Source organism: Myotis nattereri (assembly GCF_964212035.1).
Source record: "Myotis nattereri genome assembly, chromosome: 11".
NCBI lineage: Eukaryota > Metazoa > Chordata > Mammalia > Chiroptera > Vespertilionidae > Myotis > Myotis nattereri.
This window is the reverse complement of record NC_138086.1, coordinates 71010398-71082486: the sequence shown is the minus strand read 5'-3', so window position 1 is coordinate 71082486 and position 72089 is coordinate 71010398. Positions and strand designations below refer to the sequence as shown.

Here is a 72089-nt window from a genome sequence, read left to right as displayed (position 1 = left end):
GATTCTCTCTCATCATTGATGTTTTTATCTCTTTTTCCCTCTCTGAAATAAGTAAAAATATATTAAAGACAAAAAGGTGAAACAACCCAATCAAAAAATGGGCAACGGACCTAAATAGATACTTTTTGAAAGAGGATATAAGGCCAAGAGACATATGAAAACATGCTCAAAGTCACTAATCATCTGAGAGATGCAAGTCAAAACGACAGTGAGGTACCATCTCACACCTGTCAGAATGGCTATCATCAACAAATCCACAAACGACAAGTGCTGGCGAGGATGTGGAGAAAAAGGAACCCTCAGGCACTGCTGGTGGAAATGCACAGTCTTGGTGCAGCCACTGTGGAGAATAGTATGGAGTTTCCTCAAAAAACTAAAAATGGAACTCCCATTTGACCCAGTGAACCCACTTCTAGAAATACTTCTAGGAGCATCCCAAGAAACTAGAAACACCAATCAGAAAGGATATATGCACCCTTATGTTCATTGCAACACAATTTACAGTAGCTAAGATTTGGAAGCAGCCTAAGTGCCCATCAGCAGATGAGTGGATTAAAAAACGGTGGTACATCTACACAATGGAATACTACGCTGCTGTAAAAAGGAAGGATCTCCTACCATTTGCAACAACATGCATGGAGCTGGAGAGCATTATGCTAAGCGAAATAAGCGAGTCAGAGAAAGATACATATTACATGATCTCACTTATTTGTGGATTATAATGAACAACATGAACCGATGAACAAAAACAGATCCAGAGACAGAGAAGCATCGATCAGATGCTTAAACCTCAGAGGAAAGGTTAGGGGGAGAGATCAACCAAAGGACTTGTATGCATGCATATAAGCATAACCAATGGACTCAGAGACCAGGGAGATGAGGGCATGAGTGGGGGTGGGGGGTTGGGGGGGCCAATGGGGAGATAAGGACACATATGTAATACCTTAATAAATAAAGAAAAGAAGAACACACACAAAAAACCAAAAACACAAAAAGGTGTTGGGTTGATTTAGTGGAACAAAGAGATGAAAGGAGAGAAAAATAAGGATAAAAGCATCAGACCCAGGAAACATGTGCTGTGACTACAGAAAAGTTAATAAACTGTTTTCTGTATCTATTTGCTGGGAAATTTAAAAACATGTTTACTTTTTTTAGTGAGCAAATTACTTTGAAGGTTGTTGATTGTACAGTTTCTGATGTGTTGTAGGGGGGAAAAAGTCTATCATAATACTTTCTAGGCACGTTTTACATTCTGATCTCTACAATTCTTCAGAAACAGCTAAAAGAATAAGAAAGAACTGTTCAGTGGCTGTGATTCACTTCCTTGCCCTGTGATTCACTAGTTTAAGTCACAAATGCCAGACAAATGGCTAACATAGAATAACTTTCATTTTGAGGATTCATGAGTTGCTTCAATACTCATGTGTCTTTATGTTTTGACACCATTCAAGTCAAAGCTTTGCGGTGTTTTGACATCTCAGGCAGAGAGGTGAGGGATCAAAGGATGAAAAAAACAAGCATGTATGAGTTTGGTATCTAAAAGCATACATTTCTTGCAGAGCATCAGAAAGTGAAGTTAGGTGGCTACTGATAGGATGGGTGATGAAGAAAGCAAAACTACTTCCTGCTTTTAAATCCAGAAAGATCTAACCACTTGCTCTTACATGACTTCCTTTCAACTGAAATATTTATAGTCAATAAAGAGTGGCAGCAAAATAAACACTCTTGGGATCCCAGGCAGTTCAAATTCCCTCCAAAAAAATTTTGTTTCAATTCACCCAAAGAAGCACTGATATTAACCAGAAAAAAAACACATACAATGATGTTTACTATATATTTAGAAGACTTTATACAGGTGGGGCAAAAGTCAGTTTACAGTTATGAGCATGTGAAACAGAGTTTATTCTTGTATTTATTAATTATTGTATTATTTTCCATATGAACAACTGTAAACCTACTTTTGCCCCACCCTATATAAAATATACAAATAAGTACGCTATACAGTCATTTGGTTACTTAAATTACTTTAAGGTGATAAAAATTTCTGACTACTTAATATCTAGTTATGTTTATGGTAACAAATCAAAATGTTTAAAACATTTAATTCTATTACAGCTGTTCTCAACTTGTGGGTCGTGACCCCTTTGGCAATTGAACAATCCTTTCACAGGGGTTGCCTAAGACAATCCTGCGTATCAGATATTTACATTACAATTCACAACAGTAGCAACATTACAGTTATGAAGTAGCAACGAAAATAATTTTATGGTTGGGTCACAACATGAGGAACTGTACTTAAAGGGCCAGAAGGTTGAGAACCACTGTTCCATTAGGTCATGACATTCTGGACATTTTCCTTAGGAAGATGTTCTAATTTAAGCTCCCAATTCTTGAAATGCTTGTTACTGGAGAATTAGATTTAATGAGTGAGATGAATGCGCTTGGTTTGTTTTAAGACACTAAAAGTTCATGGTTATTAGTATATACCTAATTATAGAGGGTTTTTGTTTAGTATACCAACACTTTTATTGTCAATAGAACCTGCTTGGTGGAGTAGGAGGTCCACTTTACCCCCAGAAGGTCTATAGACAATGGGCGTCTGGGTCCATGAAGGATATAGGTCAGTGCAGTGAGAACAACTCCAGCTATTACTAGGGTGATCAGGGACAGGGTCAAGTGGCTAGCAGGGGGACATGGAAGCCCCTGCGAGACCTAGGATCTGGGTCTCAGCTCCCCCTGGCTCATCTGTAGGAGGCCAATGAGGGCCATCAACACAAGCCCACTGAGCCAGGTGGTGGAGCTGCCAGGGGATGAAGTGAGGAGGGCCCAGGGGAACATGGTATGGGGGTTTATTTTCATCTAGGTTACTTTGCTTCCGCTGTGCACATTATTTCATATCACTGTCCAGCAGCTAACCTCACTAGAAACCTACCCATTTGCTAGATAATGAGTGTGAAGGGACTGAAGGAAATGGAGATATTTGAGAAGCCACCAGCTGGTAGCCAATATATAGACTCGAGGTACATCTATCTGTATATTTCTCAGATTGGAACAGGGAGTGACTATTTATGGATGCCAAAATACGGAATTTGCTGTTAAATCCCCCGAGTTTCTTGGGTGAAAGCATCCTATATAATAAAAGCCTAGTATGCAAATCGACCAAATGGTGGAATGACCGGTTGCTATAACACGCACTGACCACCAGGGGGCAGACACTCAACACAGGAGCTGCCCCCAGCCCTCAGGTCCCAGGCCAGCCAAGGTGGGTGCCAGTGGTGGTGGGGCGATCAGGGGGGCAGGGCCAGCATCAGGCTGGCCAAGGCAGGTACCAGCGGGGGCCCCCCAATTGCCCCGTTGGTCACCCCACAGATCAGCCCTGATTCCAGCCAGGCTTAGGGACCCTACCTGTGCACAAATTTTGTGCACCAGGCCTCTAGTATTTTAATATTGCTGAATGTGTTGGGAGGTGGGGCATTGTGGGGGAAGCATACAACTAAATCAAAATACATGAGTACATTTGAAATATTATAAAGTTATATTCCTGTGTTTTTTTAAAATTTTATTCCAAATGGTGCCAGTCAAAATAATTGCTTGGTTAAGTTTATTAGATTAAAAATGTTGCTGAAATCAGGCTAAATATACATGTGAGGTTCCTGCTGATGTGACCTGTCTATAAAATATGGACAGTCAATAGGATCATAAACTAACCCATGATGTGAAAGAGGAAATGGCCATCACAAGTAAGTTAAGGGTCCTGATAGGCAATGACTTAGAGATGTTACAAGTTGGAAGAAACATTAGAGATCAGCCCTTTGCAAATTCTAGAAACCAAGAAGTTGAGGTGCAAAATGGTTTTTCACTTGCCCAAGGTCACATGGCTGAGTGATGGAATACGAGTCTGGATTTCCAGTGCGGAGCCTCTTTGTTACACCGCGCCAAGCCAGCACCGAATTCTGGGACCACCTTTGCAAAATGTCATTTAAGCATGGCTCTTATGTACCAGCTGCTAATGAATTTCCATAGAACCATGTGGATGGAGAACCAAATCACATGATACATGTTGGACAAAGTGGTATTAAATGACTGAAAACCTTAAATAAATATTGGCTTACAGGCTTTTTGGAGTTGTAACTCCCTATCCGTTTTTTTCATGGATGAGTTTCTTGTAAAGATTGTGCCTGTACGGTGAAGGCAGGCAACTCAGTGCAGAGCCAGGTTGTGCAGTGCAGGCTTCTCCCTAAAGAGCAGTTTGCGTGAGACACTCCTGTGTCGAAGTGGTTGCTAGGCTGTTTTTTAAAATTTGAGCGCAGTTAGCCACCAGGAGCCCTTCTTAGTAGCTGTCTTCTTTCTTAGAGTTCATACTTCTCAAATCCAAACATGAATAATATGAGTATAGAAAAATATTTAATTTGTGAGGAGAGTATTTTTAAGCTTAATGGAAAAAAATGTTAAAAATATTGAGAGATTTGATAATTTAAAATGAACATATTTCTATTCAGCAGAAAGTCTCCACAAACACAATTAAAAGGCAAATGACAAAGTGGGGAAATATATTTGAAACTAATACCATAGAGAAAGGATAGATATGTTCAATATATTTAAAAGTCCTTACAAATCAACAATTAAAAAGAAACTGGAAGGAAAGCTGAGGGAATTCACACAGAGTATTGAAATGCACATAAACACAAATATCCTGTAAATGAGCACAAATAAGTGGAAACTTCTAGATATCAAAGAAGTACAACTCAAAACAATTAAAATGTACCAGTTTTTACTATGACAAAGGTTTTCTTCTTTAATGTCAACATCCAGTTTTGATAAGGATTCTGGGAAATGGGACTTTCCTACTGCACTAATAGGAGTGAATATTAGTATAGCTTTTCTGGAGGGCAGTGTGTCAATATGTATCAAATGCCTCTAACACATTCATGGCATTTGAACAAACAGGAATTTACTCAGTAAATGATTATGAATTATTTACCTACAAAGATATTAATAACAAATATTTGGAAGCAACCAAATGGCTAAAAATACGGGACTAATTAAATAAAGATGGATAATATGTAGCTATGTAAATGATGATGTTAAAGAAGAACACCACAGAAAATATGACCTATTGTTTAAAAGTATGCTTTCGAAGTTTAAAAGTAATATTACTTAAAAGTAGGCTATAGGACAATAGTTAAGTATGTTTTTATTTTAAAAAAATACACTTCATATAAGAAAATGATTAGAAATAGAAACATGAAAACATTGGTTAAATTCAGTTATGGGATTATGGTGATTTTTATGCATTTACTATGCTTTTCTATACTTTACATTTTGTAATAAACATGACACTTAAAAATGTTATTTTGAAATGCTGTTTAAAAACAAAACCTTATTCACTGAGGCTTATGCCATTTGACTACCTACTACTTTTGGATTTTTTTTTTGGAACTTTCCTTCCTACCCTTCTCCCCAGCATTCATTCAAAATGTTGCTACTACCTATCTTCTTCCCCACTTAAAGTCCTGCCATAATTAATGTATTCCATCAGATTCAACTAACACCACATTATTATTCCTAAATCTTATCTTCTTCCACACAGTTCTTTTTCTGAAGTTTTAGGTCAGCATGTGTATAATAGACTACTGAACAGGCTTTTGTGTGTCCCAGAGGCACAGTCTATCCTGCTACCCTCCCTAGTACTGGAAGCTTTGGCCATTCTGAGCAAATTCAGGGATCCAGAACTTGCTATATCTTAATCAAACTTTTCTATCTTTCCCCACACTCTAGATCCTTTGGCCTGGAAATGTATTCTTCTTTCCCTGGATAACTCCTATTCATCCTACAAGACTGGAATAGGGAGACGCAGGCTCTGGGCTGTCTTCATCCTCTCATGTCCATCCTATTCGCACAGCCCTTTCTTTTATGAAGGCAGCACTGGGAACCCTGCATAGGCCTTGACCACCATCTTATTAAACTATCTGTAGTTCAGTTTACTTAGAATGTAAAATATTTGTGGGCAGGAACTGAGATTTTCACTTGAGTATTTGCAGTGCCTAGCACAGTGATGGCGAACCCATGACACGCGCGTGTCAGAGGTGACACGCAAACTCATTTTTTTGGTTGATTTTTCTTTGTTAAATGGCATTTAAATATATAAAACAAATATCAAAAGTATAAGTCTTTGTTTTACTATGGTTGCAAAGATCAAAAAATTTCTATATGTGACACGGCACCAGAGTTACGTTAGGGTTTTTCAAAATGCTGACACGCCGAGATCAAAAGGTTCGCCATCACTGGCCTAGCATGTACCAGATACTAGGGTTAAAAGAATATTTGCTGAACAAAGGAATCATTATCCATGTTAAATCCCACACTCCTATGTTAAGAATTCTAAATCTGCTTGGTCAGTGTAGCTTAGCAGTTGAGCATGGACCCAGGAACCAAGAGGTTACTGGTTCGATTCCCAGTCAGGACACATGCCAGAGTTGCGGGCTTGATCCCCAGTAGGTGGCATACAGGAGGCAGCCAATCAATGTTTTTTTCTCATCAATGTTTCTATCTCTCTATCCCTCTTTCTTCCTCTCTCTAAAAATCAATAAAAACATATTTTTTTAATAGAAAGCAGGAGTGTTTTCTAGAATAAGGAGTGTTGGGCCTTATTGGAAAATCCTCCTAAAGGTATTCAGATTTAAAAGGTTCTGTGTTGTTATTGTTTTTAATCTTTAATTGTGGTAAAAAAAAAAAAAGCCCCACATCACAGAAATTTTACTATATTGCCCAGCTAATGTGGTTCAGTGGTTGAGTGTCGACCCATAAACCAAGAGTTTGCCAGGTTTGGGGCTAGGTCCCCAGTAAGGGGCAGGTGGGAGGCAGCTGATTGATGTTTCTCTCATTGATGTTTCTATCTTTCCCCCTCTTTCTAAATTCAATAAAAACATCTTTTTAAAAAATTGACTATCTTAACCATGTTTAAGTGTACAGTTCAACTACATTCACATTGTTGTACAACAGATCTCTAGAACTTTTTTTTAAAAAAATATATTTTATTAATTTTCCACAGAGAGGAAGGAAGAGAGATAGAGAGTTAGAAACATCGATGAGAGAGAAACATCGATCAACTGCCTCCTGCACATCCCCTACTGGGGATGTGCCCGCAACCCAGGTACATGCCCTTGTCCGGAATCGAACCTGGCACCTTTCAGTCCGCAGACTGACGCTCTATCCACTGAGCCAAACCGGTTTCGGCGAACTTTTTCATTTTACAAAACTAAAATGGAGCACCAATTCCCGTTTCCCCACTCCCACAGTCCCTGGCAAACCCTATTCTAATTTCTGTTTCTGTAAGTTTGACCACTATAGATACCTCATGTAGGTGGAATCATATAGTATTTATCTTTTTGTGACTAGCTCATTTCCCTTAGCATAATGTCCTCAAGGTTCATCCATGTTATAGCATGAAACAGGTCTTCCTTCTTTTTAAAGGATGAATACTATTCTGTACCAGGTATACCACATTCCATTGTGTGCCGCATTTTCTTTATTCATTCAAATGTTGATGGAAAGTTGGATTGCTTCCACCTGCCTATTGTGAATAATGCTGCAATGAACAGGAGTGTGCAGCTATCTCTTAGAAATTCTTCTTTGAATTCTTTTGGAAAAAAGCATGTGTTTTTTTAAAAAAAATAAAAAATAAAAACCCTGTGCAGGCCAAATAAAATATAGCTTCTAGCCAAAATCAGACTGTAGGCTGCCAATTTCCAATGCCTGTTATCTTTTATGTATTTGCCTTTATAGTGGGGACAATGGAAGGGCATTCTTAGCCCTGGCAAAGAAGAGAAAATTCTGAACCGAGTGTAATAGGATGAGAAAAAGTTATCCCGATGAATATGTTAAAGGCAGTTCATTACAGGCAAGGTGAGCAATACTAAGAAGAAAGTATGGGAGAAGACGGGAGCCTGGAGAGATCTGACTTTGGGCCAGCCGTGTAGGATAATCATGATGAAGGCAGGATAGCAGTAATAGTTGTTTGTTTGCAATTAACTGTTGGAATTAAATGTTTCTGAACTTTGAGGGTAGCATCACTCATGCGCCCAGGTCTAAGGAGTCATGAGGTAGGTGAAGATGTAAGCCAGGCATCAAGCTCCCACAGAGCATCGCAGAGTGAACCGTAGCTACAGATGACAGTAACAAGTGATGGTGAGGATGGAGTTTCACATGGGTGTGAGGCATTAATCTGGATTTGGCAATGGGGAGAAAGGTGGATGTGGTGGTCCCTGGGAGGAAATGCTCCGAGAAGAACATTCCAGAGTGAAGCAGAGCCCTAATGAATTGGACTTCACCCCATCATATCTTGCAGAGAAGTGAACTCCCCCACTTAGGGCAAAGCGACAGCATTCTGCCTTGATGGTATCTGTAGTTAGGGAACAGAGACCATCAGGAGGCCAAAATGGGGTCAGAAATGTATGGTGTGGCAGAGTTGTGGTGTGCGGCACGGAGGTGGAGTAACCTACAGGCATCCCTCAGGGACAAGGTGGACTTCACACACAAACTTTTGTTTGGATGTCAAGTCTGGTGATGTGACACACGCACCAAAAGGGTACAACAGTTTATTACTCACACATGAGGCTTTTTGGCGGGGAGAGCAGAGCAGAATCCCAAGTAGGTCTGAGAATGACTTGAGAGGTCAGGGAGGGGAGATTGGCTTGGGATTTTATCATGATTAGGAGGGTAACGGTGGAGTGAGGGCTCCCTCCCAGTGGCGAGATTTGCATGGTTTGAGCTTCCACTGCCAAAGAAGGGAGCACCTCGGCCAGTGGTCAGCAAACTCATTAGTCAACAGAGCCAAATATCAACAGGACAACGATTGAAATTTCTTTGAGAGCCAGATTTTTTAAACTTAAACTATATAGGTAGGTACATTGTTATGAACTTAATTAGGGTACCCCTAAGGCTTAGGAAGAGCCACACTCAAAGGGCCGAAGAGCCGCATGTGGCCCGCAGTTTGCCGACCACTGACTAGGCTTTCTTATCAGCTTGTCCCTGATAAAAGGAAGGGGGAGCGTTAGGGCTTGAAAGATGTCAGCCATCAAATATAAAAAATGGAGTCAGAATCTTTAATACAGAGTACCAAGAGCATTGGCCTGGACCTCAAGAGAATGAAAAGTACAGCACTGCTCACCCGGCATCTACTTAGTCCTTAGAGGAACCAGCAACCAGGGGCTCCCGAGGCCAGCATTCTACAGCCCCTGTGAAATTCTGGAGCTTTAATAATTTCCCATGCTCCTCATTCGTATTTTTGCAGTCTGTTTCCTGTGAGCGTTATCAGAAAATTCCACATAATGAAAAGGGCTAGCAATCTCTCATCATGGGTAGTGTTCATGTGTGCCAGTGAGTGTGTGAGCGCGTGGGTGGGTGCCAGACATTGTTGATTGGTACCTGGCATTCATTGCCATGTGGTTTTGGTGTCTTCCTGTACATAGAGGCTGGAAAGCAGGAGATCGCATTTCCATGATTCTTCTGGATGAACTTTATAGACATTTTGGTTTACATAGCGCAAAACTGAAACAGGAGCCATCTCCCCCCCACACACACACACCCCTTTTTTTAAAAGTGTTTTTACCAATGCTAAGCAAGATGTTGGAGGTTTTTCTTTTTATAAATATATTTTTTGTTATTGACTAGAGGCCCAGTGCATGAAATTTGTGTACCAGTAGGGTCCCTAGTGGCTGCTGGCTGCCAGCTGCCAGGGCCTTCCGTCTTTCCGCGCCACCTCCTGGTGGTCAGCACACGTCATAGCGAGTGATCAAACTTCTGGTTGGACAAATTCCTAAAGGGATATTTTGCATATTAGGCTTTTATATATATAGATAGTAGTATAGCTATTTCCCACTTCCTGCCTTTTACCCCTCTCCTCCCAACCCCTACCCACTCCCCCAGGTCTTCACTATCCTATTGCCTGTGACTATAAGCTATAAAAGTATATAAGTTCTTTGTTTTATCTCTTCTTGTCCCCCCAACCCCACATGGAGGTATGTCAGTCTGTTCCATGCTTCAGGTCTTATTTTGTTGGTCAGTTCATTTTGTTCATTATATTCCACAAATAAGTGAGATCATGTGATCTTTGTATTTCTCAGATTGGCTTATTTCACTTAGCATAATATTTTCCAGGTCCATCCATTGGAGGTTTTCTGAAGTGATGTTCCAGTGTCAGCCACTAGCTTCTGGGATGTTGAGAGGCAGACATGACAAGGCAGTGGTAGTTTCCTGATGTTTCTTTCTGATCTTTGCATCACAGCTATGGTTGTGAACCACGTGGTTCATGAACTGAATAGTTCCAATGTCAACCTACTGATTGCTCGCCTTTCTGATAGTTTCAAAGCTAGTTGCTTGCCTGGATGGTCATTTCTGCATTGCTCTGGAAGTTATTTCTGGAATAAGTTATTTCTAGAGCTTCCTTCTCCAGCCATTCCAGTTAACTTTAAAACACCCAATTCCTTTTATTAAATTCCTTTGTGCTTAATATAACTAGACTGGTTCTATTTCTTGATTTGGATCTTTATTGTTATTGTATGTTTGTGTTAGTAGAGGGAGACTGGTTTGGGGGCAAGGGGAATGTGGATATTGTGTCAACTCCAAACCTTATTTTGAGAGGAGGGAGCGTAGCGACTCCACAGGCGAGAGAGAATGGTGCCCTCATGGAAAGAAACCAGGTTGGTTTCAGGGATCTGAAGATCAGCCGGGACCTGAGTAGGAGCTCTGGATCAGGGGTTACGTAAGGGGAAAGCCTTTGGGGTTCTCAGACATCTTCACCCTGACTCTCCTTACCTTAGGAAGAGGTTCTGAGGTGAGTTTCTTCAATTAGTGGATATAGGTGTTTAGCATTTTATTTATTGTTCTGTATATTCATTGTTTTGCTTCTGAATTTCTAGAAGCTTATTCTCCTAAGTAGTTTTTATATTCTTAGTGCAATCATAGTGCACTCAAAGAACTCCCCTTTCTTCCCCCCACCCCCACACCCCCGTCCTCCATAGGTGAGAGCTAACTTGCGTATGGTCTCCATTCAAACTCATACAACCATCCCTGAATTTAGTAGAATAAAAATGAGATTTGCCTAGGTACTAGTCGGGGAAGTAATTCCATTTAACAAGTATTTTTTGTTTTGTTTTTAATCCTAAGCTGAGCATATGCTTATTGATTTTAGAGAGAGGAAGAGAAAGAGAGAGAGATACATTGATGTGAGAGAGAAATATCAATCTATTGCTTCCCATACGCACCTCAACTGGGGATCAAACCTGCAACCTTATGGTGGATGGGACAACGCTCCAACCAACTGAGCCAGCTGGCCACGGCTCAACAAATACTTCTGAACTATAGTAAGTCTTGAGACTTCCTGGGCCTGTGCCACCTCTTTCCACTTCATCTCAGCCACCCACTCTCGTGACAAGCTCTGAAACTTGATTTCAAGGAACTGCACCACCTCCACAGTCTACATTGGGCGTATTATTATCTGCTTATAAACTCCTTCTTAACAATGGCTTTGCTTTCTATCTCAAATCTAAGGTTTTCCGTTGGAAATTTCCTCAACTTTTTTACCCAACTAATGAACTTGGTTATACTCAGAACCTCTTTCACTTCTTTTAGTCAGTTTAAGAAGTTCACCGTTTAAAAGAAATCTTTATAGAGATAATTCACATATATGATTCATGCATTTAAAGTGTACAATTCATTGTTTTTTAGTATATTCATAGAGTTGTACAACCATCAGCACAATCATTTTTTTAGATATTTTTATTACCAAAAAAAGAAACCTCTTAGTCATCACTGCCCACCTTCTGGTTTCCCCATTGTCCTTTCATCAGAAATCACTACTCTCTTTCTCCATAGATTTGCCTATTTGGGGCATTTCATACAAATTGGATCTTATAATATGTGGCCCTTTGTGACTGGCTTCTTTCAGTTAGCATAATTTTTTCAAAGTTCATTCACATTTTAGGATGTATCAGTACTTCATGGTTTTTATGGTTAAATAATCTAATGTATGAATATACCTAATTTTAAAAAAATATATTAATCACTAGATATCCATTGGTTGTATTCACCTTTGGGCTATTATGAATAATGTTACTGTGCTGAGTCCTTTGTAAGCATTAACTCTGATCAGAGAGTGATAGGAAATTTGGAAGCTTTCCCAGCCCCCTCCACTTTCCCCCCAATAGATAAGAGTTCAATTGGAAGGTACATTGACCTGACTCCATTATATCTGAATGGCAATGAGAGAAACCACTGAGCACTGACACAGTTTCTTTTGTGGTGTATTTTGGTTCAAGCAGGACAGGAAATGTAGTCTGTTGTTCCAGAAGGGACAGGAGCAACACCGTGATAGGGGAAGGATTGCTTTCTCAGTTTGAGATTAGACCCCATTTAGACAAGGGATAAGACCAATGAATAAATCACAGTTCTCCTTCATGGAAATTCTGAACGGAGTTTAAAATACTTATAGCCCTTGTTGCTCACAGCTTGACAAGCCCTTTCTGTGTCTTCAAAGGCCAGTGGTGACGTGTCAGATGGGAGCCTTGACAAACATCTGGCTGAAGTCCCGGGGCTTTACATATGATAGCACATGTGGGAGGGGACTCGGGTGGCACAGCCCCCTAGGGAAGGGGATTGATTTTTCTGAAATAGGCTGGAGGCAAAAAGAGAGTGAATGACTGAATTCCTATAAACGCCAACAGCCAGGAGGAAATTAGGGAGACCTTCATTGCAAAAGTGAGCTTAATTTTTTTTATCCGTGTTGTAGTGGTAAAGGCCTAGCCACACTAAGTTATACTTATAACAAACCTACAAGGTAGGTATAAATCCATTTCATCAGATGAGGAAACTCAGGCTCTTAGAGGTGACTTCATATTTAAGACTAGAAGCCCAGTGCACAAATTCATGCACCAGTGGGGTCCCTTGGCCTGGCCTGCAGAATCAGGCTGAACCAGCTCTCTGACATCCCTCGAGGGGTTCCAGATTGCAAGAGGGTGCAGGCCAGGCCGAGGGACCCCACCAGTGCATGATCGGGGCCGGGGAGGGACGGGGGGAGGTTGGCCAGCTGGGGAGGGACCACGGCAGGGCTCCATGGCATGTCCAGCCCATCTCACTCAGTCCTGATCAGCCGGACTCCAGCAGCAAGGTAACCTATTGGTCAATGCATCTGCCCCCTGGTGGTCAATGCACATCATAGTGAGCATTTGAGCGGCCTTAGCATATCATTAGCATATTACGCTTTGATTAGTTGGACTAACGACCAGATGACCGGACACTTAGCATGTTAGGCTTTTATTATATAGGATGAGGCTAAACTCCTTGACATCACAGCCTATACTTCCCATTCACTTTTTTTTTCTGGTGTGAAAGATATTTTTATTTATTTATTTATTATTGATTAAGATATTACATATGTGTCCTTATCCCTCTATTCCCCCCCCACCCCCCCCCCCAATCCTGCCCTCACCCTCACCCCCTGTTGTCTGCATCCATTGGTTATGCTTATATGCATGCATACAAGTCCTTTGGTTGATCTTTCCCCCTTACCCCCACCCGCCCCTACCTTCCCTCTGAGGTTTGAGCATCTGATCGATACTTCTCTGTCTCTGAATCTGTTTTTGTTCATCGGTTTATCCATTCACTTTTCAACCCATTTCAAACACTCGCCTTAACCACTTCACTGAAATTGCTCTTGCCAAGGTCACCAAAGAATATTATTTTGGGGAACTCTATCAGATAGTCTTTAGATCCTATCTGTTTAATCTTTTTACTTAGCAGCTTCTGACCCTGTTTACCACTCACTTCTTCTAAAAATTCCTTTTTCTGTTGGCTTTCATTGCAGTGGGCTCACTGTGGTGCTCACCATTCTGACCGAGCCTTCTTTGTGTCCTTACTGACTTCTCACATTTTCTATTTTTATTTTCCCCAATATTCTCTTTTTGATCTTCATGGTAAGTAATGTGCTTCACTTGCAATGCATTTCAGCCCAGCCTCCTTCTAACATGTGGGAGCCAGAAAGCTAAACAACACCTCCCACCACCTTTTCTCCACCCTGGCCGCCTCTGCTGCAACAAACAAAACAAAACAGCAAAGCAGAACATTTTTCAGATGCCTTGGAGTTCTGGTTGTAATTTAAATTCTGCTAAACAAATAGATACATTTGTGTGAGATTTAGATTTAGAGCTATTTTGAGAGCAGAGAGTAAAGGCATGGGGACATTTGGGGGAGGAGGGACTGGTATAGATCTTAATGAGTGTGATGTTTTGGAACAAGTAGCTATAATAATAGTTTCTGATGTGGCCAACAGTTTCCTGATTTTAAAGATCTCTGATCATTTTAAAGGCAGCATCTTCCTCAGCTGCCCAGTTCTGCAGTGTGGCTTTGGGAATTGTCTGTAATAGCTTAGGATAGTCTTTTTCATTAGTGTTCCTAAGAAAGCCATTAATATTCTGTCATAATCGCGTTTCTCTTAAACTCGTCCCAATGGATTCTCTTCTTTGTATATACCTTGTAAATATTGACCAATACGCTACTGGTTTTGATTTGGTTTTTTGTTTGTTTGTTTTAAATTCAATAGGCTGTCCATGGACAGTATCACCCCGTATCATTGACTCATTTCTGCTAACTTTATATCTGCAGTGTTGGCAACTCTGTTAAGCTCTCTAGATTTGTATATTCAGCTGCCTACCGACATCTCTATCTAGATATCAAATGAAATCTGAAATTCAGTGTATCCAAAGTTTAATGAATTTTTCTCCTAATACTTTCTCTATCCAGATATATAATGGAGAAACCCAAGAGTCATCCTATATTCCTTTGTTCCCTTCATTCTCAACTTTCCATCATTCCCAACCCTGTTCATTCTAATTTCTAAACATGCCTTGAATCCATCCTTTTCTCTCCATCCCCACTGCTCATGCCTCAGGTTTTCTTTTTTGTTTTGTTTTTTACATAATTAGAGTAGACTTCTTCTCTTTTTCTTCATCCTTCTCCTTTATTTCTTTTAGGTTTTAAAATCTGCAATTAGTAGCTCTGACAAAGGTTTAATTTCCAAAATATATAAAGAACGTATAAAACTCAACAGCAAACAAACGATCCATTCAAAAAGTGGGCAGAGGACCTGAAAATACACCTCTCCCAAGAAGACATACCAACAGCCAATAAATATATGAAAAGATATTCAACCCCACTAGCAATTAGGGAAATGCAAATCAAAACTACAACGAGATACCACCTCACACCTGTTAGAGTGGCCATTATCAACAAGACAAGCAATAAGAAGTGTTGGAGAGGTGGTGGGGAAAAGGGAACCCTCATTCACTGCTGGTGGGAATGTAGACTGGTGCAGCCTGGCAAGTCCTCAAAAAATGAAGAACAGAGCTACCATGTAACCCAGCTATCCCTCTCCTGGGTATATACCTAGAAAACTCGAAATGTATTCGCAAAGCTATATGTACTCCTATGTTCATTGCAGCATTATTCACGGTGGCCAAGACATGGAAACAAGCCAAGTGTCCTGTAATAGAGGACTGGATAAAGAAGATGTGGTACATACACGCAATGGAATACTCCTCAGCCAGGAGAAAGGATGCAATAGTGCCATTTGCAAAAACATGGATGGATGTTGAGAATATGCTAAGTGAAATAAGTCAGTCAGAAAAAGCTAAGGACCATATGATGTCACTCATATGTGGGATATAAAACAGAAACTTGTGAACACAAACAGCAGTTTGGTAGTTGCCAGAGAGAAGGGGGTGGGAGGAGAAGGGGGTTCTAATATAAGGTAACAGGAGAAGATTTGGGTGGTGGGCACATGGTGCAATATACAAATCTTGTAACATAGAAACCCACATCTGAAACCTATATGATCATGTCAACCACTGTCACCCCCAATGAATGTAATTAAAAAATAAAATCTCTATTGCAGATAATTGTGGTTTTTTAAAAATATTTTAACATGTCTGAAATTGGGATGCATCTTATAATTGACAGTGTCTTCCATTTGCTGTCAGCCAGGAAGTGGTTCTAATATAGTGATCATTATCTACTTGCACAAACTTTATTATTATTTAGAGTGATACGACTGAAAAACTACAACTCCCTGTTTCCTTCAATAATTATTGAAGAACCATTTGAGGAAGGAAGGAATATGAGTCCTGATCGTTATATAATAAACTTTTATTGATGCCTTCTGGTAAAATTAAGTAATAACAGTATCAAAAGCTGCAGAATGGGTGTCAGCAGCTTGGAAGAAAACCACCAGACAATATTAAAATGTTAAGTGGCTTAATTAGGAATGCTAAGTAAGCACTCTTTTAACAGCTGCTGTATATTGCTAATACTCTAGGTAGCACAGAGAAGGATACTGTCTGGAAAAATATGGAGATCAACTCCTTTGATTCCAAGACAACTCAGAAGAGTCAGATCTGTAAGGAAGTTTTAGAAATACTATGTATATTTCATTTACATTGTAATATATGTATAAAATGAGATATGATCAAAATATCTACATAAGCCTAAAATAGCTCTTTTAATCAATATAAAAATTATTAGCTCTAGGAGAGCATTCTGTCCTAATTTTCAGCATATTTTCTTAGAGGTATATAAAAAATAATGCGCCTTAGTACGCTAAGATTCAGTGAAGTATGATACTTCTCTAAGTGTTTGGCTTTTAAAAAAGTAATAATCTGATTTCTTCTAGGCACACACCCTCTTTCTGCTTTTTGGAGGCAATTACTTTCAAGTCTTTTAAATGTTTCTTCTGGTGTTTGCTTCTTTTTCTCTAAGCAGTATCCTTGTCCTGCTTCCTTCAGACCCCCTCCCCCAGTTAGATCTATCTATTGAATTCTCATTGTAGGAAATAAATCTAGTTCATGCTCTCTTACTGCCTCTCATCCCTCAAGACATTGTACACATCCTCCTCACTTTCCTTCTCCTCCTAAAGTTTATATAATAATTTTTAATTAGATCAGTATTCACCATTTACAATATTATGACTGTTACCAGTATTCCCACCTGAACCATGTAGTGTACTATTAATTCATTTTCTTTTTTGTATAATATTTTGTTTTTCTTGTAATTAATAATCTCCCTCATCTGTTGGTTTAGTTTTTTGTTTCTCTCACTGTTTCATTTTCAGACTATCTGGAAAATCTGTATCTTTTCTCAATATATAGTCACATGCTCAGATATTCTATTAATTTCATTTTGAATGGACTGTTTTTCTGAGTGGGATTTGTTTAGTTCCCATCTTCTCATCTGGACTGGGTGGCTCTCTAGGCCTGTATCAACTGCTATCCTGAGATTTCCATTTGCTGTCACCCTGTGATTTCTCCTTCATCTCTTTTCTGTGAGATCTCGTAATTCCTGTTTCACATGCCTTTCCTTTTCTTGGCTTACTCTTGTTTTGGTGGAGCACATGTTCCAGTCACAAGCTCAGAAAATATGCTGGAGAAGTAAATGAGAGAGAGAGAGAGAGAGAGAGAGAGAGAGAGAGAGAGAGAGAGAGAGAAGGAGAAGGAGAAGGAGAAGGAGAAGGAGAAGGAGAAGGAGAAGGAGAAGGAGAAGGAGAAGGAGAAGGAGAAGGAGAAGGAGAAGGAGAAGGAGAAGGAGAAGGAGAAGGAGAAGGAGAAGGAGAAGGAGAAGGAGAAGGAGAAGGAGAAGGAGAGAAGGAGAAGGAGAAGGAGAAGGAGAGAGAAGAAGAGAGAAGAAGAGAGAAGAAGAGAGAAGAGGGAAATGGGAGGGGAGGGGAGGGGAGGGGAGGGGAGGGGAGGGAAGGGGAGGGGAGGGGAGGAGAGAGATTAGAAATATGGATCAGCTGCCTCATGCACGCCCCCTACTGGGGATTAAGCCCCACAACCTGGGTATGTGCCCTGACAGGATTCAAACCTGTGACCTCTTGATTCAACGCTCAAACACTGAGCCACACCAGCTGGGGAAAGACCTTGTATATCTTAAAATGTCTCTAGTCTCCTCCATTCCTTGATTAATATTTTGTCTGAGTATAGAATTCTAGGTTGAAGTAAATTTGTCTCCAAATTTTGTGAGCATTGTTCACTCATTGTCTTTTTGCTACCAACTTTACAATAGAAGCCTGATGGCATCTTGAATCTAGATCACTTGAATGTAATCATCCCTCCATTCCTATTCCAGGGACTTTAGAGCATCTCTTTGTTCCTGAATTTTGAAGTTTTGTGATGTGCTGGGCCCTCAGTGGACTCTCCTAATCTGGAAGTTTTTTCTTTAAACCCTAGGAATTATTTAATTCATAGTTTCTTTCCTTTGTTTTTTCTGGAACTCTTGTGATTTAAATGTTGGATCATCTAGAACCATCCTCTTCTGGTTTTGCTTTCTAGGATATTTCCTCAAATTTGTCATTCAAGCCTTCTTGAGTTTTATATTTCTAATATCACTTTTAAAAATTTCTTTTATTATCTGAATGCCCTTCTTTTCAGCCTTCTATTCCTGTTTGTGAATGTATTATTCTTCCTAATTTTTCTTAAAGATATCAGTAATAATATGAATTATTTCTTCTTAAATTGTGTTTCTTCAAAATATACTTTTGGGTAGTTTTTGTTTGTTGTTGTGTGTGTGTATTGTTTATGTTTTGTGTTGGATTCTGTCTTTCACATTGGAGGCCCTCCTCAAATATTTGGTGATTCTTGATTGTCTGTCCGTATTTATGAGCAGATACTAAAAGCTGATTTGACGTCCTGCATATGTGTGCTGGGCTTTTTGATGGAGGGCTAGGCTATGTGGTCATTAGGCAGAGACCAGACAATTTTACTGTGGGACTCCCAGCTATCCCAGTAGCTAGGTTTCTTCTCTTGGTCTGATCACTTTCCCAGAGATAAATCTTTCAACCAAATACAGCTTATAACATCTCGTTTATAAAGTATTTCCTGATCCCATCGGACTTTTTCTGCACTGGTGGTACTCTGTATATCCTTTACCAATTTATTTTTACTTTTTATCCTCATCTAAGGCTATGTTTTTGTTGATTTTCAGAGAGAGGGGAAGAGGGAGGGAGGGAGGGAGGGAGGGAGGGGGAGAGAGAGAGAGAGAGAGAGAGAGAGAGAGAGAGAGAGAGAGAGAGAGAGAAAGAAACATTGATTGGTTTCCTCTTGTACATGCCCTGCCCGGGATCGAACCCACAACCTTTCTGGTGTACAAGAAGATGCTTCAACCAACTGAGCAACTGGCTAGGCCGCTAGGGCTTGACCAATTTCTGATACAACACCTATAAAACCTAAATGTTAGTGCATAGAACATATCATTAAAATGTTAATATTTTTTGTATTCGTTTTCATACTCCTCTAAAAGAAAGTAGGTACTCTTCTAATTGATTCCTGTGTCCCTATCTCCTAGCAAATGCCTGGCATACAAAAGGCACTCAATAAATATTTCTGCAATAAATTTGTATCAGGTATTGTATTAGGTTATAGAGTGGGTGAGATGGGGTGGATGTGGGATTTTAAAAGTAGACTAAAGAGATATTTTTCTCTCAGAGTGATTATATCTATTCATACCCAAAGGTATCCTGAAACCTAAATTTTTATCTCAAGTTAGTGTTGACTTTTCTTGTATGTGATAAAACTTTTAAAATCTGTTCTCAAAAAAAAAACAACAACAACACAAAAACTGTTCTCAAGTGTTTAAAAAGGTAGGGTACTAAAGGAATTTCTGTAAAAAGAAGAAATAGGAAGGGAAGAAGTAACACAGACATGAAGAATAAAAATGTTGACAAACAAGTACCTATCAATAATAACCTTAAACGTAAATGGATTAAATGCTCCAATCAAAAGACATAGGGTAGCTGAGTGGATAAGATAACATGACCCATATATCTGCTCTCTCCAAGAGACCCACCTCAGAATAAAGGATTCACAAAGACTGATAGTGAAGGAATGGAAAAAATTTTTTCAGGTGAATGGAAATGAAAAAAAAAAAAGCTGGGGTAGCAATATTTATATCTGACAAAATAGACCTCAAAGTGAAGGTCATAACAAGAGATAAAGAAGGCCACTTCATAATACTAAACAGAGCAATTCAATAAGATGATATAACTCTGGTAAACATATATGCACCCAATACAGGAGCACCCAAATACATAAAAAAAACTTCTGGAAGATATCAAGGGAGACATCGACAGCAATACAGTCATAATAGGATATTTTAATACCCCATTGACACCACTGGATAAATCCTCTAAACAAAAAATCAGCTAAGAAACATCAATCCTAAATGACTCACTAGATCAGATGGAATTAATTGACATCTCCAGAACATTTCACTCCAAAGCTACAGAATATACATTCCTCTCAAGTGCACATGGGACATTTTCAAAGATAGACCATATATTGGGACTCAGGCAAAGTCTCTTCAAATTCAAGAAGATAGAACTCATATCAAGCATCTTCTCAGATCACAGTGGCATAAAATTAGAAATCAATACAATAAAAACAATGAAAAAAATCAAACACTTGGAGACTAAATAGTATTCTATTAAACAATGATTAAATTACCAAAGAGATCAAAGAAGAAATAAAAAGCATCCTGGTAATAAATGACAATGAAAACACAACAATCCAAAATCTATGGGACACAGTGAAAGCAGTCCTGAGAGGGAAGTTCATAGCTCTACAGGCCTACCTCAAAAAAACAAGAAAAAGTGGTAATAAATTATCTAAACCTACAACTTAAAGAATTAGAAAGAGAGCAACAAGAAAAGCCCAGCGTAAGCAAAAGGAAGGAAATAATAAAGATCAGAGCAGAAATAAATAACAGAGACAAAAAAAAATAAAATACAAAAGATCAAGAAAACCAAGAGCTGGTTCTTTGAAAGGATAAACAAAATTGATGAACCTCTACTCAGGCTCACCAAGAAACAAAATCAGAAATGAAAGAGGTGAAGTAACAACAGACCCCACAGAAATACAAAGGATTGTCAGAAATTACTACGAACAACTCTACTCCAATAAACTGGACAACCTAGATGAAATGGACATATTCTTAGAAAAATACAAGTTTCCAAAACTCAATTGGGAAGAATCAAAAAACCTGAATAGACCAATAACTACTGATAAACTTGAAGCAGTAATAAAAAATCTTCCAGCAAACAAAAGCCCTGGTCTGGATGGCTTTACAGGGAAGTTCTACCAAATATTCAATGAAGAACTAAAACCTATCTTCCCCAGACTATTCCAAAAAATTCAAGAAGAAGGCACACTTCCACACACCACAAAGAGAACTATAGGCCAATACCCCTGATGAACATAGATGCTAAAATCCTCAACAAAATTCTAGCAAATCGGATTTGGCATTACATTAGAAAGATCATACACCATGACCAAGTGGGATTTATTCCGGGGTTGCAAGGATGGTACAATATCCGCAAATCAATAAATGTGATGCATCACATAAACAAATTGAGAGACAAAAATCACATAATCATATCAATCAATGCAAAAAAAGCATTTGAAAAAATCCAACATCCTTTCTTAATAAAAACTCTTGGCAAACTGGGAATAGAGGGATCATACCTCAAAATAATAAAAGCCTTACAGCCAACATTGTACTCAATGGGACAAAACTAAAACCATTTCTCCTAAGAATAGGAACAAGACAGGGATGCCCACTTTCACCACTCCTGTTCAGCATAGTACTGGAAGTGCTAGCCACAGTGATCAGAAAAGAAGAAGAAATAAGAGGCACCCAAATTGGAAAAGAAGAAGTAAAACCGTCATTATTCGCAGATGACATGATATTGTACATAGAAAACCCGAAAGACTCCATCAAAAAACTATTAGACTTACTAAACTAATTAGGCAATGTAGCAGGATACAAAATTAACACCGAGAAGTCTATGGCTTTTCTATACACCAATAATGAACTCACAGAAAGAGAAACTAAAAAACAAAACAAAAAAACAAAACAAAAAATCCCATTTATCATTGCACCAAAAAAATTAAGATACCTAGGAATAAACTTAACTAAGGAGGTAAAAAAAAGACCTGTACTCAGAAAACCGCAGAGCATTGAAAAAAGAGATAGAAGAAGACATAAACAAATGGAAGAACATACCATGTTCATGGATTGGTAGAATCAACATCATTACAATTTCCATATTACCCGAAGCAATTTATAGATTCAATGCAATCCGCGTTAAAATACCAATGACATATTTCACAGACCTAGAACAAACTCTCCAAAAATTCATGTGGAATAAAAGAAGACCCTGAATAGCTACAGCAATCCTGAGAGAGAAGAACAAAGTTGGAGGGATCACAGTACCAGATATCAAGCTATATTACAAAGCCACTGTTCTCAAAACTGCCTGGTACTGGCATAAGAACAGACATAAAGACCAATGAAACAGAACAGAGAACCCAGAAATTGACCCAAGCCATTATGCTCAATTAATATTTGACAAAGGAGGCAAGAGCATACAATGGAGTCAAGACTGTCTCTTCAATAAACGGTGCTGGGAAAATTGGTCAGATACATGCAAAAAAATGAAACTAGATCACCAACTTACACCATACACAAAAACAAACTCAAAATGGCTAAGGACTTAAATGTAAGATGGGAAACCGTAAAAATCTTAGAAGACTCCATAGGCAGCAAAATATCAGACATGTCGTAGCAATATCTTTACCAATACAGCTCCTAGGGCAACGGAAAGTAAGGAGAAAATAAACAAACAGGACTACATCCAAATAAAAAAGCTTCTGCACAGCAAAAGAAACCATCCACAAAACAACAAGAAAGCCCACTGCACGGGAGAACATATTTGCCAATGTTATCTCCAATAAGAGTTTAATCTCCAAAATTTACAAGGAACTCATACAACTTAACAAAAGGAAGATAAACAATCCAATCAAAAAATGGGCAAAGGACCTAAATAGACACTTTTTGAAAGAGGACATTCAGAGGCAAGAGACATATGAAACCATGCTCAAAGTCACTAATCATCCGAGAGATGCAAATCAAAACAGCAATGAGGTACCATCTCACACCTGTCAGAATGGCTATCAAAAACAAATCAACAAATGACAAGTGCTGGAGAGGATGGAGAGAAAAAGGAACCCTTGTGCACTGCTGATGGGAATGCAGACTGGTGCAGCCACTGTAGAAAACAGTATGGAGTTTCCTCAAAAAATTAAAATGGAACTCCCATTCAACTCAGTAATCCCACTTCTGGGAATATATCCCAAGAAACCAGAAACACCAATCAGAAAGGACATATGCACCCCTATGTTCATAGCAGCACAATTTACAATAGCTAAAATTTGGAAACAGCGTAAGTGCCCATCAGCAGATGAGTGGATTAGAAAACTGTGGTACATCTACACGATGGAATACTATGCTGCTGTAAAAAAGAAGGAACTTTTACCATTTGCAACAGCATGGATGGACCTGGAGAGCACTATGCTAAGCAAAATAAGCCAGTTGGAGAAAGATAAATATCACATGATCTCATTCATATGTGGGATATAATGGACAACATAAACTGATGAACAAAAATAGATCCAGAGACAAACACTGAACAGACTATCCAACCTCAGAGAGAAAGCAGGGAAGGGGGTGAATAAGAGATCAACCAAAGGACTTGTATGCATGCATATTAGCATAACCAATGGGCATGGGCACTGAGGCGGTGGGGGCTTGTCCTGGGGGACGGGAGTGGCAGGGGTGGGGAGGGTCAGTCGGGGGAAAAGGAGACCTGTAATACTTTAACCAATAATAAAAATCAAAGTCAAATGAAAGGCAACATAAAATAAATAAAATAAAATAAAAATGGTAGGGTATCTCCAGATTGATGCACATTACATTGTTCGAGATTTTTCAATAATGATGGTTTTGTTTTCTTTATTTCCAATAAACTAGACATGGCAGCTTGACTACTTGAGCTGTAGCATTTTAAAAGGATAATAAAATGGTAGTATGCCTTTGCACAACAAAGCAGAGGGTGTAACATATTTTTAAATGATGTAAAAGTATTTATCACTAATCTCCTACACTCATGCCTGGTAATTTCCTCCCTGCTCTTGTTCTGCTCAGTTTAAAAGAATGGAATAAACTTCATAACCTGTTATGAAACTGAACACATTACAGCATAAGAAAAATAAATGCTACTTTCTTAATCACAGTAAAAGGTGTGTTTTTTAAGTGTAATTTTAGAAAACATTTGCTTATCTCTTTTAATTTTCTATCGAGTCCCACACCCTTCCCCCACACATGACTACTAGCTAAGTCAGAGTGAATACTCCTATTGCTTCCTACTCAGCTGAATCAACACTTCCGGAGGCTGTGACTAATAAAAGCCACAGCTCGTGGTTATACTTGACTTTTGAAAATCCTGGTTAGCTTTAAGGACATAATTATAAGTACCCATGCTTATAGAACTAATAATTGGTACAAAAACAAGTCAGACTTCAGCAATGATTGTCAACTCATTCTCACTTGGCTTCTCCTCCCCCCCGCCCTTTGGTATTGACTGATTACTTATTCTGAGATCATGATGGTATAGACAGAAAGTATTTGGGCTCTAGGTTCCTTAATGGCCCTTTGCTTTCCTATTTATGGCTCAATATAATGGGAACTATGAAAAAGGAAAGATGTGATTTCTGAAAGGCAGTCTAACAGATGCTATGTCTATGAACATTATTTTGACAGCTAATTACCATGGAGATCAATTCATCTTCAAGAAAAGAGGAGTGTTACCTAACTCCAAAAACATAAGAATTTCTTCCAATAGTATCACTGTGCATCTGTCATTGTACCATGAGTAGACTTTTAATTTCTCCCGGAAAGAGTTTTCATGAAGAGAAAGCCAATTTGTTTTACTTTAAGTGCCTCACCTTGATTGATATCTATGCCCATAAAATTCACTTCCTTTGACTAGTGCTCACTCCAGTCTAATAACAAAGGCAAGGTCATTGATGCACTGACCACTCTTGGAGACCCTGAGCCTACCAGAGAGGATAGACAGGTTTAGTGAGTGTACCTATTTTCTTTTAATCACACCCAAAATGTCCTGAAAATGTAATCTTTAACTTTCTATTTTCAGTTCCCCAAATACTGTTCAGATTTGTTTCTTGCTCTCTGACTTCGGCCTCCAACACTTAGTTGCACCTCTCTCAAAAAAAGCCATTACTGATGTCCTGCTTGGCAAACACAGCAGACTCTTTTCTGCCCTTACGTTTCATGAATTTTAAAAAAGCAATTGGTATAGTTGACAACCTACCCTTCCAGTACACGCTCTGCTGTTTTTTCTTCTGGTGCTTCAGTTACTCCCTACCCTCTTCTCTCTTCAATTTTTCCAATTTATCTATCACTGTTTTTTGTTTTCATAGCCTTTTACCAACTGCTTCCTCATTCTCCTTGCATAGCACCGTGCACCCAGAAGCTAGAGGGTTTGTTTGTTTTTTTGTTGCCCCTTAAATATAAGTACAGTGAGGAAAGGAAGCCAGTAAAGCAACCACAAGTTCTCTCCTGATACAAGAAGTGCTAGTACGTGCAGATTGACTGCAAGGCAGGCACTATGAGGTAAATACACAAGACACCTTGTTTTCTACTTTGCTGGCATCTGCATTCTCCTTCAGGTTTTGAATTCCAAGTTACGCTTGGACAACAACATGTGTGTGTAATATATTTGTGACTCAGTGCCATAGAGATGGAGTGGAGAGGAGAGAATTGTACTTTTCTATATAATCCTGCTTTCCCACTGTTGAGAATCCAATAGAATATCTACTTTAACTGAATTAAACTAATTATTTAATGAATTATATAGAAGTGCTATATTGATCATCTAATACCAAATGAATTTAAAAATTTGATTTTGGGTGGTGGGCACACACAATGAAATATACAGATGATATATTATAGAATTGTGCACTTGAAAGGTATAGTATAATCTTGTTAGCCATTGTAACTCCAATAAATTTAATTTTAAAATAAAATTAAAAATACATATGAAAAAAGAAAAATTGACCATGCCTACATGAGGAAGCCTCCATAAAATTCCAATAGTGTGAGGTTCAGGGAGTTTCCATATTGGTGAACACGTCCAAGTCCCAGGAGGGTGACACACTCCAACTCCATGGGACAGAAGCGCCTGCATTCAGGACACTCCTAGAACTTGCCCTATGCATCTCTTCATCTGACTGTTCATCATGCCAATTTATGCTTCTCCCCTTCCTAAATGTATTGCATAGCATTAGAATTTATGTTTGAGAATGTATTTGTGAAAATCATATATAAAATGTGGCATTACATGTAATCTTTTTTAAAAAACTAAGAAAACATGGCATTTATTCATCTCTACTAACTCCACCAAAATACCAGGAGAAGGGAATTTTTAAAGATATAACCCTCAAAAAGACAAAGAGAATGGAAGAGATGAAAATCTTGGGAGCACGAAAGCATAGATGAGCTGGAGAAAGCTAAATACTAATTTAACAGTGAAGAATGGCCAGAGGCAGGTAAAATTTTGCTGCAGAACCTCAGAAAGATCCAGAAATTGGAATTGAAAGTAAATTGGATTGAAACTTCAAATGGGAATCAGGCCCCAGGCGACTACTTCTCTCCCAACCTGGTAGAGACAGAGGTGATTCTTTAAAGCAGGCACACTTGCGGGCAGAGCACTGCTCTGAAAACAGGGTAATTCTATAGTTAAATGTGTGGACTCTTTTCTCCCTGTAGCCTGTATTCCCCTATACAGCTCCAAGAAAACATTGACAGAGAGACTTATTCACCCCAGAGAGGAATTTAAAGGATTCCTCTTCATGATCAACCCACGAGAAAAATTAACAAATACCAATAGTGTGGGATTCCCAATAAATAGCTGTGTCTTTGTTCAGTCAGTGAAATGCAAAAGCCCCATTCAGTGCTTTATATTTAAATATGATTTTTAAAAAATCCAGGAGTCACCAGACAATTGAGGAAACCCTTTAACATGGAATAGAGTGTACAGAACTGAAGAAAAAAATTTAAAAAGGAACTTGGAGGATACATGGACAAGACGGGGCAGAAAACACTAGAAAATTATCATTAACATTTGAGAGCAAGAGAAGATAATATACACATGAAAAGAAATATTCAGAAAACAACAAAACTCTTAGAAATTAAGTATATGAGACCAGAGTGAAAATGTAATATAAAAGGAGGTAAAGATGAGGAAATCTTTCAGTACATGGAAAAAATAATAGAGATAGAAAGGAGAAAATAGATAAATCAAGTAATCAAAGGAAAAGAGTTCCAGAAATAAAGAGAGAGAAAAACAGACGGGATAAAATTAACTTAGAAACAGTACAAAAAATTCTCAGAATGGAAAGGTTTGAGTTCCCATACTAAGTACCCAGGGCAATGCATTAAAAACAAAACAAAACAACCAACTAAACAGACAGACAAAAAGACCCACCCACAGCAAAACAATAATCATGACCTTTTAGACCTCTGAGAACAAAATACAGATGCTAATACTTCCAGAAGAGAAAAAGAGGTCACTTGCAAAGATGCAGGGATCATAATGGTATTAGGTATCTCAGCAGTAAAATTGAAAACTAAGAGAAAATGGAACAATCTCCTTAAAATGCCAAGGGAAAGTGATTACTAATCCAGAATTATATTCCCAGTCAAACTTTCAATCAAATGTGAGATTTAGTTGCAAAGCTCTCAAAAACATGTAACACACATGTACCTTTTTATTTTTTTCCGAAGAGACTACTGGAGGAGGTGTTCACTAAATAAAGGAGTAAACCACGAAAAAGGATGACATAGATCCAGATACCCAAAGAGAACCAATGCAGGGGAGAGATGAAGGGAATTCCCAGGCTGGTGGCAAAGAGAGAATAGAGAAGCAGGTCAAGAGAAATTGTTTGGCACAAGAGGTTTGAGGAAGCCAAATGGGAAGTCCCTAAGAAGTCATGAAATGGATATTTTGCCAAATCCTATATAATAAAAGCATAATAATGCTAAGTGCCCGACCAATTGGTCGACCATTTGGTCGATCACTCGACCAGTCACTGTGACCACCAGGGGCAGACGCTCAGACTGGTAGGTTAGCTTGCTGCTGGGGTCCGGCCCATTGGGACTGGGCAAGAGGGTCGGACACGCCCTGGAGCCCTCCTGCGGTCCTTCCCTGGCTAATCAGCCCCCATTGGCTCCAAAATGGGACTGGGTGAAATGGACCAAATTGGCCCTAATCACCGGCCAGGCCGAGGGACCCCACCCATGCATGAATTCATACACTGGGCCTCTAGTGTGTTTATAACAGTTTTGTGGTAGTATTTATAGATCTGTTGAATGTCTGTATATGAATAAGAGATAGGTGTACACAGAAACTAAAGAAATGAAAAAGAAGTGATTTATAACACCAGGGACAACAGCAAAAAATCAGTAAGCAATGATATGGTATGCTCATGCTCAGCTGGAAATAATAGTTACATAATGAAAATAGTGACAATTGACTTAAACATAATTATGATACTAATGGGACTGGATATTGGAGTAGAAAGTGTGTGTGTGGTATAAGAGAACTAAATACTCACCTTTCATTGGAAAAATTCAATAGGTTACTTTTAATAAAAAAAAATGCCCAGAAATAGTATAAGCATACAATTTAGAAACATGGAACCAACTACTAGATAACAACTATAAATGAAAACGCAATCTATCACTTCAAAATTAATGTAGGCATTTACTACTTTCCTTAGAGAATGGAAATAGAGAAGGGAAGAGGTAATATTTGGAATTTTTAATATATGTATATTTTAATATATATGTCATTGATTTTTTACAGAGAGGAAGGGAGAGGGATAGAGAGTTAGAAACATCAAAGAGAGAGAAACATCGATCAGCTGCCTCCTGCACACTCCCCACTGGGTATGTGCCCGCAACCAAGGTACATGCCCTTGACCGGAATAGAACCTGGGACCCTGGAGTCTGCAGGCCGACACTCCATCCACTGAGCCAAACCAGCCAGGGCAATATTTGGAATTTTTAATGTTTTGTAAACATTTGTAGAATTATTTGAATTTTAAAACTATATACAAGTATAATGTGCAAAGTAATTTTAAAATCAGTCATGCAGAAACTACAAAATTTGAGTACTGTAGAATCTAAGTGTTGGAAAAGATGTTAGTAGATCATTTGCCCAGTGGCTTTCCAACTGTTTGTACCACCACTCACCATTAGAATATATTTCACATAACAATCTAGGACTCACACATGTACACATACACACACTCATTTCCTTCCTCCTCCCACACACCAAATATAGATTTCATGAAACAATGCTGAGGATTAGTATTGGTAATGTCCTGATAATTTCCTCTTCTCTTATCAATTCTATTTTATATTTTTTAAAAGTGTTTTGGGTTGTGAACCAATAATTGATATTTTTTAACCTGCAACTTGAAAAACACTGATCTAGTTCAACCATTTGATGTTTTGGACCTCGCCTCTTAACAGAAAACTTCCTGATTTCTACTCAGCACTGATCCTTTGGCAAATTGATCCAACTGGACTCTTGAAATGGTTTGGTATTGGGCAAAGTCCAACGGGACCATCTCACATTGGACCAAACAATCTCCTTCAAGTCCTCTAGGGCCAAGCATGAAGGTTGGGGTATGTCTCAGTGAATGGAATAGCTTTCTGGATCCTACAGTAATATAAACATTTTCAACAACACTCTTGCACATAGAAGGTGCTTAATAAACATTTACTAATTTAGCTTGACTAGTTCTTAAAGGCTCTCTAAAACCTCATGATGGGTATTCATTTATTCGTCCCCTTTCTTCTTCAGCTGTTTAATAGAGCTGACTGTTTTACATTTGTGTTCCCAATTGACTTGGCAGAGTTTGCTCCATTGCATCTGGAAGGGTTCAATGCTTAGAATAGCGCTGAAGCTCCGTCACTAGTGCTGTTCTTTTTAAGGGTATTCATACATCATTGCTCATTCAAGTGCATTCAGCTTCATTCACAAAAGATGGACTCTGGCAGACCAGCCATCCGTGCATTTTGTTAAGCATACCCAAAGGATGCACATTTCAGACATCTTAATGGATCAGATTCTCACAAAAGAATGAAATACATTTGAAAACAGGAAACACAGAAATCTGAAGGAATTTGGTTGAGTAAAAATATTGGCTCCTGGAAATTCTACTCTGCTTTTAATTCTTACATTTCATATATTACAAATGAAGACTGAACTCCTAATGCTATAAAGATTAGACTATCTCTGATTAGAGAATGGGTGTAGCTGCAAAGCAAAGATTTATGGGAAGCCTGCCTGGTATACATTGAACCTAAGATATAATTTTAGCTGACTTACTCTTTTGTCACCTGTAAATTTTCTTGAAGCTTATGCAGAGGAAAAACACTGATCACAAATTTTTAAGCATTTTTCTTAAAGTAAGCACACATTCACAGACATGTATTATAAGGTTGTCAAGCATTCTAATGGCTTTCTGTTTTTCCTTTTCAAGGTTGTGGAAATAGTACATATTTTGTATGTTTCCAAATAAAGCATACATCAAAGGGAAATTTTTCTTTTCCCATGAACAATTTAAAAATCCCTTTAAAAAACATCATACAATCCTAAATTTTCATGGAACATATCACAAAAACTGCTGGTTTAAAGGAAAGCATATGGGAGACTTATTTAAAAACAAAAGGGTTATAGCTACATGTCTGTGCTTGTATTGCATAGAAACCGGGTTACGACCAAAGAAAGAATCTTAAAAAACATATGGAGATCTGCAAAGTGAGAGGAAAAGATCACCAGTGGATTGCTGCCATTGAAAGGGTGCATAATACAGCATAATTTAGTCTCTAGTGAAATGTTTCTCCAAGTGTTATCTGTGGGCTAGTTTCATCAGAATCACTTGAAGTGCTTGTTACAATTGGAGGTTAACCCTGGACTTACTGAATTAGAACGTCTAGGAGTATGGTACACGAATGTATAGTAAACAAGTTCCTCAGCTGATCCTGATGAACCCTGAGAGGAAGAACCACCGCTCTGATGATGGGAGCATGGCCACAGACTGGTCCTTGTTCCAAATGCAGCCAGCATAGTTCCCTCCTGATCACTGCTATATAATAGGTAGACACAGTAGCAGGAAAATGCTGGTGGCACAGCAAGAAATAGTGTCGGCCTGCTAAATAGGAGATCCAGGTGACCTGGCTTGTGAAAAGCAGCTTTCTATTTCTGCAAGCCATTTAAACGGAATTGTGGACAAAGACAATAGGGGGTTGAAGGCTGGGGCTGGGGGCAAGGGTGGGCTGGAAGGGGTCAATGGGGAAAAAAGTGGACATATGTAATACTTTCAACAATAAGTATTTATAAAAAAATAAAAATAAAGGTAATTGTGCTGGAGTTTCAGAGTGACATGATTTCACTTACATGTAGGATATAAAACTGAAAGCAACAAATGAACAAGAAAAACAAACCAAGACTCTTAGTACGGTGGTTACCAGAGGAAAGGTGGGTTGGGAGGAGTAGGTAATGGGGCCAAATATATGGCAATGGAAGATGATTTGGGTTGTGGGCACACAATGCAATGTACAAATGATGTATCATAGAATTGTACACTCAAAACCTATATAATCTTATTAACCAACTAGAGGCCTGGTGCATGAATTCGTGCATGGGTGGGGTCCCTTGGCCTGGCCAGCAGTTGGGGCCAATCTGGCTGTCCTGATTGGGGCCAGCCGGGGGAGGGACCACGGGAGGTTGGCCAGCCACAGGAGGTTGACTGTGAGAATGCACTGACCACCAAAGGGCAGCTCCTGCATTGAGCGTCTGCCCCCTGGTGGTTAGTGCACATCATAGTGACCGGTCGATCGGTTGTTCAGTCGACCAGTCATAACGGTCGCTTAGGCTTTTATATATATAGACTAGGGGCCCGGTGCACGAAATTCGTGCACTGGGTGGAGGTGACGGGGAGAGTGTCCCTCAGCCCAGCCTGCCCCTTCTCACATACTGGGAGCCCTCAGGCATTGACCCCCATCACCCTCCGATCGCCTGATCGGCCCCTTGCCCAGGCCTGACGCCTCCGCCAGAGGTGTCAGGCTTGGACAGGGGACCCCCATCTCCCCCCGATCACTGGCTCCGGCCCCTGCCCAGGCCTGAGGCCTCTGGCCCAGGAATCATGCCTGGGCAGGGGACCCCCATCTCCCTCTGATCGCTTGCTCCACCCTCTGCCCAAGCCTGACGCCTCTGACCCAGGCTTCAGGCCTGGGCAAGGGGACCATCATATCCCCCCAATCCCCGGCTCCGCCCCCCACCCAGGCCTGATGCCTCGGCCAGAGGAGTTGACCCTCATCACCCTCCGATCAGCAATCACCGGATCAGCCCCTTGACCAGGCCTGAGGCCTCCGGCAGAGGTGTCAGGCCTGGGCAGGGGACCCCCAGCTCCTCGCGGTTGCAGGCTCCGCCCCTGCCCAGGCCTAACGCCTCTGGCCTAGGCGTCTGGCCCAGGCAGCGGGGACCTGCAGTGGCAGCGGGGGGCGCCGCGATCGTGGGCTTCGCTTTAGGCCCAGGCAAGGGACCCCTAGCTCCTGGGACTGCCAGCTTCGACCGTGCCCAGCTCCCATCACTGGCTCCACCCCTACTTCCTGCTATCACTGGCCAGGGCGGCAAAGGCGCCTGATTCTCCCATCATGGCTGGGGGGCAGGGCAAAGGTGGCCCCAGGGCCGCCTTTGCCCTGCCCCCCAGCTCTTAGCTCCCCCCTGGGTTTCAGATCACTGTCAGTGGCAGGGGGCTTCTTCCTGCTTTCCCTTTCACCTCCCTGCATTGTGCCTACATATGCAAATTAGCCGCCATCTTGTTGGCAGTTAACTGCCAATCTTAGTTGCCAACTAAGATTGGCAGTTAATTTGCATATAGCCCTGATTAGCCAATGAAAAAGGTATCGCCGTACGCCAATTACCATTTTTCTCTTTTATTAGTGTAGATGTCACCCAATAAATTTAATACAAAATAAAGCAAGGTAAGAAAATTCATCTTTTACTATAATTCTACTTATTTCAGGTGGATACTAATGCTTAATTTTCTCTTTATCATTTAAAACACATTAAAGAACAACCTCTACCCATTAGTCTTCAGACTGTTCCCTGCAGACATCCAGACTTCAGGGGTGGACAAGAGGCATAACACACTGTGGAGTTTCAAAGTCAGTCCTGGGTGTCTTTAACATTTTTAAATTTTATTTTAAATATCTTTACTTGGGTATAGTTGACATACAATCAACTGCAAATATATGAAGTGTACAATTTCATAAGTTTTAGTATATGTATACATATATGCAACCATCACCACAGTTAAGATAATGTGTAAAAATATATTTATTACCCTCAAAAAGTTTCTGAGTGTTCCTTTGTAATCATTCCCACTTCTTTCTCCTTCCCACCCGACCCCATGGCCCCCAAGCATACTGATCTGCTTCCTATCACTAGAGATCAATTTGCTTTGTCTACAGCTTTATAAAAATGAAATCATACAGTATGAACATTTTTACAACATGCTGAATAGTACAATATACTTATGAAGTGATCACCCTGATCAATCTAGTACCCATCTGACACTACCCATAGTTATTACAATTTTATCAACTCTATTCCCCATGCTGTACTTTACATGCCTGTGACTATTTTTAACTACAATTTGTACTTCTTAATCCCTTCACTATTTTTATAAATTCTCCCCAATACCCCTCCCATCTGGCAGTTGTAAAAATGTTCTCTGTATCTATGAGTTTGTTTCCATTGTGTGTGTGTGTGTTTGTGTGTGTGTGTGTTTAGAGTCCACATTTAAGTGAAATCATATGGCATTTGTCTTTCTCTGTCTAACTTATTTCACTTTGGGTGGTGGGCACACAATGTACAGATGATGTTTTTTCACTGAGCCCAATACCCTCCAGGTCCATCCATATTGTTGCAGATGGCACGATTTCATTCCTTTTTATGGCTGAATCCTATTTCGTTGTATGTATGCACCTCTTCTTTATCCAATCATCTTCTGTTGACAGGCACTTAGGTCACTTCTATATCTTGGCTATTGCAAATTATGTTGCAATAAACATATGGATGCATATGTCCCTTTGAATTCATGTTTTGGGTTTCTTTGGATAAATATGCAAAAGTGGGGTTGCTGGGTCCTTCTCATTATAGCTTTTATTTTAAAGTCTGTTTTTTTCTGATGTAATATTGCTACCTCATCTATTCTTTGTTTGTCTTCATTTTCATGAAATATCTTTTTTTCCATCTCTTTATTTACAGTCTCTTTGTGTCTTTCTATCTGAAATGAGTTTCCTGTAGGCAGCATATGTAAGGGTATTGTTTTGTTATCCATTTAGCCACTATATGTTTTTTGATTGGAGCATTTAATTAATTGCATTTAAAGTGATTGTTGATACATATGTAGTTATTGTCATTTTATTATTCATATTCTTGAACTTTTTCTCCTCCTCCTCCTCCTTTTCCTTCTCCTCCTTCTCCTCCTCCTTCCTCTTCATTTTCAAGAAGTCCCTGTAACATTTCTTGTAATACTGGTTTGGTCGTGATGAACTGCTTTAGCTTTTCCTTGTCTGGGAAACTCTATATCTCTCCTTTGATTGAAAATGATAGCTTTGCTAGGTAGAGGTCTTTGCCTTTCATCACATTGAATATTTGGTGCCAATCTCTTTTGGCATGCAAAGTTTCTATTGACAAATTAGCTGACAGTCCCTTGTAAGTAATTGCTTTTCTCTTGCTGCTTTTAAAATTCTCTCTATGAACTAGAGCAGGGGTGGGCAACCCCTGGTACGTGTGCCAAACATGGTACGCCAGTAACTTTTGCTGGCACGCAAAACCCTCTTTTATAATCTTTCATTTAAAATTTTTGTGAACATTTGAATTAAATGTTAAATTACAAGGAACTGGCAAGACACTTGATGTTATGTTTGGTAACATAAAGGCTTTTGAAAAGAAACTGGAAGTCCTGCCCTGGCCCGTTTGGCTCAGTGGATAGAGTGTTGGCCTGCGGACTCAAGGGTCCCGGGTTCGATTCCGGTCAAGGGCATGTACCTTGATTGCGGGCACATACCCAGTAGGGAGTGTGCAGGAGGCAGCTGATCAATGTTTCTCTCTCTTCGATGTTTCTAACTCTCTATCCCTCTCCCTTCCCTCTGCAAAAATCAATAAAATATATTTTTTTAAAAAGAAAGAAACTGGAAGTCTTTAAGAGAGATGTGGATGGTGAGAGATTTAGATATTTCCCAAACCTCAAGAGGCACATCAAAGACCTCCCAAAAGATGACAGAACAGACTGCCAAAGCCTTCAAAAGCTGTTTTTAAACATCATCGAGTCAACTATTGAGCAGTTCTTCTCAAGATTTGCAAAATTCAGAGAACTGGAAGAGACAGCAAAATTCATGAGGTTTCCAGACAGCATGAAACTGGAGGAACTAAACTTACAAATGTTTTCATGGATAGACATGGCTGACTTTGAAATGCAGTTGATTGAATTTCAGAGTAGCTTAATTTGGAAGCAGAAATTTATTGACCTTAGAGTTGACTTGGAAAACATTGAAAAAAAGCGATTAGAGACAGGAGTACCAGAGGGAAGTGTGAGGACTTGGAATGCCATTCCAGAAAATTTTTTCTGTTTAAAAAACTTTGCAACAGCATTACTCTCCATGTTTTCATCCACATACACTTATGAATCTTTGTTCTCTGTGATGAATTTTGTTAAGTCTCGTAATAGGAGTAGCCTGACGGATGAAAGTAGTAGCTCGTGCATATCTCCGAAGGTCACGAAATATAAACCTGATGTAAAATCTCTGTCATCAGTGATGCAGCAGCAAAAGTCCCACTGATATTATCAAACAGAGTCATAAAGTTTTCTGTCAGACTATCAGTGTACATGTATACATTAAAACATAAATGTATTTTTCATCATCATATACTGTGTTTTTGTCGCTCGAATGAATTTTATTTCTTTAAGGTTCTTCACATATGTACACCTTAAGAGATATCAAGTAGGCATAACGTGTTCTCAAAAAATTAGGGTTGGCACGCAGAAGGATTTTGAGTCAGATATTTTGCTGGTTTTGGCACGCACTCACAAAAAAAGGTTGCCCACCCTTGACCTAGAGTTTAGGTATTTTTGTAGTCCCTTTTTTCTTTGGAATATAAGGACACCAGGGATGAGCAACCGAGGTACTATGTCTAGTACAGAACAGAATAACTCAAGTAACTTTGAACATAATCCTTAGTGAGATATATTCTAAGGTCAAAAGGAACTGCAAAGAAATCTTGATATTAACTTGATGCAGAGATTCATTTTCTTCTTTTTACATTCAATTTAAGGGTCTGCTTTTTTTAAAAAAATCCTCACCTGAGGATATTTTTGCATTGATTTTTAGAGAGAGTGAAAGGGAGGGGGAGAGACAGAGAGAGAGAAACATCGATGTGGGAGAGACACATTGATTGATTGCCTCTCACATGTGCCCCAACCAGGACCAGAGCCCGCAACCGAGGTATGTGCCCATGACCGGTATCAAACCCGGGACTTAGTCCAAGGGCCAATGCTCTGTCTACTGAGCCAAACCTGCTACAGCATAAGGGTCTGCTTTTAAAAATCTTTTTATTTTATTTTGAATGAATTACTTTTACTTGGTTCAAAACTCAGAACAATATAAAAAGATATATTGAAGGAAGTACCACTCCCATTCCTTCTATTCTTTCCCACCACCTCCATAAGCAGGTATTTTTGTTAGTGTCTGTTTTATCATTCCTGTTACTTTGTTGTTGTTTTTTAAAAATAAGCAAACATATTCTTATTTTACCTTTTTTACATGGTATTGTGCTATATGCATGTTACTTTTTCACTTAATAATGCATCCTGGAAGTCACTCCATGTCAGTCTATAAAATTTTTTGTATATTTTTAAAATTATGACTCCATCATGTAGCTGTACTACAGTTTATTTAGTGGCTATTTGGATTATTCCATTATGTTATTATTATAAATCATATGGTAATGAACCACTGGCTGGTGTAGCTCAGTTGGTTGGGACATGTCCAATGCATCAAAAGGTTGCTGGTTAGGTTCCCGGTCAAGGCACATGCCCTAGTTGTGGCTGGACCCCCAGTAGGGGCATGCAGGAGGCAGCCCATTGATGTTTCTCTCCCTCTCCCTTCCTCTGTAAAGTCAATAAAAAACATATTAAAATCTATTGTAATAAAGATCATCGTACATGAATTCTTTTATATTTGTGGCAGTTTACTTTCAAGGTAATATCCTAGAAGTGGTTTTCCTGGGAAAGTACGTAATTGTTATTGTTAGATATTACCTAGTTTCCTTCACCAGGGGCTGCAGCATCCTGCAATCCCATGGACATCGCGTGATAGTGCTTATTTCTTCACAATCTTGCAATAGAGTGTGCAAGCCAAGCTTTTAAATTATTGTCGATCTGCTAGGTGAGAAATGATATCTCTGTATCATTTTAATGTGCATTTATCTTATTTTGAGTAAATTTTAGCATCTTTTTACATTAAAAAGATATAGTTTTTTTATATACTTCTACAGTTTAATTGTTGGGGCCCAGGTTTAGGCTTTATACTTATTTCTATGAAATTATATTTTTAAAGAATTGGTTCATTGTTTTAGGAAGTTCAAAAGGTGGTATTAGCTATCTCTTATTACTCCATAGGATTCATGAGTTTGATAAGCCCAACACAGGTTATCTTAACTAAATCATAGATCAAAATGTTGAAAATGATAAAAGCCAGAGCATAGGAAATTGCTTGTTCACAACCTAAACAGAAACCTATAATTTAAAGCAAGGTATGTGCCTATATAAGTGCAATAATAAGAAACTAACCTTTAAAAAAAATATCACCTCTGTAGATCTAAATTCTGAATTTCAGTAGAAATTTTATTAACTTTTATAATATATATATACACAGTGATATGTAATAAAAAGTTAATATTTCAATAGCATACTAAACCAATATATTTTCTTTTAAATGTTTATCACAATAAATAATCAATTGTGAGAGATCATGAAGGGACAATTCAAATAACAAAAATAGAAGTTAAGAAATATAAAATAAAATGTTCTTTCTCACTAGTAATAGAAGAAAATAACAATATTTGAATATCCTGATGAAAGAAATATTATAATGAAGAACTGGAAGTATTAAGATTATATAAAAATATGGAGAAATGTTTATATGTTAAGTGGCAAAAAACTACATGACAATATAAATTTGGACAGAACTAAGGAAACATAATAAATATTTGAATATTGATACATAAAGTGAATATTTTATTCAAAAAATTTAAATCAATGTTACTGTAATATTGTTTTCATAACAAATATATTTTATATTAAAATTTCCTAACATATAAAATACATCCTACTGTCTCATTAGTTAGAAGAATCATTGGTGGGAGCAATGCAATAAAAGCTGGTAAATGGCTTGGGAGAGGGGATCCTTGATCTTTTTCAGTACAGAAAGGAAGAGTCATTGAACTACAGTCAAGTGGAAAAGGGTTGAGGTAGTGGAAATGTTTTCCTGGCCACAATTTGGGGAAAACATTTCTAGTTAGTCTAGCCACAAATCTTCAAAAATAAGAGTTAAGAATTTTAAATTGACATATTTTTAAAATGATATACCTTGTGGTCTTTTTTGGCCTTTTCTTCTCCAACATATTTTCTAAATTAATCATGTATTTATTGAGACAGCGACTATTTTGAGTTTCTACCTGAATGTGGAGGGATTTCTAAAGAGGGTAATTGTCTTAATGGGTTATCTAGCTCACATTACTCAAGGCTAAAATTAGAACAAAATGAGAATGGAAAGGGTGAAGTTATAAATATAGATTCTATAATATTTAACGTTAAAAGATGCTTCGAAGTAATTGTTGAGTGTTCTTCCTATGAGCAAGGAGAAACACTACCAACAGGAATACTGGTCTTCACATCAGAAAACTGGTTCAGGGTTGAGCTTTATCATTTTAACCTTCAACACATCACTTAACCTCATTGGGCTTCAGTTTCCTTATCCATAAACTGAGTATAATATTTTTTCTTGTTTTCCTCACCTGGTTTTTTGAGGATCCAATCTCTTATTTTTAAACTATAAAGTACTATACGCAGAGAAACATATTAAAACACTATTTCTATATACCTGACAAGTAAATGATGAATTGAAAGCTGCGTAAGACATCTTTTCCTGTTTCTCTCTTTTAATGTGTCTCTCTGTGAAGTTTATAATTTAGATAGTTCATACTCGTTCTTCTGTCCCAACACAACTGAGATATAATGACACATCCTGTCAGTAACTGTGCATAAGGATAAGATGACGTATGGATAGAGGTGGGGAAGCATGTTACTAGGGAGATAAAAGAAAAATGATACACTTTTTACAGGAGAAAGAAAGCACATAGGGGATCAAAAGGCTTTGGTGAGGAGCCTCCAAGGAAGGATAAGATTCGGAAAGAGGAAGATGGAGGAAATGAGCAAGGAAACATAACTAGTACAGTCTGTTGATCTGTATAATGGGGAATAATATTTGCCTCATGGGACTGTTGTAAAGATTAAATGAAGTGATCCATGTGAACTGGTTAGCATGGAGTCTGGCACAGAATGTGAATATTCAGTATGTTAAATCTGCATTATTAATGGTTAAACCTATAACTCTGTAGACAGAATAATGGTCCCCCAAAGATGTTCACGTCCTAACATCTGGAACATGCAAGAATGTTAGGTAAAATGGAAAAGAGAAATTATGTTTGCAGATGGAATTAAGGTTGCTAATCAGCTGACTTTAAAAGAGGATAAACGGGCATAAATGGTGATGGAAGGAGGCTTGAGTTAGGATGGCAAACACAATTCAAAAGACAGATGATGTATTGTAGAATTGTATACCAGAAATTTACATGATTTTATTAACCAGTGGCACCCCCAATAAATTCAATTAAAATTAATAGGGAGATTATTCTTGTGGGCCCAATGTAATCACAAGTTTCCTTGAAGATTCAAGAAAGAAACAGAAGAGTCAGAGGGAGATGGGATATTGAAGAATGGTCAGAGGGATTTAACATTCTGCCTTTGAAGATGGAGGATGAGTTCGTAAGAGAAGGAGAGTCAGTGGCTTCTGGAAGATAAAAGGCAAGGAAATGGATTCACCCCCAGAGCCTTCAGGAAAGAACATAGTCCTGCTGACAACTCGATTTTAGCCTAGTAAGTCCAGTGTCAAACTGCAGACCTCCAGAACTGTAGGGTACTACATTTGTGTTGCTTTAAGCGACCAAGTTTGTGATGATTTGTGACAGCAGAAGTAAGAAACTAATAATACAAGCCTATGAGGATCATGTGGCAGATTCCTGTTACAGTTCTGCACACTGTTTATTCCCCCTCACTCAGCTTGGTATATAGTAGACTCTCAATAAATTATTTGAATGACTGAGTGAATAGACATTTTAGGAATACATTGTGGTGAAGTTTGGCAGGAAATTTTGCTTCAGATTAGGCATATATATTAATATTCTTATTTGATACAATTGGTCTCAAACTGCTTATTTTTATATGTAACTGCACTTGAGCTCCAAATTATTAAGGAGGATAGGATGAGTGGGGTCTCCAATTGAGATCAAACAGTGTAAACTTATTTTAAAAATTATGTGATGGCTTCATTTCTTTTTTGATAAGGATACCAGGTTCAGTAGGTTAGGGAAAGGCCTACAGACAGTATATATATTTTTAATCTTCACCTGAGGTTATGTTTAGAGGGAGAGAGATAAACACTGATCATTTGCTTCCCATACGTGCCCCAACGTGGAATCAAATCAGCAACCTAGGTATGTGCTCTGATAGGGAATTGAACCTGCAACATTTTGGTGTATGGGATGACACTCCAACCAAGCCACCCAGCCAGGTCAACAGTATATTTTGATAGCAACAAAAATGTGACAAAGTTTTTTATAATATCTTCCTGAATAAGAAAGTGTGAGTTTGATGATAAGCCAGGCTTGAGGCTAATGGATGAACCATACCCCAAAAGTGGATGTGTATCAGCATGTACAAGTATTCAGTAGAGTGACATAGGTCTTTGTCATTAAGTCTGTGCTAACTGGTTGTGGCGCTGATGACTTGGTTTAAGGTGGAAGGATGCTTGCTTAATTTACTGAAAGGATTAAAATCAGACATGACAGAATCCAGATTCAAAAGTATCACAATAGATAGGAATGTTGGACTGAAACTAAAATGATGAAGTTTAATAAAGATAAATGTAAAATCTCCCATGTACAGTAAGTGCAAGGCATACATAATTTGGGAAAAGTTCCTGTGGGAAAAAATTTACGGTTTTTATTAGGCTTTAAATTTGAGTTAACAGGATGAAGCTGCTTACTTTGAAGATCTATCTAAAACAGTTTTTACAATGGTTTTATGAAGTTCTAGAAGACAGACAATGAATAAAAGACAAAATGGAAATAGATTTTGATTAAACATAAGGAAAATCTTTTAAGTAGACCAGAAGAACAAAGAATTTTGGTTAATTCAGGTCTTGCTAATTTCAAGTCTGGTCAGTTGTTCATTCACTTACCATCTGGGAAATTTCTGATCTGATCAATAAGCATTAGTATGCAGTGTTATGTTGATAGATTTATTCTCTCATTTTATTTTGTTTTCTGTCTGTTCTGTATTTTTCGTTTCTTTATTTTTTTCCTGCCTTCTGTTCTGTTACTTAAACATTTTCATTTTCTCCTTATCAATTTATTACTATTTTTTAAATCTTGCACTGTACTATAGAAATATGTTGGCTAAACTAAATAAAATCCTCATAATTAGATAAGACAAATAAGAATAGTCATTATTTATTGGATGCTTACTGTGATCAAAATACTGTAGTAAATGTTTTACTGATGCTATCTCATACAATCCTCAAAACAATCTTTTGAAGTAGAAGTTATCTGCCCATTTCATAGGTGAGAAAACTGAGACTCAGAAAGATTTTAAAAAGTGCTCAAGGATATTTGCTGTAAAGATCTATTTGATTCCAGAGTTGATACAATCACTCACATATACTTTTTATTTTTATTTTTGGCCACTTTCCAAGAAGTAAATTATTTTCATAGAAGTGGGATCTTAAAGGTTCTGGATAGCTAAAAGATATATTTTATTTTTAATTTCTCCAATCACTTATTCTGCTTGGATTCATTTTTACACAAATTCAGAAATATACATAGCTAGATTTTTTTATTTTTATTACCCATCATTTATCAGAAAAAGAAAGCATCATTTCCCTTGAGAAGTAAAGGAATAAACTGAGGATTTAAACTATTATTCTTCAAGAACAAAAATTTAATTTGTCAACTTCCATAAACTTTATAGTGTCTCAGGAAAGTCCCAGAAACAAGAAGAAACATATCATTATTCTGTGTAAATTTTACTTGCTTCGGAGAATAGGTGAGGAGCCATTTTTTAAGACTGAGGCAAGCAAAGTAGAAGTTAAAGAAAAAATGTAGAAATTAAGAAATTAAAAAAAAAACATAGAGAAATAGAGAGGTCAAATACCAAATTTAAAAGTATATAATAATTTAAGCACTTTAACATGATACTAAAAATATTTCATAAAAATATTGTTTGGTTTTAAGTAAATTAAATGAGTATGTATTTATAAAAATGAACTATTAAATACTCAGCCATTTGTTGAGATCTTGTTTTATGAAAATAAAAATCATGTTGAAAAAGATTCATCCTCTTAATTGAAATCAATTCTGTAAGTTTGTGAGGATTCCTGGTATATATTTATGAGGCAAAAGACCCTAAGTACTTATAATATTATTAACATGAGAGAGGAAAACAATATGAGAAACCAGGAGTACATAAATCCTTCTTTCACCCCTTTCTTCCATTATGAAGTCCCCTAAAAGTTCCACTGGCTTAAAATGTGAGATTTTTCTATGTCAGTATGTAGGGGCATTCCAATGGAAGTTATTCAAATTTTATATCACTCTGTGTTCCCAGGCTCACCAAGAACTATGATGACAACAGTTATGATCTCATTTTTACATGAGGATTTAGGAAGCTGGTAATTGCTCTCTAACCTTGTTCTGAGAACAGCGTGTGCTTTTCTAGGAAAATGATTTTCTCTTCATAAGGTTACCATGATTTTGGTAGGAAGAGAACTGTTTTCTTGTAGGAAGTTTTGCTTTTATTACTGAAACTAACCAACAAAGTATTATCTGGTTCAAACAACATGTTATCAGTAAGTCCAACATAAGACACACAAAAACAGTTTAATTCTGGGTAATGTGGAAGTAGAAATAAGGGTACAGCTCTGTCCCTTGGTTATTCCATGTATGCATAATTTTCTGTTGAACCTTTTAGAGTCCGGACAGCACAACTAGAAAAAATCCTCTAAAATCTATATAGGTCATTAGATTAGGAATCTAAAGACCTACAGTCCCAGGCCTATCAGCAAGGTGTATTAACGAACCTCTAAGGGTCCCAATTTCCTCATCTGTGACATAAAGAGATTGAACTAGGCATCTCTCAGCTAAAATATTTGAAGGATCCATTAGCAACGAGATGCAAATCACAAAATCTTCTGTGCTTTCTCAGCTCTCTACTGCAAACTAAGATGCTCACGAAAGGTGAAATTTTCATGCCTACCTCAAAATTCTGGGTATTGGATTATTTTTAATCTTAAAAATTTTAAGGGCATTCAAGAGAAAATTACAATATAAATGTAAATTATAACATTATCCTGTTCCAAACAATTTCATTGTCATTGATCTTGGATCAACTTGAGCAACTATTTAGTATGACAGGAGTATCTTCTCTATGAAGATGGTCCACCGTCTAGAAGGGGGTCGGTCATCTCACGGACGCCCCCCGCTCTTCCCTGAGTGGCTCTGGATGCCCAGGGGTCGCTTGGAAGGGATTGGGGCGCAGAGGGAAGAGTTGGATGAAGTTGCCCGAAGAGGCCGTTGAGGGTTCAGGGGGTATTGGGAAAGGCCTATTCCTTCTTGATTTCGACCTAAAGCTCCCTGTGATGCGAGCCACAGCCGACCCGTAGAGCCCCCAGCTCCATCTCCACATGGAGGGAGACCCACGCACCCTGAGATGCCCCCCCACCCCAAGGGGGAGCTGACGGCCACCCTCCCCCCGCCCATGGCTCCCCGCCCAGTCCCCACCCAACAGAGGCCTCGGGCTCCAGGCCCACCACCGCCAGCCACCCCAGCACCATCTTCCCGGAACTGGCCTCTACCCCACTGGCCCCGCCCCTCTTCGGAGAGCACCCAATGGGCGGAGCCGAGGCCGCGGTGGGCGGGGCCGGCGGCGGGCGCCTTTAAAGAAAGGCAGAGGGTGAAAGGAAGCGGGAGAGGAGAAGAAAGAGAAGCCGGGCGGCGAGGCGCCGTCCAATGACAAAGCCCAGGGGTGGGCGCCGGCCGCCATCTTGCACCGGCGGCGGGATCGCCCGCGTCCTCCGCCCTCGGAGGGGGAGGGGCGGCGGCCGAGGCGAGAAAAGTAGCGACAGGCGCGCCGGGCGGTAGGCGCCTTCAGCGGCCGCCGCCGCGGAGCCGGCCGGGCGCGGGGGGAGGCGGCGGCGGGGCCCGGCGGGCGCGGGCGGCCCCGAGCGGCCTCCGATGCGGCGCTCCGGGAAGAGGCGGCGGCCCCCGGCGGCCCCGGCCTCGGCCTTCCGGGGCGGCGGCGGGAGGGCCGGGGCCGGGCTGGCGGCGCAGGAGGAGAAGGTGGTGCACTCGCGCTCGCAGCTGTCGCTGGCCGACACCACCAAGGCGCTGGGCGAAGCCTTCAAGCTGTTCATGCCCCGCAGCACGGAGTTCATGAGCTCGGACGCGGAGCTCTGGGGCTTCCTGTGCAGCCTCAAGCACCAGTTCTCCCCGCACATCCTGCGCAGCAAGGACGTCTACGGCTACGCCTCCTGCCGGGCCCTGGTGCCCGACCCCCCAGCGCCCCCGGCGCGCAGGCCGGCGCGGGGCCGCGCGGCCCGGAGGGCGGCCCGGAGGAGGCGCCGCGGAGTCCGGGCGGCCGCCGCCCGCAGGAGGAAGAAGCCGCCGCCGCCCCCGCCGCCCCCGCCGGCGCCCGGGGAGACCCGCGCCGCGGAGCCCGGGCCCCTCGGCGCCTGCTTCGGCGGCCGCACCCTGGAGGAGATCTGGAGGGCGGCCACCCCGACGCTGACCAGCTTCCCCACCATCCGCGTCGGCGGCGACGTGTGGGGCGAGCGCAGCCTGGCGGCCGTGCGGCGCCGGGCGCGCCAGGTCCTGCGCGTGAACCTGGAGCCCGTGGTGAGGCTCCGCCGCTTCCCGGTGCCTCGGGCGTGAGCGGCAGCCGCCCGCCCCCGGACGGAGCCCCGCCGGGAGGGACGAACAGGTGTCAGTCGAGTGTTTACAGATGCGGCCGGACTCGGGCCCCTTGTGCACTTTACGGGCGAAGCAGCCGCCGGAGGTGCGCCCTGGACGCAGCGCCGCCGTCTGGGACCCCGGGCTGTGCGCCCTCCGCCGCCCCTCGGCGCCCGGTCTGCGGGGGGAGGAGGCCGCCGGACCCTCCGAAGGGCCCCCCTTCCTTCTCCCCCCGACGGGGACGTCCCCGGGACCGCGGGGCAGCCCCTCCTCCCCTTCGGACTCTACCTCACCGGTCTGGAAGCCCTCCGAAGAAGTCATTCTTTTTCCAAAGGAATTTGGTTCCGCGCTCGTGTCATAAGTCAGAACCCACTTGCTTTTGACACCCCTCCTCCTCCTCGATACCTCCCCCCCCCCTTTCCGTTTGGCCTGCCACCCCTCTCTCCGGACGACCGGTCGCCGTGTTTCGTGGTGGTGCACTCTCTCGTGCTCAGGGTATTCCGACTCCCGCTCGGTTCCCGGTGTGGACTGGATTCCAGCGCTCTGACCAAGGATGTTTTCCAAGCGACACCAGCTTGTGACGGACTCCTCATCGTGCAAGGATTTGTACGGCTTTGATGGCACGCAAAGAGATGCAAAATGCAACTGTGTTGGTTATTTTAAGGTGTTTCTAAAGATTTTTCTATTGACAAAGTTTATATTTACTGAGCTTCTAAAGAAAATGGTAGAAACTCAAAAGTTTTGTTTAGGGAAAGTTAACTTGTTAAAAATTGAATAAAAATTAAAGTGCACTGAAACCATATGGCTTGTGATTTAAAAAAAAAAAAAGGGATGCATTATAAAAAACAAAACACGTGTTGGTTAAAGAAATGGATGGAATCCAATTAGAAATGATTTGGCCTTGTACTGGTCCAACATACAAGTCCAGGAATATTTCGAGGGCAATATATTTTGAAATGGGAGTCCAATCGGAGAAATGAATCATACCTTTTGTGGTTAAAACGATAAACAGAATACTCATTAGAATCCTCAGAATTATACATGGTCTAGAAGAGAGGGGGCATTTCTTGGTATAAGTAACTGGTTGAAGTTACTTGGGGCAAAATAGCTCTCATGTTCTTTCTTTTTGTTGTTGGATAAAAAGACGTGTCCAGACTATTATCACCACTTTTATAAACGTGTTAGTTGACTTTTTTGCTCCACCAGTTTCCTTTTTTATCTTGTTTCCCTTTAAGTTCATGTGTGCAGTTATGGGTCTTTGATAGCTGAAGACCACAAGCAAGCCACAGAGTGGTGACCCTGCTTTTACACTTTAATAATACGTAGTGTTTATACCACATGGCCCAGTGTTACTTTAGATTATTCAAGTGCCTTTGGTCATTGGTGGCAGCAAGACTTAATGGTTTTTAGCCAGTGGTGCCACAGCCAGATTTTACTGTAATGTCTAAAGGGTCAAGTAGAGTTTTTGTACCACTATCATTTCAAATTTGGGTATTCTGCCACGGAGCGATCTGTCCTGGGCTGGAACTTGACATATGTAATACTCAATATTAAGGTCTATCTCTGCTTGGTAGCTTCTTAGGAGAATAATGAGCTGCAATTTTGACTCTTGTGTTCTTAGAATTTAAATGGCATAGCTTTCTGAAATGATTTTTTTCCCCAAGCTTAATAGTCCATTGTAGGAGCTTTGTGACTTTAATTTCAGTGTTTTTGTTAAAAAGAATATTTTATATATACACATATATATGACTTTATACCACTTTCCCAGTAAAGCATCATATTCTTTTATTCACTAGTCAACAGTAATGCATTGTTACAAACACTCACATGAATAAATAAAAGTGAATAATTGGAAGATGGAGAGTGTTAACTTATATTTGTGTGATAGGAAGCTTATCTATATTCTTCTGGTTATTAGCTTCCACTGCCAATTATATTTCACTTATATAGGGTTTCTCCTCATCCGTTCCCCTCTCCCCCCTCTATTAACTTAGGCTAACTAGCACCTGAGGGGAAACATTTTGTATTTGTACCACTTCACTTTGTATATAGTTTTATAATAATTAAGAAATCTAATGGCCATATTAGAATGTAATTTCAGCATACAGCTTATCTAGATAGTTTCCCAGAGGATTTTGAAATCAGACTTAGCTGGGAGGATAACTTTCCTCGGCACAAAACTGAAAACATATTCACGGACACCATGCATTTATTGTAACTGAGATGCTTAATATTTTTTTCTCTCATGCCTTGTTGCTTTAGTACACTTGAACTCACATAAATGCTTCTTTGGATTACCTGGGCAGTCTGACTTCAGTTTGGATCTAATTGCCCTTCCTGAATACAATGTTTTTTATCGGATTGACTGAAAAATTCATGCCATTTCTAGTTTGTAAAAATGATGTAAATCATTATTTTTGCCAAGTTGAGCATATGTTACAACTTCTAAAATGTGAAGAAACAACTAATATAGTTGATTAGCATATTAATAGGAAAGTGGAAGTATTTTATGGGTACTTTGGGGCAGAATGTGAAAATGAACTTGGCATGGTGGCCTTTATGGTGAGGCAACCGTTTACTGTCCTCTAAAGTGAGTCTGTAGCTTAGCTTGTAGATAGTTTTTGTAAGAAATCCTGTGATCGTTATTCATTCTTTTACCTTCTCATATCTCAAATGGCACAAGTAGAGAGGGGAAGCCAGAAGGAAGTGTATCACCTTGCTATGCTTCCAATGAATTTTTAACTCTTGAGTGCCTAAACGTGGTGACTGGCACCTCAAATAACCTTTTGAAATTCCCGATGTCATTTTTTATCCTTCCTGTCAACCAGCAACTTATTTTTATGTTATGATTGTTGAGGGCAAGCTTCGTTGTTGATAGTGCAAAGTGTCGTTGGGGTGTGTATTTATTTTGTCCAAGTTTGAGTACCCTATTGGGCAAGTGTAACTTAAGCCAGTGGCTGACACCTATTGATTTGCTATGTGCAAATCTGAAAACTCTTTAATAAAAAAATAAAAAAAATTAAAAATATTTGAATACAAAAAACTGAGCAATTTTGAACTCAAAGTTTTTTGTTGTTTTAAGGGTTGCCACAGCACCCTTTAAATTGTGTTTTTTAATGGACATATATTCATAATATTTTATCTGTGTGTAAAATATTTCTTGATGGACTGTTATGTCTTAAGTGCATTATAAGGCAATTATTTGTAATGGAAGTGAATTTTTTTTGGACAGTTTGATGTGCATATGAGTAAGATTTACAATCTGGTTGTACTTTGCTTTTTAATTTATTAACTGTAAATAAATTTTAGAGAATACACAATGTCTGTGTTTTCTAATGATGTTAAAAGTTTTTGAAATGGGATTTTATGTTTACATGTGAATTGGAAAGCATTTTAATATGCTATAGGATAAACTTTGACTTTTTTGTGAACTTCAAACTCCTGGAGGTTTTGAGATACGTGTTTTGTGCTATCTTGGGAATCTATGTTACATCAGTTCCCTACTGACCTAGTGAGTCTCCAGGACAGTGCCTCATGCTGAAGCCCAAGCCATTACCCAGTTTGTCAGTGATAAAGACTTAAAAAATGCATCACAATTTAGTTTTGAGTCCTGACTCCAAGTCCCCCTTGGTAGTGGTAGAAATTCTAAAGCTCACATTCTTCCAAATTCTGAAAGAAAAGAATGTTCCATATGAGGAGCATCAGTAAGGGTTGTTTCACAGAATAAGAATAGAGCTAGACTTTTCATTACAGTCTAGAACAGGGGTGGGCAAACTTTTTGACTCGAGGGCCACAATGGGTTCTTAAACTGGACCGGAGGGCCGGAACAAAAGCATGGATGGAGTGTTTGTGTGAACTAATATAAATTCAAAGTAAACATCATTACATAAAAGGGTACGGTCTTTTTTTTCAATAGTTCTATTCATTTCAAATGGGCCGGATCCGGCCAGCAGGCCGTAGTTTGCCCACGGCTGGTCTAGAAGGTAGAAGTGGAATATTAGCAGGGGCAGGATTCACAGCTCTGTGTGGCCTGATTTTGTCTTTGTACCTGAGTTGCATCAAAAATGGAGTCGGCATAATGTAACAGCTGTGAATCACAGTGCCTGGGATAGAATAAAGTCTTTTTCGTTTGCGTTAGAACTCTTAGATAAATTACATAAACTTTCTGTGCCGTTGCTTCCTGGAGACCAATGTGGTGAGTAAAAGAATGGATTACTGAAAGGATAAAAATGCATATTAATGGTGGCCACATAGGAACTAATAAATGCTATGAATTGGAGTCATGGGTGCTGAGAATAAGTATAGATGCCGAGAGTGGTCCTTTGGGAGTTTAGCATCCTGAGAACAGAGTGTGGTCTGTCTGGGATAGCTAAAAGACAAGAGAAGCTAATTTGTGGTTGAATTAAAGATAAATCTATTTTTTTTTTTTAGCCTGCTGACAAATATACAGCAGGAGGTTGGATTAAGTTGACTTATTAGACAGTTTTCAGTATTGGGAGGTTTTTAGGCAGTCTTAAAAATTTGGGGTCTTCTTTTATCACCCTGATACCTTTAAAAGATGTTTAAAATGAGCTGCTTATGTGTTTTAAACTATCTGAGAATTTATAAAAGTAATTGATTAAAGTTACTGACCTAAGAACTTGCTAAATTTCCACACGAAGTTTTCACTTGGAGTAAATTCATACGGATTGCTTAAGTGCCATGTTACTCTACATGTGCAGGACTAAATCGGAATTAAATTTGTGTGAGGTTTGTACGTCCTATGTTAAAGGAAACAAATGAGTACAATAGTTACGTTTGAAGCAACAAAAATTACTAAAAGCAAAAAGATCCTAGTTGAAGCACTGATACTGATTTTTAGATTTAGGCTCTAAAGCTTTTAATTCAGCTCTAGTTCCACATGACACAAAGAATAACAGAGCATAGTCTGCCTTGATGAGCAAGCCAGAGTTCTGTAGTATCTGAAGGTGACACAAAGGAATGTTCTTAGATGGAAGTTACCCAGTAGTAGGAAGCTGAAAACTGCCTGATTTCAGATTTCACAAGAACAATAACTTCTCACTGTCCGCATTCATTTGTTTTGATACATGTCACCCCAAACCTTCACCTATAACATTATAAACATATACAGGGCCCACATGAAAGGTAACGATCACAACTTCAAACACAATTGTTTGAATAAATATTCTACTGAACACAAAACTAGACTTCTTTTGCTTCTGAAACTATTCATAGAAATGTTGCATTGAGATTCTTCCAAGTATTGAAATTAACTGTAAAGTGTATGTGTGTGTGTGTGTAAATATATATATATACACACACACACATATATATACATACACTTTAGGATTTTTTAAGTACATGTTCTTTAAATGTTTATTAGAACATAGAAAAAAGGGTGTGACTTAGGGTTCTAAAGTCTAGGTTAAAATATTATTGAAGCATATTAAAAATTAATATATTAAAAGAATTATTAACACAGCTTCATAAAATTTCCTAAGTTCAATATTCTCATGGAACCAACACGCAGGTTAAAAAACAACATCAGAGCATTACCAGTGCCCTAAGGACCCCTTATACCCCTTCCAGTCACCATCTCCCCTCCAAGATAACAGTTATCCTGACTTCTTACAGCGTGGGTAACTTTTGCCTGTTTTTGGATTTTATATACATAGAATTATGTATCATGTGCCTAATTTATTCACTCAAAATTATGTTTGTGAGATTTATGTAAGTGCATGTAGTTGTAAATTGTTTATTCTCACTGGTGTATAGAATTCCATTGTGTAAATATTCTACAGTGTTTCTGCAACTCATGATGGGTATTTAGGTATATTCCAATTTAGAGCAACTGTGATTAAAATGTTAATAACATTAGAATACATGCCCTTTGGTGAAATTTTGGTGGGAGGGCTGGGGTGGCATTTACCTAGGAGTGAATTTGCTTGGTCACATGTTATTCAAATGATCAGCTTTGGTAGATTTCCCCAGTGGTTATACCAATTTACATGAGCTTTTAGGGCCGTGTGTGAGAGTTCTGGATATTTTACATCCTTGCCAACAGGTGGTATCTTTGGTCTTTTTCATTTTAGCCATCCTGATATGTAAACAGACTTTTATAAAAATTAAAGACATTTAAACCAAGTAATGTATACACATGGTGTAACCTCCCCCCACCCACACACATCTTAAATAGCATATAAGAACTTACTGTAAATTCACCATAGCTAAGATCTGGAAACAGCCTAAGTGCCCATCAGTAGATGAATGGATTAGAAAACTGTGGTACATCTACACGATGGAATACTATGCTGCTCTAAAAAGGAAGGAACTCTTAACATTTGCAACGTCATGGATGGAACTGGAGAGCATTATGCTAAGTGAAATAAGCCAGTCAATGAAGGAAAAATACCGCATGATCTCACTCATTCATGGATAATAGAGACCATTATAAACTTTTGAACAATAATAGATACAGAGGCAGAGCTGCCTCAAACAGATTGTCAAACTGCAGCGGGAAGGCCGGGGAGGGTTGGGGGGCAGGAGGTAGGGGGGTAAGAGATCAACTAAAGGACTTGTATGCATGCATATAAGCATAACCAATGGACATAAGACACTGGGGGATAGGGGAGGCTAGGGGACTGTCTAGGGCGGGGGGATAAAATGGACACATATGTAATACCCTTTGTAATACTTTAAGCAATAGATTAAAAAAAAGAAGAACTTACTGTAATAATAATAAAAATATCCCTACCTCACCAACAAACACCCCTTTCCTGGTGGCAACACTTTTTATAAGTGAGATATTTTGTATTTATACTTTTAGTGAACAATTTTAAGGGCAGTTTTAGGTTTAGAGACAAATTGCACAGAAAGTACAGAATACCCCATGATCCCCCAGCCTCCAATTATTAATACCTTGCATTAATATGGATACATTGATTATAACTGATAGGTCACATGTTATTCAAATGATCAGCTTTGGTGGATACTGTCAGTTTCCCTAAGTGGTTATACCAATTTACATGAACTTTTAGGGCCGTGTATGAGAGTTCTGGACATTATGGACACATTATTAACTAATATTAGGGTTTGTTCTTTATATTGTACAGTGTCATAAGTTTTGTTTGTGTTTTTTTTGTTAATCCTCATCGAGTATATTTTTTCCCATTGATTTTTACAGAAAGTGGAAGGGAAGGAGGGAGGGAGGGAAGCAGAGAGAGAGGGGGTGGGGGGAGAGAGAGAGAGAGAGAGAGAGAGAGAGAGAGAGAGAGAGAGAGAAGTGAGAGAGACACATCTATTCGTTGCCTGCCACACGAGTCCTGACTGGGGCCAAAGGTTGAGCCTGCAACCTAGGTGTGTGCCCTTGACCAGAAATCGAACCCATGACCCTTCAGTGCATGGGCCGACACTCTAACTGCTCAGCAACACTGGTCAGTTTCATAGATTTTGACAAATGCATTATGTCAGGTATCCACCATTACAGTATCACACTGAGTAGTTTCACTACCCTAACAATGCCCTGTGCTCCACTTAGTCATCACTTCCTCTCTTCCTCTGAACCCCCGGCAACCAGTGATCTTTTTACTGACTATAGTTTTGTCTTCTTCAGAATGTCATATAGTTGGAATCATAAAGTACACAGCTTTTTCAGAGTGGCTTCTTCTACTTAGCAATACGTATTTAAGTTTCCTCCATGTCTTTTACCTCCCTCACTCCCTCCCTTCCTTCATTTCTTTCTCTTGTTAATGAAGTTTATTTTTTAAAACAGTTTTAGGTTTACAGAAAAATTGACCAGAAAGTGCAAAGAATTCTTTACTAATATGCTTCTTGTTTTGCTGGAGTACATCCTCAGATAACTCCCTAATAAAGAGTGAATATAGTCAAATGTTCTGAGGCTTTGCATGTCTCAAAATATTTTTATTCTGTTCTCACATTTAATTGACAGTTTTGATAAGTTTGGAATTCTAGGTTGTGATGACTCATTGCCCCTTCCCTAAGTGGACCCAGACTATACCACTGTTGGAATTATCATGTCTACTTTTTATAGTGTTTCTGACTCATACTGTCATTTTTATCTTATTCTATTCTTTTGAAATGATTCACAAAGTCCAGCCCACACTCAAGGCAAAGGGAATGAGGCTCTACCTTTTGAATGGCCTTAAAAAGAATCTTTGAACATATTTTCAACTACCACTCTGCCCTCTGGGCTTAATTATTTACATTCATCTCACATGCAAAATAACCTTACCCTGTCCTCTCAAAGTCCAGTACCCTAAAGGACTCCTTATACCCCTTCCAGTCACTATCTATCTTCTCTCCAAGATAATAATTATGCTGACTTTTTTTTACAGCATAGGTAACTTTTGCATGTTTTGGATTTTATATACATAGAATTATGTATCATGTGCCTAACTTATTTCACTCAAATGTTTGTGAGATTCATTCATATAATTGCATATAGTTGTAATACAGGTCCTTAAGTACACTTTCTCTCAATCTGAAGACCTGTGAATTAAAGATAACTAACAGTCCATGGTGGCACAGGCTTAGGATAACCAGAATAGACACTACTGTTCAAAAAGAGGGGAAAAAGGAGATTCACAAAAATCACTGGTCCATAGTAATTCTAAAATTCAGCTGGGCACAGGTGACAATTCCTTTTAGGACTCAAAGCCTGGAAATAAGTTTCTATGGATCCAGCTTTACCCTCTGGGTTTCTTTTTTTTTTTTCTTTTTTTTAATTAAATCTTTATTGTTCAGATTATTACATTTGTTCCTCCTTTTCCCCCCCATAACTCCCCTCCTCCCACTTCCCGCCCCACCCTCCGCCCTCACTCCCCACCCACTGTCCTCATCCATAGGTGCACAATTTTTGTCCAGTCTCTTCCCGAATCTCCCACACCCCTTTTCCCCCCAAGAATAGTCAGTCCATTCCCTTTCTATGTCCCTGATCCTATTATAATCACCAGTTCATTCTGTTCATCAGATTATTTATTCACTTGATTCTTAGATTCACTTGTTGATAGATGCATATTTGTTGTTCATAAATTGTATCTTTACCTTTTTCTTCTTCCTCTTCTTAAAGGATACCTTTCAGCATTTCATATAATACTGGTTTGGTGGTGATGAACTCCTTTAGCTTTTCCTTATCTGTGAAGCTCTTTATCTGACCTTCCATTCTGAATGATAGCTTTGCTGGATAAAGTAATCTTGGTTGTAGGTTCTTGGTATGCATCACTTTGAATATTTCTTGCCACTCCCTTCTGGCCTGCAAAGTTTCTGTTGAGAAATCAGCTGACAGTCGTATGGGTATTCCCTTGTAGGTAACTGAGTTTCTTTCTCTTGCTGCTTTTAAGATTCTCTCTTTGTCTTTTGCTGTTGGCATTTTCATTATGATGTGTCTTGGTGTGGTCCTCTTTGGATTCCTTTTGTTTGGGGTTCTCTGCGCTTCTTGGACCTGTAAGTCCATTTCTTTCACCAGGTGGGGGAAGTTTTCTGTCATTATTTCTTCAAATAGGTTTTCAATATCTTGCTCTCTCTCATCTTCTGGCACCCCTATAATTCTGATGTTGGTACGCTTGAAGCTGTCCCAGAGGCTCCTTACACTATCTTCGTATATTCGGATTTTTTTTTTCATTTTGCTTTTCCGTTTGGGTATTTTTTGCTTCTTCGCATTTCAAATCTTTGATTTGATTCTTGTGATCCTCTGGTCTGCTGTTGGGATTCTGTATAATATTCTTTATTTCAGTCAGTGTATGCTTAATTTCTAGTTGGTTCTTTATCACAACATTGAGAGTCTCATTAGATTTCTTGAGGATCTCATTAATTTTATCAGCGGCTTCTAGACAGTTCTTGAGAGACCTTAAAAGTGTGGTTTTCAGCTCTATATCCTCCATTTCTGTCATTTCTGTCCTGTTTCTTTGTCTCGCATTTTTTATGCTTTCTTGGTGCACCCCCTTGTGGTCTTTGTGCTCAGTCTTGTTGTAGTTAAGACTTGATTGTTGTAGGTATTACTGGGGGGGGGATTTGGCCTCCAGGCCAACTGGCTGTGAGAATCAGCTGTGTCTGCAGTGAGAGAACTTCTATCCTCTGGGGAGGTGATAATCTAGCCTTTGCCTGAGGCTATCCAGCAAATGCCTCTGTGCAGGGCTTGGGCAGGGCGGGTCGCACGGGATCAACAGGGCGGGTGGAGCGAGCAGTTATGGCTGCTCTCAGTCCCGTCGCCAGAGGCTCTGCCTCTCAGAGTCCCAGCAACCACAGCAAACCTCGAAGAGAAAGCTGCCCTCGAGTTCTGACCGATGCCAGACAGTCCCACTTCTCCCGTTTGAGTCTGGGTCCCTAGAGACTTGCCCAGAACTGGAGCTCAGAGCCTGAGGCTCCCTCCTGATTGAAAACGACAACTGCGCCCTCAGCCACCAGCCCGCTCCGCGCGCACCTCCGCACCTTTGTATTTTCCGCACTGCGCCTCCTCTGAGTCTCGGTATGCGGTTCTCTTTCCTTCTAGTTGAAGAATTTCCCCTCAGCCAGCCTTCCTGTGGTTCTGGGTGATGTCCGTTCCGTCTTTTAGTTGTATTTTTGAAGTGGTTGTGCGCGGCAGCAAACTCCGGTGTTTACCTATGCCACCATCTTGGTTCCCCTCCTGGGTTTCTTATTTCATCCTTTGAGTCATTCCTCCTTTTTCATAAAAGGTAGCCTGTGTTTGCAGCTGCATATTTTTCATAACCTACTTATTGATTCTAGAAGTTTGTGGGTTCAAAGCTGTCTTTCATTGCACTGCCTCCATTCTTTTAAGCAAACCTCAAAAGAACAGAGATAGTTAATAGGCAATTTTTAAGGGCAGTTTTAGGTTTAGAGACAAACTGCTACTTTGGGCTTGTGCTGAGGAACAACATTTTCTTTCAAGATCTAATTGGCAGCATCCCTTCTAGAAGCTTCCAGTTATGGAAACAGCCCAAGTACCCATCAGTAGATGAGTGGATAAAAAAAATGTGGCACATTTACCCAATGGAATAAATTTACACAATGGAAAAATTTTCTGGCATTGTTTCTCAAATATCATCTGTTCAGCTTCATTTTTTTTTTAATATATTTTATTGATTTTTCACAGAGAGGAAGGGAGAGAGATAGAGAGAGTTAGAAACATCGATGAGAGAGAAACATTGATCAGCTGCCTCCTGCACATCCCCCACCGGGGATGTGCCCGCAACTCAGGTACATGCCCTTGACCGGAATCGAACTCGGGACCTCTCAGTCCGCAGGCTGACGCTCTATCCACCGAGCCAAACCGGTTTCGGCTATTCAGCTTCATTTTTAAGGTAATAATTTAACCTTTGATAAGGGCTGCATCATTAATGTTATTTGTGTCAATAAAATGTGAAACTATATTTAAATATATGACTAAATGTAAGTAGTATCTATCAGTTAGGAATGCATTCAGCTGCAAGTAACAGAAAACCTGCCACCAGTAGCTTAAACAGAGACTTACAAAACAGGGTTCAAGCTATACTACCTTAAGGCAGTCGTGTCAGCCAAAACACCTACTTCAAAATATTGGAAGACATGTTAGCAATAATTAATACTAATAATGCCAATATTCATTCATTACTTACCGCTTGCCCTTTTCAAAGTGCATTACATGTAACAGCATTTCAGGTGCACAACAAACCTGTGAGGTGGAATGGTGATGTCTTTTGAAAGTCTTTCCTTTTCTTCTCCAAGTCACAGACTAGCTGTAATATTTCTAGGGCACGTGGCATCATCCAAATGGCTCCAAGGTTTGTTTTGCTAATCAATGCATAAGCAAGCATAAGAATTCTAGACTCTAATGCTTTTGACTTACGCAGAAACCAGCCCGACCTTTTCAAATCACGTTAAAGTTCCATGATGTTTAATAGCCTTTTGGAATGAACCTTTCAGAAGGTGCTCCTGTGGGTGTATTGGCTTTGTGCTTCTGTTTACAAGAATGTTGTCTCCCAGAAGGCACTGCAACTTTTATATCCATTATAAATTATCAATTAAAATGAAAACCAATACTTTCACTTCGTCTTTTTGCTGACATTTTCTAGCATATGCTAAGTTAACAAGTTTCACTTTATTTAATTCTTGTCATCATATAACTACATTAATATCATCACAGAGCAATGGTGTCCGCAAGTGTAGTATCAGCTCTGGAAACTTCAGATGTGGCAGTGATGGGAGCTAGGGTGGGAATAATGGATGATTCCAGTGAATGAACCTTTGAATGTATCTGTTATCTTGGTGAATCCTACATATCTTTTCAAAAACTAGTTTACTCTTGAGCTATATATTTTAAACAAAGCAAAAACAAACAAAACAAAACAAAACAAAAAACAGAAGGGGCTCATTAAAATTGTATGTCCTAAAGGTGTGACAAACATCCAGTGGCTTTTTGCAGAAGCGTTTGGCCAAGGGGCAAAGTTCTTGGGTAAGTCTCCAAACCTGGAACCATTGCAGACTTGGTTGTATGAGTATGGAGCTGAGTATGGAGCGTGATCCATGAAAGAGTGTCCTTCCAGGAGTGGGGAACCGTTTTTCTGCCAAGGGCCATTTGGATATTTATAACATCATTTATGGGCTACACAAAATTATCCACTTAAAAATTAGCTGCTGTGTTTGGTCAAACGTTTAATGAATTCACCCCTAATGCTTTGGCAGGGCCAGACCCAGTGATTTTGCTGGCCTGATATGGCCCACTTGGCCGGAAGGAGGTGCCACGGGTGTAACTGTTGACGTGCAGCAACCACTGAACCTGAAGTGACTGCGTCGCTCCTGGACTCTGATGCTTGAGGACTCTTTATGCTGATGAAAATGCAGCCATCCTGGACCTTGAAAGGTATGGCGCCACTTCTAGAAACAGCCCATCCCAGTCCCCTCAATTTATTGTTTCAGCCCAGAGAGCCATAGGGCCCTGCCTGGCTTGTCAGCTAGTGAGTGGTAGGGCTGGAATGAGAATCCTTATCATCCAATTCTGTTCAGAGTTTTTTCTGCCCATCCATTTCCCCAGGATGGCTTAGCCCTTCTTGGACTTTTATTGTAGGAATCAAACAGAAGGTAGGTTTCTCAGGTAGCTGAGTTGGGGAAAGGGGCTGTGACAGCAGGGTGGGTCAGAGGCAGGGAGACCTGGAAGGAGAGAGGACATTGAAATGCTAGGAGAGGGGGCTTCGGGGACTCTCTGCCTTCTTTCATTTTCAAAAAATATTTTTTTATTGATACCTGAGAGGAAGGAAGAGGGAGAGAAATAGAAACATCAATGATGGGAGAGAATCATTGATTGGCTGCCTCCTGCACGCCCCCCACCACGGATTGAGCATGCAACCTGGGCATGTCCCCTGACAGAATCGAACCATGACCTCCTCCTGTTCATAGCAGCCGGGTGCCTTCTTACATTTTGATCAGCTCTGGCCTTAATAAAGAAGACTGGGCAGTCTAGTTCTGAGCACTGGTGGAGTTTCAAGCATTGACGAGGCCTGGGGTAAGGGGCACATTGGGTAGGTTTTGGGAAGTCTGTGGGAAATAGGTATATGGATAGGGGTGTGTGTGTGTGTGTGTGTGTGTGTGTGTGTGTGTGTGTGTGTGAGTGAGAGAGAGAGAGAGAGAGAGAGAGAGAGAGAGAGAGAGAATGAGAGTGGAGGAATGTGATATTTATTTTGATTGCCTATTCACATTATTTGCAAATGATTCAAATCATGGGGTATTTTTCTTAAAAAAGCAAGTTCTAAAGAATAATAACGATAATAATAAATAAGGTTATTTCTAGAAATTGATGTGCATTATTAAAAATGTTTTCTCCTGGACCTAGATGGTTTGGCTCAGTGGATAGAGCTTCGGCCTGCGGACCAAAGGGTCCCAGATTCGATTCCAGTCAAGAGCACATGCCCAGGTTGCAGGTTCAATCCCCAGTAGGGGGTGTGTGGGAGGCAACCGATCAATGATTCTCTCTCATCATTGATGTTTCTCTCTCTCTCTCTCTCTCTCTCTCTCTCTCTCTCTCTCTCTCTCCCTCCCTCTCCCTTCCTCTCTGAAATCAATAAAAATATATTTTAAAAAATGTTTTTTCTTGAAATCTTTTTTATTTTAGAAGTTGGCTTTGGTTTCCTCTGAATCCTAAAAGATACAATGGGATATTAAAAATGGTTGGAACAGAACCTTCATTGGAGTGATTTTTAATTCATATCACAGATCAAGCATTCTGGCAGGAGCAACCGAAAATGTACAGAGAAATGAGTTCCCCAGCCAGTGTGGAGCAGAGGGCAAGGTGAAATGGGTGAGTACAAAGATCACAAGGTTTGAAAGCTGAGCTCACAATCAGCACAGCTACCAACCTGCTGTGAGGATTTGGGCAAATCAGGGTTCTTTCTATTTCAAAGTTTCATGGTGCAGGTTAAAGTTCTACATGAATTCTGAACAATCAAAATTCATGCCTGCATTAATGATTCAGAAAAGAGGGCATTAGATGGAGATATTTTGACAGACATTGTAAATCTTTCAAGTTAGTGATAGAAAATGATGATCAGAACTCCAGGATCATATGGCTGAGGTTCAGGAATTTTATTCAATCACCAACGAAGACATTTTAAAACTGAATTTAACCTTGTCCAGGTTTTGTTCTTCTATTATGGCCACTTTTTAGTTAAAATGTTAGAGTAGCGATATGTTTATCTTAGTTACAACAGAGCTAATGTCTGAATAGGGACATTATTAGAAAATTAACGAATAAGGCGTTCCTGTTTCTATTGTAAAGGAAAGTAATCGATTAGCATAAAGTATGTCTCAAATATAGTGACAAGCATATGAAAAACTATTACAGGATTTGTTATGTTGAAAGACTATTATGAAATTTCAAACATACTTACTCATTGACACTGATGCTTAAAAAGAGAGGAATATCAGCCTGGCTAGGTAGCTTAGTTGATTAGAGCATCATCCTGATACCGAAAGGTTGTGGGTTTGCTCCTGGTCAGGGCCATACAAAAATCAACCAATGTGATGGAAGGAGACTCAGGCTGAAGTGGTAAACAGACAATACAATATACAGGTGATGTATTATAGAATTGTATACCTGAAACCTATATAATTTTATTAACAAATGTCGTTCAGTTCAATTAAATGTCAATAAATTGAATGAATTAAAACAAGAATCAATCAATGAATACATAAATAAGTGGAGCAACAAATCAATTTCTCTCTCTTTCCCTTCTCTCTCTAAAATTAATCAATAAAAAAATTAGTTGAAATGATTGCTCTTGAAAATAGACATATAAATAGAATTCTGATGAATTATTTTCCCAATTCTTCATTATTCAAAATAATGCATTATGAATTGCAAAACTAATCTCTCCTCTTAAGGAAGATATTATTTGAGAAAACTTTGATTATAAAGGGCCCCTGTAAATGTCACAGAAAATCATCTTTCCTGTAAATTTTTTGTTTATTTTCTCTATCCTTTTTATATTCTCACCATTTCGTAGATCCTTTTCTGATGTTGAGTTTGGTGTGCTTGTAAGCTTTTCTTGTGTGATTACTTCATGTTATTATATATAAGATTTCTATTATACACCCACTCATATAATGAGAGGTATGTAAGCTGTTTCCACCTTTTCTGGAGAGTTGATTTGCAGTAAACATCCAGAACCTTGAACTGCTGTTCACACCCTTTGGCTCTGTAATTTCACATCTAGAATTTTATTCTAATGATGATCAAAGATGAAAAACTAAATTGGTAGACAGAGCTGTTCATATGTATGTAAGAATATATGTAAAAAATCAGAAATAAACAATGCCCAGTAAGGAACAATAATTATGTGACAATGTATTTACACACTGAAATTTTATGTAGTTATTAAAGTATGTTTTTATAGTACAATTAGTGCTCTGAAGAGAAATGAAAAAGAGAAGCAGTATATAATGTAGAAGATAGATTTCCAATTAAATTTTTTAAATCAAATAGCTCAAAATATTTTTAGGTATAATTTACATAGAGTAGGATTTTTCCTTTTAATATGTATACTTCAATTAGTTTTTGAAAATGTGTACTGTCATGTGATCACCACCATAGTCAAGGTTTTACCACCCCCAAAAGTTTCCTTTTACCCCTTTGTAGTCAATATTCACCCTCTACTCCATTCCTTGGCAAACTATAGTTTTTCATATTCCAGAATGTCCGGTAAATGGAATCATACAGTATTTTACCTTTTGCATCTGGCTTCTTTCACTGCTGAGATTCATCTTATGTTGTGTGTATCAGCACTTCACTCCTCTTCTTGCCAAGCACCATTACTCTGTCTGAACATATCACACTCTCTCCATTCGCCAGTCCATAGACACTTTGGGTTGTTTCCAGTTTCTGCTAATTATGAACCGTTTGTACATAGGACATAATGTTTTTATTTACCTTGGTAAACACCTTAGAAGAAGGATTACTGGGCCATGTGGTAAGTGCATGTTCAAGAAACTGCCAAGCTCGTTTTTGAAGCATCCCTACCAACAATGTCATTTTGCATCCCTTCCAACAATGAGAGTTCTAATTACTTTGCACCCTCCGAACTCATGGTGTGGTCTATTAAAACATTTCAGCCATCCTAATAGGAGTGTAGTGATAGCTCGTTTTTCTAGTGACTAACGACAAGCATCTTTTCATGTGCTTATAAGCCATCCAGATATCTTCTCTAGTAAAATGTCTACATCTTTTTAAGTTGGAGTTGTTTTCTTATTATTGTTTTGAGAATTCTTTACATATGCGGTATATAATTCCTTTGTCAGATATATGATTTGCAAATATTTTTCCCAGTTTATGCCTTGTCTTTTCATTTTATAATAATGTCTTTTAAAGGGAAAAAAGTTTAGTTTTATCAACTTAACCATGTTTAATTTTATTATTCATGCTTTTTTTATAATAAAATATTTAGTTTAGAATAATTTTAGATGTATAAAATATTGCAAAGATAGCATAGAGAATTCCCATACCCCCACACTCAACTCTTTCTCTCATGAATGTTAGTTGGTTCATTTGTCACAACCATTGAATATGGTTTGTTTTTTGTACCCTAAGGAACATTTGCCTGCCCCAAAGTCACAATGTTTTTTCTGTGTGTTTTTTTGTTTGTTCTTTAGAAATTTTATATTTTTAGCTTTATTAGGTCTATGATACATTTTTAGTTAATTTATGTGTATAACCTGAGGTAATGGGAAGGTGTTTTGTTTTTTTTTTTTTTTCCTTTATGGACATTCACTTGTTCCAGCGCTATTTGCTGAATAGATATTTTAATTTATATATAATTATTATATTTATATATAATATATAATAATTATGTCTCTACAGTTAGCACAAGTAAGCAAAAATTTTGAGTGAGCAGACACAACATAGTGACTATATATATTTTAATAGTGAAGGAGGGATGAGCAGATTATGTCACTGAGGGTGGTGGATATCTTAGCCACCCATGTGTCAGTTTCTGACCTTCATTGCGGAGCCTGGGAGGCCTGGCTCTGTGGTGGCTCCTCTTTTTCTATGTGGTCTTATCCAGCAGTTAAGGATCCTTTAATTTTTTTTTAAATATATTTTATTGATTGTTTTACAGAGAGGAAGGGAGAGGGATAGAGAGTTAGAAACATCGATCAGCTGCCTCCTGCACATTTCCCACTGGGGATGTGCCCGCAACCCAGGTACATGCCCTTGACCGGAATCGAACCTGGGACCCTTCAGTCCGCAGGCCGACGCTCTATCCACTGAGCCAAATCGGTTTCGGCGGATCCTTTAATTTTTACTTCCACGTCAACCTTTACAATAAACCCCCGTTATTTGAGTGGCTGATTCTTGCCACTCCTGCAACCCCAGCAAAAACTACGTGTGCACAAAGCAGGCTCCTCTTTATGGGTGAGGATGGATGACTAAAGAAAAACACCTGCTAGTCCCAATACCTCTCCAGAGTTTGTCCTTCATGTGCAAAATTAGAGCTACACATTTTATTATGAAATTATGTTTCTGATAGCTATAAATATATTGCTAAGATCAAGGGGTAATGTAATTACCATTTACTTATTTTTAAATTTATTTTTCATATTATTCCAGCTCAGAGACCAAAGTTCTGAAATCAAGTAAGTTCTGATTTAGGGTGGAGAGAGAATGTTAAAAGTAGAAAATTTCTACTTGGACATAATCCAAGACTTGTGCCAATGACATTGGTATCAAAGATGGCCAAAGTGTCACAAAGCTCGATTTTGCATACTTGAGACATAGTTAAGATCCTGGGCTGGGTTTACAGGCCATTTCCATGACTTTCTTAGCTGCGTGACTTTGAGCAGATTACAAAGTCTCCTCAAGCCTCAGTTCCTTCTTCTGCAAACAGGGGTGATTGGGAGGCTTCGATGAAGTCATGTGACTGGCACAGAGGAAGTGCTCGCTAACTGTCAGCTCTTCACACTGCGCCCTAATATTCCCCCGCACTCACGCCAGGGGGTCTGGGGGCCTTGTGTGCATGCCCGAATTTTCAGGCTAGTTGTTTACTTTGAGATGAAGGCCTCCCGTTGCACTGAGCCCTTGATCCACCCCATCTGTTCAGCTGTCTCTGCCTCCCGATGTGGGTTCCCTCCTCATATTTAAGACTCTTAATTAGTTTGGGGTAATAACATGATCAGCACCACCTGAGCATCAGTTATTAGCAATAAATGTGGCTCCTCTGAGCAGCTATGGCATACTAATTATTTCCACATAAATGTAGCTTTTTGTAGCTCTGATTACCTGCTAAGTGATACCAGTGCATATTTTACACAGTTTTTACTGTTTCTTTTGGAGTCACTTGCCTCAGGTTCATCTCATCAATCCAGAAACATCTGCAATAACATTGGGATAAAATTCATTTTATTTTTTTTTTTCAATTTTTAACTCCAGGGCAATTTTTTTTTTTTTTTAGCATCCCAGTGGGAAGTTCTCTTTCTTTTATTTTCTGCCTCATGTTTCCTAAATAGCCAATTAATTGTTTAATAGATGCTATCTCTGGGAGGGTGTTGCTCTTTGCCAGGCATTAATACTAGTATTGTCATGCCAGTCCTAGCATGGTAATTCTCTCACGGATTTTCAGGGCCACATGATAAAGGCAACAGGCCAAAGAAGCTACTGAATTGAAACAGCTAGAAATTCATTTCAACTGGGATCAGGTTAGCACCTGCTAGCGGCAATGGGCATGGTGGTTAGGGCAGGAGATATGGAAATAAGCCACAAATGAGCAGAATAGGCTGGGTATAAGAAAAAAGTTTTTCCAACACTGTAATCAGACTTTATTTTTGTTAAACTCTGGTATACGTGTGTAAAATAATACAAACACATATTCTTTTAAATGCTTATTTTAATAGTCACACTGGTCTTTCTTGCCTTTTTTCTTTTCTTAATCCCTTTACCCTTCTCATGCATTCACCAGTATGGTGACTGCGAGAGGGAAGGGTGGGGGGGGGTGAAGGTGTAGTAGCAGATATAGGAGGGATAAATGGTGATGGAAGGAGATTTGACTTGGGATGATAAATACACAATACTATATACTACAGATGACGTATTGTAGAATTGTATATCCTAAACCTGTGTAATTTTATTAACCAATGTCACCCCAACAAATTCAATTTGAAAAAGCATAGAAGGAAATAAATTCACTCTGGGTCTCAGTGTTGGGATCCTGTTGGGAGTGATGTGCGTGCTCAATCTAACAGGGGTAGAGCTCTTTAGATCTGATTTTTTTCTTTACAACATTCTGTACAGCAGAAATAGTTCATAATTAATTCATAGCAAATAGACTTAAGGAGTTTAATTGGGAGGAAATCTGGTCAGGAGTCATTGCAGTAGTCCAGGAGAAGTGGAAGTACAGGGAGGGATTAGAGTAGGGGCAGCAAAAGGAGAGATGAGGACAGATTTGGGATTTTTTTAAATGCTTTTTTTTTTGCTTAATTAGCATACTGTAAAAATAATTTTTTGGTGTATATGCTGAATTTTAACAAATGAATAGAGTCATGAAAGCACCCCCCCATCCTAATATAGAACAGGTCCACCTCCTCAGAATTCTGTCATGTAGTCAACCCCTCCCAAGCCCCAAGCCCTGACAACCACCCATAATGCCTTTGAGAAACACCCATATTGCTCAAATATCAATATTCATTTTTTTCTGAGTATCATTCCATTCATCTCCTGAAGGATATTTCTGTTACTCCCAGTTTTTGTCAATTATGAGTAAAACTGCTGTAAATATTTGTATACAGGTTTTGTGTGAACGTAAGTTTTCACTTCTCTAGAATAAATACCTAGGAATGGGATTAATGGGTCATATGATAAGTGGATGTTTAACTTTATAAGAAACTGGCAAGCTATTTTTCCAAAGTGGATGTGCCATTTTGCATTCCTACCAGCGATGCATGAGAGTTGCAGTTGCTCTGCCTCCTTGCAAGTATTTGGTATTGTCTTTAAAAAAATCATTTTAATACATGTGTAACAGTATCGAATTGTGGTTTTAATTTGCATTTCCCTAAAGCCTATTGTTACTGAACATCTTTTGCTGTATTTAAATATATAACATTCTGGATAGGAGACCATTGCTGGATACATGATTTGCAAATATTTTCTCCTAGTCTGTAGCTTCTAACAGTGTCGTTGACACAACAAAAAAATTAATTTTATAGACTTTTTTCTTTTTAAATACAATAATTTATGAAGCTAAAACTTCAGAGGTAGGATTTGTGCTCTTAGTGGGCATGCGTTTGTTACTATATGCCGGCATCAGCATGTTTTCAGGTTGTGCACTGCAGAATTCTGGGTGGCATGATTGTATGGACTGCCCTGTGAATGGCAACCCCGAGAGCTGTGACGTGTACAACTTGTACAACTATACATTACCTCCTCTCTCTGGTGTCTTTTTTACTGCTCGGATTTCCGTTGTTGCTGGGGCTCTGTTTTAGTTCCTCTGCCACCTGTTTGTTATTATGTGAAGTCAATATTGAAGCTACAATTAAGAAGCTTGTGTAGATGAACCATCTAAAGCTAACTTGACTCTTCAGCAAGCTGACTGCCTATCCTTGGGATTCCAGCAGCATCATGTTTTACTCTTTCCTTTAACTGGCATTTATGGGAGTTGGAAACTCCGCCAATTTTAGCTGTCTAGACAGGCATGGTTTTGAAACTTGCATTCTAAACAAATGACCAAAAACAAGATTTGTAGCATCATGCATTATGAAACTCTGGACTCGCATAGAAAAACCAACACAGAATATAAAGACAGAAATGCCATTTGCAGACAATATTTTGACTATGAGTAATACGTTATTAACTCTGAGTAGCTCCAAGTAAACTCTGAGGTGGCTCACAACTTTCCTCTGACAATATGAAAAACTATTCAGTGCTTGAGATTTTTATATTCTGTATACTTGACTGGTTGTACTTTCTTGCTGGGATCGCGAGCTGTTCATCAGTCAACAGTTGTGTCAGAGCAGAACCAGAAAAGCTTCAACAGAACAGAATTGTTCTTGGTGTGCTGCTATGTCATCGTCTTTATCCATTAGCACGGGCTCTGGAATGGGGCACTGTGAGACAGGGAAGGAGGAACCAGTGTCCTACTTACGAGTTGTTTTTATTAAAGTAAAGGTTGACTGATTTTTATTAGTCAAGGCACAGAATCTGATTGTATCTTGGGAATGACTATAACTTAAATGGGGAAACTGTTAAGGTGGGCATCTTGGGAGGTATGGGCTTTGAAGGCTCAAGGTTTGGGAGGAGTGGGTGTGTAATATCACAGGAACAAAGATCCTTTAAGAAGGAATCACTGCTTGGAAAGTTCAAAGAAATGGTTCGAGGGATGCGGGAAGGAAATGATTCATTTGAGGGGCTACTGATCCCACCCTAAGAAATGATGACAACAGGTCCTGACTAAGTAGCTCAGTTGGTTAGAGCATCATCCTGATACCCCAAAGTTATAGGTTTAATCTCCAGTCAGGGTGCATAAAAGAAGCAACCAAAGAATGCATAAATAGGGGAACAAACAAAAATAAATAAATGTTTCTCCCTCTCTAAAATCAATCAGTAAATAAAAGATTTTTAAAAAGTGATGGCAGCAAAGGGGTAGAACCAAGAGGTGATTTTTGTTTTGTAAGTAAGCCTGTGAAGGTATTATAGGGAAGGTGATCTTCTCTAGTGTCTTCCACCTGCCTAGCTTCTTTCAGAAAGCATACAGTTTTTCACCATTAAATATGATGCTAGCTGTAGAGGTTTTTTTAAAAAAAATTTTATAGCTATTCTTTATCAAGTTAAGTCTCCCTTTATTCCCAATTTGCTAAGAGGTTTTTTATCTTTTTTTTTTATGACTGGAGGTTGGATTTTGCCAAATGCTTTTTTGCATCTATTGTTAAGATCATACGATTTTTTCCCTTTAGCCTATTGATGTGATGGATTATATTAATTGATCTTCAAATGTCAAAACAGTCTTGCATACCTGCAATAAATCCCACTTAGCCATGGTGTATAATTCTTTTTATACATTGTTGGATTTGATTTACTAACATTTTATTGAGAATTTTTTCAACTATACAAATAAAAGATATTAGTCTGTAGTTTCCTTTTCATATAATGTCTTTATTTCATTTTGTATTAGCTTGTTTTGTTAATTCTGACCTCATAGAATGAGTTAGGAAGTGTTCCCTCTGTTTAATTTTCAGGAACAGTGTATAGAGAACTAGCATCATTTTTCCTTTGAATGTTCAGTAGAATTCACCAGTGAAACCATTTGGGCCTATTGCTTTCCTTTTTTGGAAGACTATTAATTCTTTTCTTTTTTTTTAAATTTGAACTTTTTTTTTTTAAAAAAAGCACAAAATCCTACATACTAAAATTGTACACATCAAGTATTGCTCCAATCTTATATCAATCTATTTACAATTAAACAGCACCGTAGTTTTCTCACCTAGGTTAAACATGCCCAGTATTTGTTATTCAAAGTATATGTTTCTTTAAAATAAACTCTTGAGAGCTTAAATCTTCAACAAACAAAAAAGACAATCTACCAACCATAGATTATTAATGATATCACCAAATTTACTTAAGAAAAATAGGTTTGAACACTTTTTTTCCAATTGACAAACTGTGAGAGATGTTGCTAATTCAATGTGGCACACAAATGAACGAAAAGTATTTGATGATGGGGCATTCACATACCTCCAACTCCATATATAAAGACTCCTTTGGAATTAATGCTGCTGTATCCTGTTGGATTTAGATTCAATTATCAGCAAACTCAAATTAAATGTAGCCACAATCATTGAAATAATTTCATTAAAAAGGGAAGTAGTTAAAGCTCTCAGAAACACGTTACAATGATAAATATTATATTAGAGGACCAGTGCACGAATTTGGGCACCAGTGGGATCCCTCAGCCAGGCCTGCAGGATTGCGCCGAAACCAGCTCTCCAACAACCCTGGGGGGGTCCCAGATTGCAAGAGGGCACAGGCCAGGTCAAGGGACACCACCAGTGCATGATTGGGGCCGGGGAGGGACCGCAGGAGGGCTTCAGGACATGTCCAGCCTGTCTTGCTCAGTCCTGATCGGCTAGACCCCAGCAGCAAGCTAACCTATCAGTTGGAGCATCTGCCCCCTGGTGATCAGTGCACATCATAGTGACTGGTCAACTGTCTGCCTCCTGGTGGTCAGTGCATGTCATAGCGAGTGGTTGAGTGGCCTTAGCATATCATTAGCATATTACGCTTTGATCGGCTGAACAGCGAACAGGTCAGCTGGACACTTAGCATATTAGGCTTTTATTATATAAGATCTAGCAGGCTATAGGAAGTTTAATACCACTTTGAACATTACCTTTAGACTAATTAGCAGTTTCATTTTGCCACTGAAATTAATTATGGTGCTTCACATCCAAATAGGTGTGGAGGTTTGATTTTTTCCCTGCTACAAACAGCATAAGTGCCTTTGGAAGGCTATTAATTCTTGATTATATTTACTTAATAAATATGGGCCTATCCAGAAAATCTGTTTTTCCTTGTATGAGTGTTAGTAGTTTGTATCTTTTAAAGAAATGGTTTATTTTATCTAAGTTACCAGATTGAGGGGCATAGAGTTGTTTATGACATTCTTTTATTATCCTTTTGATGTTCATGGACTCAGTAGTGGTTTCCCCTCTTCCATTTCTGATATTAACAGTGTGTGCCTTCTTTTATTTTCTTGGATAGCCTCGCTAGAGGTTTACCAGTTTTACGGCTCTTTTAAAGAACCAGCTTATGGTCTTTCTATTGGTTTTCTCTATGGATTTTCTATTTTTTATTTCCTTTCTTCTGCTTTAGTTTTCAGTTGTACTTCTTCCTCTACTTTCCTGAGGTGAAAGTTTACACTACTAATTTCAGATCTTTTTTCTGTGCGTTCAATGCTATAGTTTCAGTGCTTTCATTGCAACCCCCCTTCCCCCAAAACAAACACATTTTGATAGGTTGTGTTTTCATTTCGTTCAGTTCAAAATACTTTTAAATTTCTCTTGAGACTTCTTCACTGACCCATGTGTTATTTAAAAGTATGTTGTTTAATCTCCAAATATTTGGGGAATTTCCCCAGCTATCTTTCTGTTATTCATTTCTAGTTTAAATTCTAGTGTGGCCTAAGAGAATACTTTGTATGATTTCTATCCTTTTAAACTTCTATTCTTTTAAATTTTTTACATTGGGAGGGGGAAACATTAAATAGATAAACAAAAAGATAAGTCACTTTTAAATATACATATATATGTTTTATTGATTTCAGAGAGAAGAAGGGAGAGGGAGAGAAAGAGAGAAATATCAATGATGAGAGAGAATTATGGATTGATCAGCTACCTCCTAAGGCCCCCCACTGGGGATGGAGCCTGCAACCCGGGTATGTGCCCTGATGGGATACTGTGACCTCCTGGGTCATAGGTTGATGCTCAACCAGTGAGCACACCGGCCGGACTTCTTAGCATTTTTTTCTCCCCTTATATGAGACAGGAGGCTAGAGAGGGCTGAAGTTGTCTAATGGTTCTCCCACTAGCTTAGCTGAGCCTCTGATAAAGTAGTGGTCTCCAGGCCTTTGTATAGGAAAACTCTTAAGTGTAGTTCAAAATAATTACTTTTCCCTTTTCTCTGCCAGGAGCATGAGGGGATTTTATTTTCTAATCTTCACTTAGAGAACCTGCTTCTGGAGGTAAAACCCATGAAGGTGTGGTGACTCCCCTAAAACTGGGGCCTCCAGGGCTTGAATAAAACTAAAAAAAAAAGACCGTACCCTTTTATGTAATGATGTTTACTTTGAATTTATATTAGTTCACACAAACACTCCATCCATGCTTTTGTTCCAGCCCTCTGGTCCAGTTTAAGAACCCATTGTGGCCCTCGAGTCAAAAAGTTTGCCCACCCCTGCCCTATGCTGATCTCAGCCTTCACTCCCTGTTTTCTCCAGTCTCTATGAATTTTGGGGTGGCAGTTTGCCATGTGATCTCAATTTTCTGATGGATCTAAAAAAAGTCATTGATTGTCAGTTTGTTCAGTTTTTATCTTGTGAGGATGAGAGTGATGACTTCCAAATTCTTTGAATGTTGGAGCTGAAACCAAAAGTTCTCATTGTATTTTATTTTTGTGACTCACTTTTGAAATGTACATGCAGTATAATTCTCTCTTTTGGTATAAAGCTCTGTTTTGACAAATGTGAAGAATCACGTAGCCATCACTACAATCAACATAGAGAGTGGTCCCTTACCAACAAGATTCCCTTATGTTATTTCATGCGATCGGCCTCTCTCCCACTCCCACGCCTGACAACTACTGATCTATTTTATAATTTTGTTTTTAAGTCTTCTGTGGGATTGAGAACCCTCTGGGACTATCAGGGGATGTATATTTTTGGCCATTAATAGGTCAAAAAAGAAACCTTGTTTGTGTAGATCCCAGGTAACATAATGCACTGTGGTTCCCAATTTTGTGCTTTGTGCCACTTAAAAAAAAAAAGTCAACAACTAGCAAATGGAAATAAAGAATAAATTCAGCAAAAGTTAAAAAATAGACAAGATGGTTTTAAAAAGTTGCTTTAAAATTTTTTCCCAGGCCTTTCTTTGAAATACTCAAGTGAACAGTAGCGTACAGGTGCTCTGTGCAAAGGAAGTTGAGATGATGACTCAGTACTTTCAGGGTATTTTATGACATTGAGCTGGGTGAACTACGTATGGAGATGACTTAATCATCTACGGAGGAGTCAAGCTATGACTCAACAGCCATATCTGGCATACTATTTGTCTTTGTACAGCCCACAGGCTGAGAATGATTTTTATATTTATAAATAATTGCCTAAAAAATGTTTCATGACCCGTGGAAGTTGTATAAAATTCAAATTTCACTGTCCATAATAATGTTTTATTGGAACCCAGCCATACTCAATTGTTTACGTGCTTTCAAGCTGCAATGGGCAAAATTGAGTAGTTGTGATAGACTCTTTATGACACTCACATCACTTTGCACTGACGTTTGGCACACTGCAAGTTGTAGCGATGCAGTTGTAATTCAACATCATTTCAGATGTCATATGATGACATCCCTCCCTCTCTCATTTCTTCCTCCCTCCCCTATTTACTGACTTTAATTTACAGTAAGTGCCCATCAAGTCCAAAGAAGAAAGGAAAAGTGGACTTTTAATATCATGCTTTAAAGAGTGTG

The 72089-nt window shown here is 39.2% G+C and overlaps 1 protein-coding gene across 1 annotated transcript; it reads left to right on the top strand.

The window, feature by feature from the left end:
- Window positions 1-44668: 44668 nt before the first annotated feature.
- Window positions 44669-51506, top strand: CCDC71L (coiled-coil domain containing 71 like; the record flags this gene model as incomplete). The annotated part of the gene is made up of 1 exon (XM_081102177.1): window positions 44669-51506. One exon carries the CDS (start codon window positions 44669-44671, stop codon window positions 45362-45364), a length of 696 nt encoding a protein of 231 aa, XP_080958303.1. The 3' UTR covers window positions 45365-51506.
- Between the last annotated feature and the right edge of the window lie 20583 nt (window positions 51507-72089).